Source organism: Salmo salar, chromosome 13 (genome assembly GCF_965601325.2).
Source record: "Salmo salar chromosome 13, fSalSal1, whole genome shotgun sequence".
Lineage (NCBI taxonomy): Eukaryota > Metazoa > Chordata > Actinopteri > Salmoniformes > Salmonidae > Salmo > Salmo salar.
In genome coordinates this window covers 45,847,364-45,909,745 of record NC_138303.1, presented here as the reverse complement: position 1 = coordinate 45,909,745, position 62,382 = coordinate 45,847,364, and the positions used below count along the sequence as shown (strand labels likewise).

At 44.6% G+C, this 62,382-nt stretch overlaps 1 protein-coding gene across 1 annotated transcript; it reads right to left on the bottom strand.

The window, feature by feature from the left end:
* Positions 1-10,754: 10,754 nt before the first annotated feature.
* fignl2 (fidgetin like 2) lies at positions 10,755-46,535 on the bottom strand. Its single transcript, XM_014135760.3, has 3 exons — positions 46,282-46,535; positions 42,449-42,608; positions 10,755-16,638 (listed from the first exon to the last, which is right to left on the bottom strand). Exons 2-3 carry the CDS (start codon positions 42,471-42,473, stop codon positions 14,495-14,497), a joined length of 2,169 nt encoding a protein of 722 aa, XP_013991235.1. The 5' UTR covers positions 42,474-42,608; positions 46,282-46,535; the 3' UTR covers positions 10,755-14,494.
* Positions 46,536-62,382: the final 15,847 nt, after the last annotated feature.

The window sequence follows — 62,382 nt, the reverse complement described above, 5'->3', positions numbered from 1 at the left end:
GTAGGCAACATTTACTTTTAAATTGTAGTATGGCTCTGATTTATCAATGAAAACGTACGGAAATCCTAATAATTTGTTGCTAAAGCAAATTCTAGAATCTCCATTTACGCAAGAAATGGGCGTTGATAAATAAGGCCCCCGCAGAGCACCCAACATTGCGGTTTAGAATGCTCCTAGTTTAAACATTTAAATGTATTTTCAGTTTCTCTTGACAGACATTAACATTTAATAAAAGTCCAATCGTATAGATGGCCAGCATTCACCTCCAGCATGTGCACCTTAGACTATGTACTAGCCTACAACTCACTTGAATAAGTTGCTAAAATCTCCAATTACAGTTTACATGTACATTTATCTTTGCTAGGGGCATTACATGTATTCTTCAAACATTATTTGGCACAGTTGATGTTCAACAGTTGATGTCCAACTGACCAGTAGTTAGAATTCTTTTGAAATAATCCATAGCATACTAATAGAGAAGCCCGAGATGTGTGGCCACCCTGTGGTCTGTCAGCTGCTTTGGGACAATCTTTTATGTCTGTCATTCATTAGACTCCTCTCTGTGACCCCAGGATTGGGCCTGTGATGATGTCAGAGGTCAAGGGTTAGGGGTTGTATGAGGTCAGGCCTGGTCCCTGTCACATACCGCAGGACTGCAGAAGGCCACACACTCCTCAGCTGTAATTGGGATATGAGTCAAGCCAGATGGCTGTGGTTTACCCACCTCTCTCACAGTGTGTGTGCTGTATAGCCTACAGCATGAGAAATACTACAAACAGACAAAGACTCCAGGTTCTTATTTATTAGGCACCAAATGGAAGAAAACAGGAGAGACTACTTGGACTTAATCAATAAGAAACACTCATTTCCATTGCCAAACGTTTTAAAAGGTTTTCTGTTGCATGCCGTAATGAACACGACCTCATCCTCCCCCTCTTCCTCCTCCCTTCCTCTCCCTCTGCCATTGTTTGGAGCCCCTTGCCCCTGGGTCTCATCCACTCCAGCACCAGCAGCTGAGATTATACTGAGTTTGTTTGTGAGTTGGTGAGTGTGTTGTACATCATTATAGTGCAACCATACTTGCTTCCCTCCTCTCTACTCCCAGTACATGTAGTTATAAGTATTCACCAACAGATGGCAGTATTACTCTCCGAGGCTTATGCTTTACCTCTACAGGCTCCAATGCTAGGGAATGGTCTGAATGTACTTACAGTGCCTTCAGAAACTATACACACCCCTTGACATTTTCCCAAAATGTTTGTGTTACAGCCTGGATTTAAAATGGATTAAATTGAGATTTTGTGTCACTAGCCTACACTTCCAAACTCAGTTGCCGGAGAAGAAGGAAAACGCTCAGGGATTTTACCACTTTAAAACAGTTATGGCTGTGATAAGAGAGAAATAAGGATGGATCAACAACATTGTAGTTACTCCACAATACTAACCTAAATACCAGAGGGAAAAGAAGGAAGCCTGTACAGAATACAAATATTCTAAAATATGCATCCTGTTTGCGGTAAGGCACTAATGTAAAACTGCAAAAAATATGGCAAAGAAAGTAACTTTATGTCCTGAATACAAAGTGTTATGTTTGGGGCAAATCCAACACAACACATCACTGAGTACCACTCTTCATATTTTCAAGCATGGTGGTGGCTGCATCATATTATGGGTATGCTTGTCATCAGCAAGGACTAGGGAGTTTTCTTTTTGATAAAAAGACATGGCATAGATCTAAGCACAAGCAAAATCCAAGAGGAAACCTGGTTCAGTCTGCTTTCCAACAGACACTGGGAGACATATTCCCCTTTCAGCCAGTGCTTGACTTAAGCAGGAGCTCACTAGAGCTGAGAAACCGGCAAATCAAAATTTCTATTGCTTGAGCTCCTGTTATTAGCGCAAAAGTATTGTGGAGCTCCTGCACCTAAATATTAACAGTTCAGGCTCCCAAATTGAGTATCGGCACCTATTTCCGTCCAGGTCAAGCACTGTTTTCAGCAGGACAATAAGCTAAAACACAAGGCCAAATATACACTGGAGATTCTTACCAAGACGACATTGAATGTTCCTGAGTGGCCTAGTTACATTTTTGACTTAAATCGTCTTGAAAATCTATGGCAAGACTTAAAAATGACTGTCTAGCAATGATCAACAACCGACTTGACAGAGCTTGAAGAATCTTTAAAAGAATAATGTCCAAATATTGTACAATCCAGGTGTGCAAAGCTCTTAAAGACTTACCCAGAAAGACTTCACAGCTGTAATCGCTGCCAAAGTTGATTCTAACATGTATTGACTCGGGTGTGAATGCTTACTGTATGTAAATTTGATATTTCTGTATTTCATTTTCAATAAATTTGCCAAAATGTCTAAAAACATGTTTTCACTTTGTAATTATGGGGTTTTGTGTAGATGGGTGAGAACAAATATTTTAACCCTTTAACTGGCACAGCAAGAAATAAATATCAGAACAAAAATCCCAGAAAGATATGTGTATTTAGCCTTAATATATTGGCCATACATGAATATGTTTTATTTGAATGACTTAATATTTGATAGCTAACTCATTGCAAACAGCTCAACCTGCTGGTTAAGTTGTCCAATTAGGGTAAACTAATTTTGCATTGGAATTTGCATAGACTTTATGAGTCATTCAAAAAAAGATATATTAATTAACATTGTCTGCTTCAGTTACTTAATAGAAGACAGGCCTAGTTAAATGAGGACTGATATCAAATAAGAATAAAATATGATACATTTGTGTCAAAGTATGTATATTCAGCCTCCCAAGTGGTGCAGCCGTCTAAGGCTCTGCATCGCAGTACTACAGACCCGGGTTTGATCCCGGGCTGTACCACAATTGGCCGTGATCGTGAGTCCCATAGGGCGGTGCACAATTGGCCAAGCGTTGTCCGGGTTAGGGGAGGGTTTGGCTCATCACACTCTAGCGACTCCTTGTGGTGGGCCGGGTGCTTACAGGCAGACCTCAGTCGTCAGTTGAATGGTGTTTCCTCCGACACATTGGTGGCTGGCTTCCGGGTTAAGCGGGCGTGTGTTAAGAAGTGCCGTTTGGCAGGTCAAACCGGAGGACGCATGACCTGACCTTTGCCTCCCGAGCCTGTTGGGGAGTTGCTGCGATGAGATCGTAATTGGGAAAAAAAAAAAAATAATATTCAAATATATGTAAATGAATGTGTTTACTGCTTATATGGTCATAATACCTCTAAGATGACATGAATAATATTGTGAAACATATTGAAGACGGTAAATACTGATATGAAAATGAAAATATTTGTTTATTTGCACAGACAATAAAATCCCATAACATATTTTCCCATTGTCCATAATAGCTAGCTTTGACTAAATTGCATTCCTTTAATGGGCAACTCAACTGCCTAGTAGAGAATGTTTTTCAAGAGTTCCTAAAATTATAAAACAACATTTGAATAATTTCATAATTCCAAAAGGATGTTTTAGAGATCAACAACATTTTACAGGCTTGTAATTTCCCATTTTATACACAATTAGGTCTGAAAATGTGTGATAATTGAGGTTCGGTTTTAATTCACTTCCTGGTTTTCAACCATATTTGAATGTGTGTCAAACAAAAATGCAGGAGTCCGATAATGAATGATATGATAAATAATTTTACTAAATGGCATTGGTTGAGATGATAAAATATGCCAAACAAAATTCATATGTGTGATTTCATTTAAAATTTAATTAAACAGGCAGCTCAACCACCCGGTTGAAGGTTAATCCATTTAGAATTCAGGCTGTAAAACAACAAAATGTGGAATATGTCAAGAGGTATGAATACTTTCTGAAGGCACTGTTGGCCTTCTCTGGTCGAGGTAAAAGTTGGGTTAGTAGCTGATCTCTTAAATAGTGAAGAGGCCTTATTTTCATAAACATTACTACAATTTGTCTGTAAATAAACAAAACAACAGTAGTACTGTTCCAAAATATGATATCAACTGACTTTTACTTCCTGTCAAAAGATTCCATCAGTCTACCAAGAGCAGCCACTGCCAGGGTTGTCATTCAGGTTTCAGTCTTTAGTAGCCTACACATTGAAGACAAACACCCCCCAAACCAACATGCCAATACAAATAGGATAACTTACGTTGAGGCAGCAGGTAGCCTAGTGGTTAGAGCGTTGGGCCAGTACCCGAAAGGTTGGATCGAATCCCTGAGCTAACAAGGTTAAAAAAATATAAATCTGTCGTTCTGAACAAGGCAGTTAACCACCTGTTCCCCAGTAGGCTGTCATTGTAAGTTAGAATTAGTTCTTAACTGACTTGCCTAGTTAAATAAATGTTACAAGGGCATTACAAATTCTGGTTATATTTTCTTTAATTTACTGGGTGAAATAGGATGAAAATATCGCTGCTGCTCTATCAAGGACAAGATAGCTATAAAATATGAGAATATGACATTTGTTTGAGGCAATCCTATTCCTTCTATGTTGAGTTCAATAGTATTTTGAAATAGCCTCTCCTATGGTTCAGCCCCATTCTTTATCTCAGAGAATTGATGTGCAGGGTAGTAGGGGTAGGGTAGAGTATTGGTTAGGGTAGAGAATTGATGCTTGCAGGGATTTCTTTCTCCTCCCCGCTACCAGTTAGTCTGTAATCATTTTCGGGGTGCTCCTAGGTAAATGCCCTTCACTGCTGTTATTGCTGGACTGGTCTGGGCTGCACATCTGGAACCAATACAGCTGTGCAGGGTAGTAGGAGTAGGGTAGAGTATCTCATGGGGTGGGGGGCTCTGGGCTTGTGGGCCAGCCAGAGTGGGGCACAGGGTAAGTGGGGGCTACAATAGGTGGGGGCCGGGGTAGAGTGAGGGCCAGAGTGTGGGGGCTGTCAAGGTTTGGTGGCAGCCAATGTGGAAGCTACAATGCGGGCCATAGGGGTAGTGAGGGCCATGATAGTGGTGGAGGCTATAGTGTGGGCCCAAGGGCTGGAGGGGGGGGGGGGGGGGGGGGGGGGGGGGCAAGGATTGTGGAGGCTACGGTGGGACTTGTAGGGAAAGGGGTAGTGTGGGGGCTGTAGGGGTTGGGCTGGTTGCTGCTTTGGCCCTGGGGGTCCCTGCGTCCCTGATTTCAAAATAGACTTGATTGCTAGCAGCTGGCAGCTCTAACTCACCCCGTGTCAGGTCTCTCCTCTGATGTCAACCTTGTCAGTATCAAGGCTGTTGTGCTGCATGGCCTGGACAATGGAGTGGCAAGAAGAAGCGCTGAGCTGGAGAAACGTACTGAGGGAGAGAGAGAGGGGGGTGGGGGGGGGGAGCGGCCTGGACAATAGAGAGGCAGGAGGCAAGGTGGAGAGAAAGAGAAATAGAGAGAGATAAAGAGAAAGAGAGTGATAGGGAAAAGTTGGAGAGAGAGAGGGGGGAGGGGGGCATACTTCACATTGTGTCCATGTGCAATGTGATTTAAGTTTTTGTAAGCTTGTTGTGAGGCCTTATTGTGACTCTCCTCTCCTCCCTTGTCCTCCCTTCTTCTCCTTCTCCTTCTCTCCCCTTCCCTTCCCCTCCCCTCCCCCCCCCCCCCTCCCCTCCCCTCCTTTCTCCTCTCCTCTCCTCTCCTCTCCTCTCCTCTCCTCTCCTCTCCTCTGTCAGAATTATGAGTAAATATGATGGTGGATCATTAGCATCTTTTATTATCTCATTATAAACTCTACTCGCCTAATTACTTCCAATTAACAACACTGACAGGAAGATGATTGACTTCCTGCTTCTTGTTGGCCGAGAACCAATCAGAAGACAACAACAACACTTCATTAGCAGAGTATGGGAGTATAGCTATTTAAGAGTAACTTTGTAAATTAGCTAGTAGTTATCACTATAACGCTTTGCACCAAGGTATAGAGTATTTGAAATGATTTAATAAAAGTTTATAATTAGTTTAACAACTGTACAATTGAAGTCGGAAGTTTACATACACCTATGTTGGAGTCATTAAAATTCGTTTTCCAACCACTCCACAAATTGTTTTGTTAACAAACTATAGTTTTGGCAAGTCGGTTAGGGCATCTACTTTGTGCATGATGCAAGTAATTTTTCCAACAATTGTTTACAGACAATTATAATTCACTGTATCACAATTCCAGTGGGTCAGACGTTTACATACACTAAGTTGACTGTGCCTTTAAACAGCTTGGAAAATTTCAGAAGATTATGTCATGGCTTTAGAAGCTTCTGATAGGCTAATTGACATAATTTGAGTCAATTGGAGGTGTACCTGTGGATGTATTTCAAGGCCTACCTTCAAACTCAGTGCCTCTTTGCTTGACATCATGGGAAAATGAAAAGAAATCAGCCAAGATCTCTGAATTTTTTTTGTAGACCTCCACAAGTCTGGTTCATCCTTGGGAGCAATTTCCAAATGCCTGAAGGTACCACGTTCATCTGTACAAACAATAGTACACAAGTATAAACACCATGGGACCACGCAGCTGTCATACCACTCAGGAAGGAGACGCGTTCTGTCTCCTAGAGATGAACATACTTTGGTGTGAAAAGTGCAAATCAATCCCAGAACAACAGCAAAGGACCTTGTGAAGATGCTGAAGGAAACAGGTACAAAAGTGTCTATATCCACAGTAAAATGAGTCCTATATCGACATAACCTGAAAAGCCGCTCAGCAAGAAAGAAGCCACTGCTCCAAAACCGCCATAAAATAGCCAGACTACGGTTTGCAACTGCACATGGGGATAAAGAAAGAGAAATGGAGAAATGTCCTCTGGTCTGATGAAACAAAAATAGAACTGTTTGGCCATAATGACCATCGTTATGTTTGGAGGAGCCGAAGAACACCATCCCAACCGTGAAGCACGGGGTGGAAGCATCATGTTGTGGGGGTGCTTTGCTGCAGGAGGGACTGGCGCACAAAATAGATGGCATCATGAGGGAGGAGAATTATGTGGAAATATTGAAGCAACATCTCAAGACATCAGTCAGGAAGTTAAAGCTTGGTCGCAAATGGGTCTTCCAAATGGACAATGACCCCAAGCATACTTCCAAAGTTGTGACAAAATGGCTTAAGGACATCAAAGTCAAGCTATTGGAGTGGCCATCACAAAGTCCTGACCTCAATCCTATAGAACATTTGTGGGCAGAACTGAAAAAGCGTGTGCGAGCAAGGAGGCCTTTAAACCTGACTCAGTTACACCAGCTCTGTCAAGAGCAATGGGACAAAATTCACCCAACTTATTGTGGGATGCTTGTGGAAGGCTACTCGAAACGTTTGACCTAAGTAAAACAATTTAATGGCAATGCTATCAAATACTAATTGAGTGTATGTAAACTTCTGACCAACTGGGAATGTGATGAAAGAAATAAAAGCTGAAGGAAATCATTCTTTCTACTATTATTCTGACATTTCACATTTTTAAAATAAAGTGGTGATCCTAACTGACCTAAGACAGGGAATTTTTACGAGGATTAAATATCAGGAATTGTGAAAAACTGAGTTTAAATGTATTTGGCTAAGGTGTATGTAAACTTCTGACTTCTAAACACCGTCACCGTGGCCAGATTGCAGGGACAACAGGCAGTGTTTCTGGGCGTTGTCTGTTGCGCCCATCAGACATCCACCAACACAACAGATTTCCTCTGATCCTCGAACACATCCTATTATACATCACCAGACATAGGCCTGTTGCCTCCATGGACTAATAGTAATAAGTGGATAAAGGGTAGATTAGTAAGTGATGTCTTACACATTCTTGGTATGCTTTGGTATTCCTTGATCGGATGAAGAAAACCACATGTTGAAGCAAGGATCAACCAGGCCTATAGGCTCTATGGTACAATTAGATAAAGGGGTAGATTAGCTTGAGCTGGCTTATGCATTCTTGGTATTCTTTGGTGTTTGTTAGTACTCCTTTCTGAGGTATTCACTCCAGTCTTCTACAGGAAAAGGAACACTGTCGGTCGCTGCCTCGCTCTCCACCCAAGGTGCTATTGGTGCCTTATTATTAAAACCCACATGTTCTGTGTTTTACCTTCAGCACTCTTTCTCCCACTCCCCAACCTCTCACTGCCTTTCCAAGGTTATGTTTCGGTCTGTTGTTTGTAAGTGTGTTCATGATGATAAAAAAAATAAAATAAAAAATGAAACTAATTTTCGAACAGCTGGAGAAACAATTATCCTTGATGATGGGCTGAAGGACAACCACTAACCACAAGGATGTGGGAACCAAACAGCTATATGTCATTATTAGACTATTATTAATCACACAGTTAACACCCTCCCCTCCCCACCCCCCCCTCCCTCCCGACACACACACACACACACACACACACACGCGCATGCACGCACACACCACCACCACCGCCACCACACGCTACTCTACAGGGACTCACACAGACGTTATAGCTCAGTTAAGATGTTGACATTTCTGCTATCCCTAACCCTAGCCCTAGCCTCAACCACAACCCTAACCCTAGCTTTAACCACAACCACAACCCTAACCCTCAACCACAACTAGTAAGTAACTGACTAATTTCAGAGTTAGCGCTTGATTCAATCCGTATCGCTGAAGTTCAGTGCTATAGCGCGACTGAAATTTAAAGGCAATGTTCCCGCGTTCGCACACTATAGCGCTGAACTTCAGCGAAACGGATTGAATCGAGCCCTTATACTATTATTGTTACTGATTGTTCCTCTATGGAAATTCTTGCCATTCAATTTGGGTTGCAGGTTCTTGAGAGATGGCTACCAGTAGATTTAATTCACTATTTCAGAGTTAACTGTAGTTGTCACTGACCGTCCCCATACATCATTTGTCATATATTCACATTCAGTCTGTGTTTTCTGAAAGGTGTCAAGGAAGCCCAGAAATAGCAAAGTCGAGACAGCATGGGGCACGGTGTTGTTTACATGGTATGACAGGGATGGAGGAGCTCAGTGTTCTGGTGCTGCTGCTCTGGGTCCTCTTGGGTACTGTGTAATTATTCAGCTGTCTCTGGCCTGGGTCTGCTACTGCCGTTGCTGCTGGATCTTTGCACTAAGGAGGTGAAAAAATATCCAGCAACTCTTTGGAGAACAGTGGAGGAAACTAAGGTTTATTTGAACAATAAATCATTATTTTTTAAACAAACTTCCATTGACAGTTGCAGGATAGTTTTTTAATGTTCATGCAGCTTGGTTTGAAAGCAGTATTCTTTTTTTTCTTTGCTGCCTCTGAGCCCCGAGAGCACTGAAGATAACCACATTCCCAAAACACAAGCACCAACACAAAAAACAACCACCAAGACAATATATTTTATTTGAATCTGTACTTTGTTCTGTGTACATCATTCATATGTAGTTCTATTTCACCAGAGATGCCTGTGTGAATCAGTGGAGGCTGCTGAGGGGAGGACGGCTCATAATAATGGCTGGAACGAAGCTCATGGAATGGCATCAAACACATGTGTTTGATACCATTCCACCTATTCCCCTCCAGCCATTACCATAATAACGTTCTCCCCTCAGCAGCCTGTGGTGTGAATATATAGCACGGCGGCAATATAGCCTAACTATACTGAACAAAAATATAAACGCAACATGCAACAATTTCAAAGATTTTACGGAGTTACAGTTCATACGAGGAAATCAGTCAATTGGAATAAATTAATTAAGCCCGTCTATGGATTCGCATGACTGGGAATACAGATATGCATCTGTTGGTCACTGATACCTTAAAAAAAATGGGCCTCATAATGGGCCTCAGGATTTCATCACGGTATTTCTGTGCATTCACATTGCCATCGTTAAAATGCTGTTCGTGTTCGTTGTCCATAGCTTATGCCTGCCAATACCATAACCCCAACGCCACCATGGGGCACTCTGTTCACAACGTTGACACATGGTCTGCGGTTGTGAGGCCAGTTGGACCTACTGCCAAATTCTCTAAAACAGCATTGGATGCAGCTTATGGTAGAGAAATGAACATGAAATTCTCTGGCAACAGCTCTGGTGGACATTCCTGTAGTCAGAATGCCAATTGCATGCTCCCTCAAAACTAGAGACACTTGTGACATCGTGTTGTGTGACAAAACTGTACATTTTAGAGTGACCTTTTTTTGTCCCCAGCACAAGGTGCAGCTGTGTAATGATCATGCTGTTTAATCAGCTTCTTGATATGCCACACCTGTCAGGTGGATGGATTATCTTGGCAAAGGGGAAATGCTCACTAATAGGGATGTAAACAAATTTGCGCACAAAATTTGAGCGAAATAATCTTTTTGTGCGTATGGAAAATTTTGGGGATAATTTATTTCAGTTCATAAAACATGGTACCAACACTTTGCATGTTGCATTTATATTTTTGTTCAGTATATAAAGCCATGTTACTGCTAGTGCGAAAAATCATTAGCGTTTTGATTCATTAAATGATTTGTTAATCAATTGAAGTGACTTAACTGACCTTAACATTGGGGTCAGTCCAGGATATGGATGTGGAGTGAGGTAAGATGAAACCATGTTGTCATTCCAGCACTCTCTGGAATTGGAATTTTTTAACAACCCAATTGGAATCCGAAATCAGAACTCTGCAACCAAAACCCTGATGTTGTTCAAAGCCGTGGTTGAGTGGCAAGACTTATGGCACATACATCAAGCTCCCCACTGTAGACTGGGGTTCAATCCCCACATCTGTTCTTCCCACCTACCTGTATCCTCTTCTCATTTTAGAACTGTCAAAATACTCACAAAAAAATCATACACTCTGATGTCATTCAAAAAAGAATGACAGGGCCAACATTCCAATATTGACATATTTCTGTTTAATATTGTGTAATAATCTTCTCTTAAAATACAGTATTTTCTGAGGTAGACCATTATTACAGTTCAAGAACATTATTATCAGTTTGAAAACAGACATAAAAAAGACATGAAATTAATACTTTCATGTACAATATGTTGCCAAATGAGGTAGAAATGGTTACAGAAGATGTACAAGAAGCAAGAACAAAGTTACTGTAATATTAGATTAAAAACAGCTAACAAAAGCCTATTTTGTTGAACAAACTGTTGTTTTATTTTTTGTTTCCTTCTTGGCTTTAAGAAGAATCAACACTGATTAAACAAAGGTGTATTGTAGACATGATATCAATGATATGCATGAGTCAAACATTGTGAGGTTGTTTGACTTTCCTTTAGGAAGTACTACCTCACCCAATCATCAATACCTCTAATGATAAGACCTATTCCCACTTATTATCTCTGATTAATACTTTAAGCAGTAACATATGTAGAGTGAGGTAATCCATTAATGAAAAAAAACAAAACAACAACTGACAGAATAATGAACAAAATGATTATGTTTTTCCGAATCTACATGTTTGACAAACATGGACGATTTTGGGAATCTGAGCTCTGGGAAATAGCTAAAATATTTTTCATTATTCACATGAACTAATGATAGTATTGATATCGGCTGCTTGTCATGAACTAAACTCCCATGACTTCTGTTATAAACTACGACAATTTGCCTCAAGCCCCAGCCCCTGCCTGATATGTAACACCTCTATCTGAAAACGAATTATAACTGCCTCTAATGATCCTTATAAATTATGTATCTTAATGTTATTACACATAAATTATTACATATTTAAACCCATCTCTCAGAGGCTCCCTAAGGCTTATTTCTCCTGCTTAGTTTGAAGATGTATTTTCAGTTTCTTAGACCTACTAGGTGTCCCAAATGGCACCCTATTCCCTTTATGGTGTACTACTTTTACAAAATGTGTCTCAACCCTGGGGTCAGCATGTTTGACCCGGCTCTATGGCATGACTGAAGCCACCAGCTGTACAGGGGAGACTGGAGAGAGGCCAGGGTTGTGATATTAGGTTCCTGGACATCAATCAGAGCAATGCCACTCCAAAAGGAGGAGGGAAGCAGAGGGTAGGAGGAGGGGAGGGATGGATGGAGGAGGGAGAGGGCAGAGGGGGGCCAGCCACATGGTCACTGGGGCCAACAGCTAGGGCTATAGGGACGACCCTACCTCTATAATGACTGCATTGGGTGCAGAGAAAGAGCGATAACGAGAAGAGAGAGAGAGAGAGATGGGGAGAGATAAAGAGAGACAGAGATGGAGAAGAAGAAGAAGAAGCAGAAGACGATTACATCATCCTCCAGTGTACCTCCAGTCTGCACACCATGGTAACGATCCAATAATCATGACCTCACCTCAGTACCTGCTGCTGAACTGAATAACAAGATATTTCCAGGCTGTTGTTAAACAGAGTAGTAGCGATGGCACAACCCTGTGTGTTTGCTTGTCTCTGGATTGTCATGTTATATCTAGGATTGTATTGTATTGTACATAATGCATAATACTGATTAATAATATATGGTTATTGTTAGACATGATTAGCTGCCGACTGCATATAGCTGATTCATCTTTAGGTCCTTGCTCATTTTCTATTTTCTTTCTGCTGTATATGACACTTAAATGTATATGACAATTAAATGTATATGACAATGGTTTTACTGCTTCTTGTCTGTGTCCAGGCTTGGAATATAAATGTGCACCTTTTATTAATAGAGTTCGATAAAGAGTTGCGTCTATTACAATAAAAGATATATAACATGTATATAACATTAATGCATGAATATGACATGTTATCTCACAATGCTTTGGGTTGATTTGTAAACAGTTTGTCCAGCAAAAAATGAATATTTTATGTGTTCTACATAACACTTCATAAAGACAATCATCATTCCACCAAAAACATCTACATTAAAAATAAAAGGATAATTTTTTTTTGTATTTATATATTCATATATAATAATAAAAACATGGATATTATGGGATCAAATATCCTTTGAAACACCTGAATTACATTCAATGTTACTCTTTGTAGCATTTTCAAGTTTCTCCCTCGAGGCATATGCACAGACAGCTGCAGTGTGTATACAACAGGACTGTGTGAGGTCTTTTCTCCTCTTGCTCGTCAGCTCTTCCTCCCCTCTTTTACTCTCTTCACTAAGACTGAAGATTACATACATTCTTTATTTCTTTTTTGAGGTAAAGAAATTCTTCCTGAGCATTTCAAACAAGACTACATACATACATACTAAGAAAACAAGCAGATAGGTGAAAGAGACAAACAGACATCAAAGGAACCGCCATCTTGCCTTGCTGTGCTTGTCTGTGTTATAGGGCTGTATTAAAGCAGCGTTCTCAGGGAAAACTGCACTGAATGAGGAATGTGTGATAAACCACAGTTCAAATATATTGTATGTGTGGATGTTATACTCATGGCTTTGAATGACAGCGTTGTATATTCAACCACAACCTAGTCTCATTACCTTTATGTTCTATTTCAATGTTTTTGTAAAGTTGCATATTAACGTTTTTGTTGTTGTTGTATGTACAGTACCATTCAGGGTGTACACAATTGATGAGCTATTGTACTGGATTTGTCTCCAAAACAGCTGTGAATGATGTGATACTGTACTATAGGGGAAAGAGGGACTATTGATCGAAAGTGTCCACGATTATTTCAGCACAATGACATGATTTTGGTGAGAAGCTAAAAGCTGTGTTTTAAGTTAATAACCCATAATGCTAAGAGACAATGAGGTATTGTTGATAATTTTGGGGGTAAAAAAAAAACACTATAGTTGTCCAAATAGATTCTAAACTGTTTTCACACACCAAATGACCAATGAAAACGAAAAAATACCACAGGAGTGGACTGGTAATAGATAGTGTCCTGAGAGTAGCAGTCAGACGACAGGGGGATCTCTCAAAAAAATGTTTTAAAATCTTTTGCAACGAAAAACTAAAATTGGTGTTTTTTATTGGACGAGTGCAGGTAGTCCTGCCCCTTTTCAATCTGTTTTGCAACGGAAAGCAAAACAAATGTGTTTCTTATTGGACAAGTCCAGGTTGTTCCAAAAGACCCTGACGATCCATCACCTTGGACTACGTCACCTTAACAACACATTACTGATTTATGTCCTGGATCACAAAAAAATATGGATCTTTGGGTGGAATCCTAACTGTCTAGAGATGCACGTTGCACTCAACTCGACTTTTGCGTGATTCATGCGTTGATGTCGAGATTTGAGAGACAAGTTATGCACATGGATCTCAAGTTAGGATTTGAACCTTTGAGAAGTAATCTCCAATGATGCAGTTATCCCACCATATAGGTTCAACTACTACTGTAATACACTGCCCCGTCCACAAAGGCTTCATCTATCTTTTTCTTTGGGAAAAATAAAGTATATGTATATTTAATAGAAACATCAGCACACCATGGCATGCTAACCAGATAAACTTATGTTAAATCTGCTCCTCATCTCTCCCAAACCTTCGATCTTGACAATCTAACTCTTTTGGTTGCATAATAATAAGTAATTACAAAAAAACGAAACAGTAAAACATTCCCAAGACTTTTCATCATGTCAAAAGTGAAGACAGGGTTTACATTCACAGTCCCCTACATTATATTACATACAGTGGCTGTCTCCCTGCCTTTCTGCCTTCTCAGTGGCTGTACACCTTGCTCCACTCCATACAAGTGTCCAGTTCTTTCGGGGTGGCGTGCGACTGCGGACGCACCTTGCAGAAGGCGTTCTCAAAGTCTTTGAGGGCTGGGGGCCCCGTAGCCTGTCCTGAAAGGCTGTGTAAGGGCCCCTGTGGGCCCGAGGAGGATGCTGAGGATAGGGCCTGCTGGCAGAGCTGCAGCAGCTCCCACACAGAGAAGCCCTCTGACCGCTGCAGTACAGCCCCCAGTTCCCTGTCACTGAGAGAACATCCCTGGGGCACTAGCGTCTGCAGCAGCACCTGTCTCCGCATCCCCGCATCTGGCAGGCCCACGTGGTAGTGCTTGGCGAAGCTCCGATGTACCGTATCCTGGAGCAGGTCTGGCCTGCCGGTGGTACACACCACGATCACCAGCCCAGGGTCTCCCCCCGCCGAACCTAACCCCATCTGGGCCTTCTCCAGGGCGGATAGCAACACCTGCCTCAGCCCCTCCTCATCCTCCAGAGCCTCCACTTCACTGAGCAGCACAACAGAAGGCTGTCTCGCCCCCGCCACCTGCAGCGTGGCCTCCAGGATCCCCTCGGCCTCCACCTTGCCTTTAGAAGCTAACATGGCCCCGCTGAGCCTATAGAAGGAGGCCCCCAGCTGGGCGGCCATGGAGCGGGCCAGGGTGGTCTTCCCGCTTCCCCGGGGGCCGAACAGCAGCACGGTGGCTGGGGGGAGGATGGCGGGGCTGGGCCTTAGACAGGGCCACAACAGCTCCTCCTCCAGGGCAGCCTTGACATGGGTCAGCCCAGTCAGCTCCCCCCATAGCAGGGCTGGGCTGCAGTCCAGCACTTCCCCGTTGACTAGATCCAGAACCATGGGGTCTGGACTCTTTAGGCTGGCTGTCTCCCCTGGTCCAGACCCAGGCTGGCCCTGGCCGTGGAGGGAGGGGCGTTTCTGGTTGTGAGCCTGGGAGGAGCGGTGCTGCTGCTGTTGCTGCTGGGAGTGGGAGAAGCCCTGGTTTTCTGACCCTCCTCCTCCGTTCTCTCCAGTCATCCCTGCTGCCGGGCTGTTCTCCCCTGCTACAGCCACCATATAGGGAGGGGATACCAGGGGCTGGGAGGAGGGCTTACTGGGCTTAAATGCCAGGGGATCTGTGCTGCCTGTGGTGAATCTGATGTTTCCTTTATCCCCCATGCTGTAGGGAGAGAGAGAGTCCCCTCCTCCTCCGGACTTCATTGGGTCGTAGCCTGAATACTTCCTGTATCGAGAACCTTCCCCCTCCTCTTCCAATGACATGTCAAATGCCTTCCTCTTCACCCCACCTCCAGACTCCTGGTAGCTGTAGCTACCCCCGACTACGGTGGGCCGGGAGGGGAGAGGAGTAGGGGCGACCAGCCCGGAGTGTAAGTACCCTGCAGAGGGGTGACTGTAAGCGGGGGCCAGGCTGGGCTGGTGGGGGTAGCTGGTTGGTGGGTAGTTGTAAACTTGGGTAGAGGGCGAGTAGCTGGGTACCAGGGTGGGCGTGGGCTGGTGAGGGTGGTGGAGGGAGGCGGGGGGAAGTGCTGAGCCAGGCAGGGGCCCAGGGCAGTACCCAGACGAGAGGTAGGTACTGTTGTAGCTGGGGGGGTTGTAGTCACCGGAGTGAGACCCAGAGCAGGAGCTGCTACCACTATATCCAGAGTCTGAGAGGTTACTGTTGACCACTGACACACTGCTGGCCCCTGGGGGCCCTGCTGATGTGGCCCCAGCCTTGGGGCCTGACAGACCATCCAGGGACCCGGGGTAGGGCCCCTCCGCACTGTGGCTCAGGGGCCAGGGATCCAGCTCAGTCTTGAGGCCATTGAGGCCCCCGAAGGCCCCTGGCTCTGGGTAGGCCCCTACAGCGGGCCCCGGTGGACGGTTGTAGGGCGAGTCTAGAACACCAGAGTACTTCTCTGCATAGCTCTTCAGCAGATTGGAGGCGGTTAGGGCACCAATGTCGTCATTGGCCCAGGCGTAGCCGTGGGTGGAGCCTCCTCGGCCGTGGGTGCGGCCAGCGGCGTACAGCTCGGACTTGTGGGCCGGCGAGGAGGTGGTGGAGGACACATCCAGGTGCTGCTCAGGCCACTGGCTGAGGGACTGGGCATGCTCCGGGTTCCAGTGCATCTTATACAGGCCTGGAGGAGAGGAAACAGAGAGAGAGAGACACCAGGTTGTAAGGTGCTGTTTAGGACAGTAGTTCCAGTGCATCTTATACAAGCGAGACAACACAGAACAATAAATGTGTTGAAACCAGTGGCGGTCGGTGCCGTTTAAGAAGAAGGGAGTACGATTAATTTTTTTCATGAGTATGGCCGTATTTCTATTAAAGCATATTGGATGACTGTCAATCATATTCCATTCACCCATTTCAATGTAACAGCGATAGGTTTAGGCTACTACATGATATTCACATTTTCCCTATACCCATCATGAGGTTGCTACAACCTAGCCTATGAAAAGTTTGTCAACAGAATCGGCGGAATGAATATACCCCTAATCACATGTGAACACAGTTCACTTTCATAGCAGCCACGATGTATTCCTTCTCGCATCTTTGCAATCTCCTCCGCTTACCTTTTCCCTTCGCTTGTGGACTTCAATGCACAACACATCAGCTGTATGTGACCAGGCGAAAAATCCTTTCCAAGCCAAGCCATATCATAACAGCTACACACAGTCTACATCGGTGTCACCATATCAGCTAAAGTAACATCATAGTCAACATATTTAATAGAACTAACACCCTGCAATCATGCAGTAACGTTACGGTGTACAGTCAGTAAGCAGTTTAGCACTTACACCGGCGGGCCCTGGTGCCAATAAATTAGTAAAACCAAAAGCTTACCTTGACTTGGAAGAATTCCTGTAAGGCGTGGGTGTTGGTAGATGAGGAATCAAATGCAGGAGAACAGCGATTCGGTGTATGGGCTTTAATAGGCTTCCACACAAAACGACAGCCAACCCAAACAGCGCACAGAGCGCACAACAAAGCAAAGTGCCCCAAACACACGGGACAAACACAGCTTGCGCAAACATACGCACCACTGAAGAATGTGCAACAAACCGCGTGTAATCACGCACAGCATACAATGGAAAAATAATCCCGCACACAGAGCAGGCGGGCCTGCTGGCAAATAAAGCCAGCTAATTAGCCCAACTAAGAACAGGTGCACCTAATAACGAAAAGGGGGGAAAACAAAAAGGAATCAGTGGCAGCTAGTAGGCCGGTGACGACGACCGCAGAGCGCCACCCGAGCAGGAGGGCGAGCCACCTTCGGTAGGAGTCGTGACAGTACCCCCCCGACGCGCGGCTCCCGCAGCGCGCCGACACCGGCCTCGAGGGAGACCCGGAGGGCGAGGCGCAGGGCGCTCCGGGTGGAGGCGATGGAAATCCCAAGACGTCCTCCACCGGTACCCAGCACCTCTCCTCCGGACCGTACCCCTCCCAGTCCACGAGGTACTCCAGGCCCCTCACCCGGTGTCTCGAGTCCAGTATGGCCCTTATGCTGTACGCCGGGGCACCCCCGATGTCCAGAGGGGGCGGAGGGACCTCCGGCACCTCACCTTCCTGCAGGGGACCAGCTACCACCGGCCTGAGGAGAAACACATGAAACGAGGGGTTAATACGGTAATAGGAAGGGAGTTGTAACCTATAACACACCTCGTTTATCCTCCTCAGGACTTTGAAGGGCCCCACACACTGCGGCCCCAGCTTCCGGCAGGACAAGCGGAGGGGCAGGTTCCGGGTCGAGAGCCAGACCCTGTCCCCCGGTACGAACACGGGGGCCTCACTGCGGTGGCAGTCAGCACTCCTCTTCTGCCGTCCATTGGCTTGCTTCAGGGATTCCTGGACGGCTCTCCAGGTCTCCTTGGAGTGCTGCACCCAGTCCTCCACCGCAGGAGCCTCGGTCTGGCTCTGGTGCCATGGTGCCAGGACCGGCTGGTAACCCAACACACACTGAAAAGGTGACAGGTTAGTGGAGTGACGAAGTGAGTTCTGGGCCAACTCAGCCCATGGAATGTACCTCGCCCACTCCCCTGGCTGGTCCTGGCAATATGACCGCAGAAACCTGCCCACCTCCTGGTTCACCCGCTCCGCCTGCCCATTACTCTCGGGGTGATAACCGGAGGTCAAACTAACCGAGACCCCCAGACGCTCCATAAACGCCTTCCATACCCTAGATGTGAACTGGGGACCTCAATCAGAGATAATGTCCTCCGGCATCCCGTAGTGCCGGAAGACGTGGGTAAATAGGGTCTCTGCAGTCTGCAGAGCCGTAGGGAGACCGGGCAACGGGAGGAGACGGCAGGACTTAGAAAACCGATCCACAACGACCAGAACCGTAGTGTTCCCCTGAGACGGAGGGAGATCGGTTAGGAAGTCCACTGACAGGTGAGACCATGGCCGTTGTGGAACGGGGAGGGGCTGTAACTTCACTCTCGGGAGATGCCTAAGAGCCTTACTCTGAGCGCACACCGAACAGGAAGAGACGTAGAACCTCACGTCCTTAGCCAAGGTGGGCCACCAGAGACCTCGCACTGTCCTAGCTACACCAGGATGACCCGAAGAGGGTAGTGTGTGGGCCCACCGAATCAATTGATCCCGAACACCAAGCGGCACATACATGCGGCCCGCGGGACACTGTGACGGCGCAGGCTCCACCCTTAACGCCCGCTCGATGTCCGAGTCCAACTCCCATACCACCGGTGCCACTAGCCTAGACGCCGGAATGATGGGAGTAGGATCGATGGGCCTATCCTCCGTGTCATAAAGACGTGACAGCGTGTCGGCCCTCGTGTTAAGGGAGCCTGGTCTATAGGAAATAGTGAAACTAAACCTGGTGAAGAACATGGCCCACCTTGCCTGGCGCGGATTCAGTCTCCTAGCTGCCCGGATATACTCCAGATTCCGGTGGTCAGTCCAGATGAGAAAGGGGTGCTTAGCACCCTCAAGCCAGTGTCTCCACACCCTCAAGGCTTTTACCACCGCTAACAACTCCCTGTCCCCCACATCATAGTTGCGCTCTGCCAAACTGAGCTTCTTCGAAAAGAAAGCGCAGGGGTGGAGTTTAAGTGGCACACCCGAGTGCTGTGATAGCACGGCACCCACCCCAGCCTCGGATGCGTCCACCTCCACTATGAACGCTAGAGAAGGGTCCGGGTGCGCCAACACGGGTGCCTCTGTAAACAGCACCTTCAACCTGTTGAAGGCGCTGTCCGCCTCCGGCGACCACCACAAACGCACCAGCCCCCCCTTCAGCAGTGAGGTAATGGGAGCCGCTACCTGGCCAAAACCCCGGATAAACCTACGGTAGTAATTGGCAAACCCTAAGAACCGCTGCACTTCCTTCACTGTGGTTGGAGTCGGCCAATTACGCACGGCCTTATCACGGTCACACTCCATCCACACCCCCGTGGTGGAAATGCAATAACCCAGGAAGGAGACGGCTCGTTTGGAGAACACACACTTCTCAGCCTTGACGTATGGGTCATGCTCCAGCAATCTCCCAAGCACCTTCCTTCTTCTTCACAAAAAAGAAACTCGAGGAGGCGGGTGAAATGGAGGGCCGAATGTACCCCTGTCCCAGAGATTCCGTGACATATGTCTCCAAAGCCAACGTCTCCTCCTGTGATAAGGGATACATGTGACTCTTGGGAAGCGCAGCGTTTACCTGGAGATCTATCGCACAATCCCCCTGTCGATGAGGTGGTAATTTGGTCGCCCTTTTTTTACAGAAAGCGATCGCCAAATCGGCGTATTCAGGGGGAATGCGCACGGTGGAAACCTGGTCTGGACTCTCCACCGACGTGGCACCTGTGGAAACTCCTATACATCTCCCTGAACACTCCTCTGACCACCCCTGGAGAACCCCCTATTTCCACGAAATCCAGGGATTGTGATCAGCCAGCCAGGGAACCCCCAGCACCACTGGAAACGCAGGCGAATCGATAAGAAAGAAACTAATCCGTTCCTTATGATTCCCCTGCGTCACCATGTCCAGTGGAACCGTGGCCTCCCTGACCAACCCTGACCCTAATGGCCGGCTATGTAGGGAGTGCACGGGGAAGATGGAATCTATCGGCACCAGCAGAATGCCCAGCTTGATGGCGAGTCCGCGATCCATAAAATTCCCAGCTGCGCCTGAATCGACTAGCGCCTTATGTTGGGAAGAGGGAGAAAAATCAGAAAACCAACAGGGGGTTCTGGGTGAGTTTGGTGCTGACTCACCTGGGGTGACCGAGAAGTGTTCTGCCTGCCCTCTCGACTCCCAGATTGACTCCTCCAGCACCGGTCGGCTGTGTGTCCTCTCCGACCACAGCTGGTGCAGGAGGAGCCACCTCCTCCGGTACCCCTAGGTACGGCCCCCCCTAACTCCATAGGGGTAGGGGCGGGAGTGCACGGAGGTGAAACGGACGGGACCCTTTCCGAACGCCCGCGGGCAGCTAGCAGATTGTCCAGTCGGATCGACATGTCCACCAACTCATCAAGAGAGAGGACGGTGTCCCGACACGCTAGCTCCCTGCGAATGTCCGCCCGGAGACTACACCTGTAATGGTCTATCAGGGCCCTGTCGTTCCACCCCGATCCAGCAGCCAAGGTCCTGAACTCCAGCGCGAAGTCCTGTGCGCTCCTCGTCTCCTGCCTGAGGTGGAACAGCCGCTCACCCCGGATAGTGGTCCTCGCCGAGTCCGGACCATTCCAGACTGCGTTGGCCCACTCCAGAGCTCGGCCCGTCAGGCAGGAAACGAGGACACTCACACTCTCCTCCCCCGAGGGACTAGGTCTCACGGTAGCCAGGTACAGCTCGAGCTGGATCAGAAATCCCTGGCACCCAGCTGCCGCTCCATCATACTCCCTCGGGGGCGCAAGACGAAGCGCGCCGGAGCCGGACGCAGTGGGATGAGAAGGTAGTGGAGTCGGAGGAGCCGGAGGGTGAGAGAGGAGACCACTCCTCTCCCATCGGTCCATCCTCTCCATCACTTGCTCCATCGCGGAACCAATCCGATGGAGGACTGAGGTGTGATGGAGCACACGTTCCTCCATCGATGGAAGGGGGTTATCAGCTGCTCCTGCTGACTCCATCGTGGTGCGGGATTCTGTAAGGCATGGGTGTTGGTAGATGAGGAATCAAATGCAGGAGAACAGCGATTCGGTGTATGGGCTTTAATAGGCTTCCACACAAAACGACAGCCAACCCAAACAACGCACAGAGTGCACAACAAAGCAAAGTGCCCTAAACACATGGGACAAACACAGCTAGCGCAAACATACGCACCACTGAAGAATGTGCAACAAACCGCATGTAATCACGCACAGCATACAATGGAAAAATAATCCCGCACACAGAGCAGCCGGGCCTGCTGGCAAATAAAGCCAGCTAATTAGCCCAACTAAGAACAGGTGCACCTAATAACGAAAAGGGGGGAAAACAAAAAGGAATCAGTGGCAGCTAGTAGGCCGGTGACGACGACCGCCGAGCACCACCCGAGCAGGAGGGCGAGCCACCTTCGGTAGGAGTCGTGACAGTTCCAGTTTCCATTGAACAAGCCATACAAATACAGGCATTTTAATGAATTATATGAAGAGTGCCTTGGTTCTCCTTTCTTTTTGATGACCAATTTACCCCTTTTACCAAAGAGCACCTTCCGTCTACCAAAATCTGCTATTGTATACCTTAGCAGTGCTTCCCTTCCTTCTTTTGTTCCAGTGTTGTGTTGAATAGTCATAGCCAGCGAGCTAACATAGCATCCCTCTCTTTGAGCAGGGTGTTTGAGTAGGCTAGACTACCTAGCTGCATTTGCTAGTTAAGTAAATATGTCTCTAACTCCCTCTTGCTTCTCCTTCATTTTGGAAGAAATGTATTTGTTCAAAACTGTTCAACTATTGTTTTTCTCTCTCTTTGAGTCTACTACTCACCACATTTTATGGACTGCAGTGCTAGCTAGCTGTAGCTTATGCTTTCAGTACTAGATTCATTCTCTGATCCTTTGATTGGGTGGACAACATGTCAGTTCATGCTGTAAGAGCTCTGATAGGTTGGAGGACGTCCTCCGGAAGTTGTCATAATTACTGTGTAAGTCTATGGAAGGGGGTGAGAACCATGAGCCTCCTAGGTTTTGTATTGAAGTCAATGTACCCAGAGGAGGATGGAAGCTAGCTGTCCTCCGGCTACACCATGGTGCTGACCTACAGAGTGCTGGAGAGGCTACTAACAATGTGATTCAATCAAACATTTGGTGACGTGAGTATATTGAGTATAGTTTTGTCTAAAAAGGATACATTTTTTTAAGTTTCACTGAAGAGGATGATCCTCCCATTCCTCCACTGGTTGAAACACTATAAAAGCCTATTGTTTTTGTGTGCAACCTATTCTCTTCTACTCACATATATTATTATTTGAAAACGTCCCTCAACCTCACTTGTCTTTTAACATTGTTTAACAGGCCTTTCAACACTCCTTTTATCAACACTCTCTTTTTCCTCAGCCTGTTTTCTTCTTTGCTACTACGGTGTCCACAGTGACACATGGCCAGAACACCTCTTATCAGAGAGGCTGTTAGTGGGAATGACTTTCTTCTGTTTCTCCTGCTGGTAGTGGATTGTGTTTTAGTGTTACCATCATGCATAGCAACAGAAGGAGCTCATATTATCCGGGGGGAGAGGGAAAGGGAGAGAGATAGAGAGAGAGGGAAAGAGAGACTGGAGAGAGGAGGAATAAAGACAGAGAGAGGGAGAAATAAAGACAGAGAGAGGGAGAAAGAAAGATGAGAGAAGAAGAGAGTGAGAGAGAGATAAAGAGAGAGAGCGTGAGAGAGAGTGAGAGAGATGTAGAGAGAGAGGTAAGGGGCCAGGAGGAATTGAATGGAGCGGTTTCCCAGGTTGTGTTAGTAGTGTGGTGGTGATAGTATTGATAAGGTCCCTGCACCAGCAGCACTCCCAGATGACCTATTGTTATCTCCCTGCTGCATGCTGTCACCCCCTTCCCCTCCCCCCTCCCACCCCGAACCAACCCCTTTGCGCACACCATCGCTTCAAAACAGACCCCTGGCCGGCTCGATAGAGGAAGGGGGTGGGGGGGTTGAATGCTGGACAGTGGTTTGGAGAGAGGGGGAAGAGGGATGGAGGGAAGGGGAGAATGGACACTGGACAGTGTTGTGGAGAGAGGAGAAAGGGGGGGGGTTGGGTGGGTTTGGAATCACAGAATAGTGTGCTATTCATCTGCAGCCTCCCATGGAACATTGGGAGAGTGGAATGCCTGTTCCTGTCTGTTACTCTGTACTTTGGCTGACTCTAGCTGGCGCTGTTCCTCTATATATATGTGTGTGTGTGTGTGTGTGTGTGTGTGTGTGTGTGTGTGTGTGTGTGTGTGTGTGTGTGTGTGTGTGTGTGTGTGTGTGTGTGTGTGTGTGTGTGTGTGTGTGTGTGTGTGTGTGTGTGTGTGTGTGTGTGTGTTGGTGCGCGTTTGTGTGTAGCACAACGCAGCGAGCCTCTGATAGATCACGCATGTTCAATCCACTGAGAAGACCAGCAAAAAAAGGGAGAAGGGGAGCATTTGAAAAAAAACTATTGATGTTAGTAGAATCAGCCGTTTCATAGACTCACACAGTCAGGCTGCTTCTTGCTGAGGCGTTAGCTTGACATTCCAGGAATAGTTTGGCATTATTGAACTGTCACGATTTGGCCTGGTGAGTGGAGGACTAGAACTATTGCCAGGCAGAACAGGCAGAGGAGAGGAGGAGTGGAGGACTTGAACTATAGCCAGGTAGATGGAGTGAAGAGGAAAGGAGGGGTAAAGTAAAGGAATAAACAACAAGAAGCTGTCATTATTACTTGCCTGGCCTCTTCTAGTCTGCGCCCCAGATGGCACCCTCCCCATTCCCTTTCTAGCACACTACTTCTGGATCCATAGGATCCATAAGAGTAGTGCACTACGTAAGCTGCCATTTGGGATGCACACAAAGTATTCCCTTCAGCAATAGAGAGAGGCCTAGCTGCTTGATGATCCATGAGTCATTCCTCTGTCTGTATGACTTTGAGGCTGGAGCCTGGACTCCTATCCACTCTCTCTCTGTCTCTCTGTCTCTCTGTCTCTCTCTCTCTCTCTCTCTCTCTCTCTCTCTCTCTCAAACCTCAACTACATCCACCAACCGCTGTGCCTTTCCTCACTCTTTCATTTGCTTGTCTCACTCTGACTGTGCTGCTTTCCTCAACTACTAAACTTTGGCCTCCGTCGCTCTCTCTCCGCCCAGTGGAAACCTCCAACCTCCAACCCCCATTTTTCTTCTTCAAACGGCATCTTTTATATCAATCATTTAAATCAAATCAACCTCAATATCCACCAACCGCTGTGGCTTTTTCACTCTGTTTCTTTCCTCAACCTAAACGGTTGGCATTTTTCTCTCTCCCCCCCTCCCCCCTGGAAACCTCCAACCTCTCTTCAGCTTCTCCATGTGTTTTCTTCAGATTACAGCCTCCCTATTAATTCAGTCCCATCAGATCAGAGCAGCAGAGCAGATGGCTGTTGGATTATGAAGTCCTTCATATTCAAATCCACAGACTGCCTTAAGTTCCCAACATCCAAACCAGTTAAAGTAATAAGTCCCTTAAGCCTGCCACACACTGCGGTCCTTCCAGACACATTAACGACATGTACTAGGACACCACAGTCTTTTTAGGAAACATGCTTAAAGACATTTGGACATTCTCCACTCCACACCCAGCCAGCTGACCATATATCTCTGTGGTTTGACTTAGAAGTCATTGTCCGGCAGGTTGGAGAGAGAGACGGAGAGAGAGAGAGAGAGAGAGAGAGAGCGAGAGAGAGAGGGAGAGAGAAAGAGAGAGAGGGTAAAGTAACTCCATGTCCGAGAGACAAAGAGAGAGAGAAACAGAGAGAGACAGAGAGAGATAGAGAGAGAGAGAGAGAGAGACAAAGAGAGAGAGAGACAGAGAGAGACGAGAGAGAGAGAGAGAGAGAGAGAGAGAGAGAGAGAGAGACAAAGAGAGAGAGAGAGAAACAGAGCGAGAGAGAGAGAGAGTGTGTTGCTACAGAGAGACTTAGCTCCATGTCCTGCAGGCCAGTCCGTTCCCATCTGCGGCAGCAGGCAGTTTGTGAGCAGCGTAAGGCCCAATAACGGAGCCAGTGTGGGACAGAGACAGATGGAAGCCCAGGGGATCTCATAAAATCTGCAGCGGACATAGGGAGGAAGGGGAAGGTGGAGAGGAGGGGGAGGGAGGGACTGGACAGCAGGCGTGAGGACCCAAAGAGGATGGAGGAGGCGAACGTTAGGACATTAGGATGTTAGAGGACTCATTGAGGCATCCAGGGGGGTCTAACTGCTGGCCACTCCATCATCAGAGCAGCATGCCAAGAGCTATACAGACGGATCCTGTTCCAGGGAGACCTGGGGCATATGGTACAGGTTGGGTGAAATCTTTACGGAAAATCGGACTCACTAGGGCAGTTTATTTCTCATATTAGAAAAAACCTCCCTCCCTCTTTTCTTAATGATGCGATCACTGGCGTAACGCAGTTTCTCTGGACCCCCAATAAGGTCGGAGTCCCCCCACATTTAAAAAATAAATACATTGAATGCGTCGGCCAAACAGCCACTCACAAAGTATAGACTACCGATCGCTGTCCATGGTGCTGAAATTGAGACTATTGGGGGTGCCTATCTAATCGATGATAGGCATTCTGTGGTGCCAGTGCAGGTAGCCTATATCTTTGCTTTAGCTAATGGATAAATGTTTATTGGTAGGCCTATTTGGTCGTAATTATCTCTTGTTAAGCCTAACATTTCACAAAGCTATACACGGTGTCGCAAGCCTGCTATTAATGTAATTACTTGTTCAGTAATTAAAGTTGGAAATTCAAATTTTCGATTCAACAGCATACTAATCAGCGACCAACAGATTTTTACAAAAAGATACAACTGTCCTGTATAGTCCTATCTGAACCTGCATGACCTGAGCCGTCCTCAAGCTCTCTCCCAGCTGGGATAGAAAGTCGTTGTGGGCAAAACCAGTCTATTAATGTCAAATAATACAGTCAGTCCATCCTCAAAACATTTAGAATTCAAGGCACACTTAACCAGCATTGCTACCACAGCATTCTGCAGCAATACACCATCCCATCTGGTTGGCGCTTAGTGGGGCTATCATTTGTTTTTCAACAGGACAATGACCCAACACACCCCCAGGCTGTGTAAGGGCTATTTGACCAAGAAGGACAGTGATGGAGTGCTGCATGAGATGACCTGGCCTCCACAATCACCCGACCTCAACCCAATTGAGATGGTTTGGGATGACCTGGACCGCAGAGTGAAGTAAAAGTAGCCAACAATTTCTCAGCATATGAGGGAACAACTTCAAGACTGTTGGAAAAGCATTCCAGGTGAAGCTGGTTGAGAGAATGCCAAGAGTGTGCAAAGCTGTCATCAAGGCAAAGGGTGGCCACTTTGAAGAATCTAAAATCTAAAATAGATTTTGATTTGTTTAACACTTTTATGTTTCCTACATGATTCCATATGTGTTATTTCATAGCTTCAATGTCTTCTCTGTTATTCTACAATGTCAAATAATACATTGGTACTGTAGAATAATACATTGATACTGTATTTGTTTCTTAGAATTCAAGAATGTGACTGATCAAAGTGCCTCAAAGTACCTCAGGCCTTGAAAAATAAATGATTGAACTGATGAAAGTAAGTGGATATCGGTGAACAAATGCTGTGGTCAAGGCTACGACGACGCCACTGTAATGAGTGGAGCTTCCTCGGGTGTTCAAAAGGGCATATGAGAACGAGAGCCTTTTGCTTCGTTCCTAGGTAGTTCTTTATTCGTTTTATTTTAGAAAATTATCTCTCCACAGAAACGACAGTTACAGGGATGGTTACACTCGGTGTATAATGCACAATGTCTCAGGAAAGACCATCTGGGTTGTCAATACTCTGTATAGAAAGCAGTCAAGCCCACAAACTGGACCTACAGGCCATGGTGAAAACATTTGTACACGAAAATGCAAGGTGACGCAGTCGCATACTGTAGCTACTATAGGCCTCTACATAATAAAAAGAGAGAGACAAGCACAGACATAGAGATAGGTTTTTCTAAGAAAAATAAAGAATAAAAGAGACACAGAGAGAGAATCAGCAAGGAGGACATCAGTAGACCAGGGGATTCTCAAGTTGGGTATACTTTAACTTACCTTGATTGCAGCCCATTTGTGTAGGCTATTAGCCAGACAAAACCTGCTGAGTTCAACAATAAATAGTAGCAAAATATATCCTCATGCCGACATCTTTTTTCCTCATTGTTTGGCTACTTGATGTATAATTTCTTTAAAGTGTATAAATAGCAGCTAAATAGCAACTAAATAGTGTATATATCTATACTGTAGGTCAGTGGTCGCCAACCTTTTCTGAATCAAGATCCCTTTCTGAGTTCAAAGGCAAGCCGAGATCTACCGATCAGATTTTTTTTTAAAGCATGACTTAAAAAACACAAGCCTATGCAACATTAAAAAACATTTTGTTGCATGGAGGTTTGTACAGTAGGCTATAAGCTCATTACATTAGCACTGCATATTGGCTATGCTTGAATTGCCTTGCCAATGTTGTTCTTCTCAGACCATTTTGAAAATATACAATTATATAATTGTAGGTATATGATCACACTGGTAATAGATCATTTGTTGTATTACTTGTGAGGCACAGCTGAGTGAGCATAGTAATCCGTTTTTTTATTTTATTGGACTGATGGCCTGCATCTGATTGTCAGTCAGTCTGTTGGGAGAGAGGGAGGGATGGAGGGAGGGATGGAGGGAGGGAGGTAGTAGCGGTGAGGCTGTTTCTCACCAAACTTGCCATCCCTCCGCTGAGAAAAGGTGAAACAGTCTTCTCTCCAGCTTAGAGCTCTTCTACCCGACCCAAGCCCGATGGGCACCGATATTATACATCGGGTTAGGGCCGGGTTGGGCCTGTTTTTTAATCAATAACTAGGGTGCTGGTAAGGCTCGGGTATTACTAATTTGATCGCAAAAATGTTGAAGCTGAGCCGTAGGCTCGTGGTCTGCTGATTGGTACATTCATGTCTGATTAAGATCATAACAGTGTCGGAAGTGCTTCAACCTCGTTAAATATAAGAGGAGAGATGATTTTTAAAAAATATATAATGTTCCATGAGTTTTGTTGGAGTTTAGAGTGACGAAAAGTAGCTAACTGCCCTCTTATATCTCTTTATTCCTTGAGCAGAGGGAGCCAGAGATACTTTTGAGGAGATGGGATACTCCATTGGAATCGTACTAACGGCCATTGTGTACGTGGCCAACGCTACGTCAATGGGCCGTGCGGTGCATTTTGGGCGATTCTGGGACATGTAAAGCTCACCTTCAAGGAGGAAATGATAGTCAATTGGGCACTAGCTCAAAAACCCAACATTAACATGAATTTCATCAACAAGAAGTACAACATTAGAAATCTTTTCTGAGACGTGAGATAATTAACTTGCTATCTGTAATATTGTATAGCTTTGGATTCGTGACATTACGTACTTTGAGTGATGATTAGCTTAGCAACCGCGTGACACAGCATGACAATGTGAACGCGATTGGTCGACATTCTGCTTGGTGGGGCATTATGCGTTCCTCCATTGATTTCCCAGTGGGATTCCTATCTCCTCCTTTCTCTAATATATCTGGCAGAGCAACCCAACTGGAGCCATTGCTATGGATACACAGACTCAGTAACAGCATGAGCAGAGTGCATGCAAAGGGAGCTGCGCGCAGGGAGCGATCAAGTGACAGAGAGGACAGAGACACCAGCAAAACACCCCCACACCATCACACCTCCTCCTCCATGCTTCACGGTGGGAACCACACATGCGGATATCATCCGTACACCTACTCTGCGTCTCACAAAGAAATGGCGGTTGGAAATTTTGACACATCAGACCAAAGGACAGATTTCCACCGGTCTAATGGCCATTGCTCGTGTTTCTTGGCCCAAGCAAGTCTCTTCTTATTATTGGTGTCCTTTAGTAGTGGTTTCTTCGCAGTAATTCGACCATAAAGGCCTGATTCATGCAGTCTCCTCTGAACAGTTGATGTTGAGATGTGTCTGTTAATTAAACTCTGTGAAGCATTTATTTGGGCTGCAATTTCTGAGGCTGGTAACTCTAATGAACTTATCCTCTGCAGCAGAGGTAACTCTGCATCTTCCTTTCCTGTGGCGACCAGTTTCATCATAGCACTTGATGGTTTTTGCGACTGCACTTGAAGAAACTTTCCAAGTTCTTGAAATGTTCCGCATTGACTGACCTTCATGTCTTAAAGTAATGATGGACTGTCGTTTCTCTTTGCTTATTTGAACTGTTTTTGCCATAATATGGACTTGGTCTTTTTACCAAATAGGGCTATCTTCTGTATACCAGCCCTACCTTGTCACAACACAACTGATTGGCTCAAACGCATTAAGAAGGAAAGAAATAACCCAAATTAACTTTTTACAAGGCGCACCTGTTAATTGAAATGCATTCCATGTGACTACCTCATGAAGCTGGTTGAGAGAATGCCAAGAGTGTTCAAAGCTGTCATCAAGGCAAAGGGTGGCTACTTGGAAGAATCTCAAATATAAAATATATTTTTATTTGTTTAACACTTTTCTGGTTACTACATGATTTCATATGTGTTATTTCATAGTTTTGATGTCTTCACTATTATTCTACAATGTAGAAAACAGTAAAAAATAAAGTAAAACCCTTGAATGAGTAGGTGTCCAAACTATAGCTTCCTAGTACATATGGACATTAAAAAGGTTTATGAATGACTTTTCGGAGGGTTACTGTCAAAATAATCTTTTAATCCAAATTTATTGACATCTATGACAGGTGCATGGACGCCCAGAGCTTGAGGACCCCCTGGCTTATGGGGGCTGCGGGGGTGTCCGGTGCGCCAGTGGAGGGGATGTGTCACGACTTCCGCCGAAGTCGGTCCCTCTCTTTGTTCGGGCGGCATTTGGCGGTCGACGTCACCGGCCTTCTAGCCATCGCCAATCCACTTTTCATTTTCAGTTTTGTTTTGTCTTTGTCTTACACACCTGGTTTAAATCCCCTAATTACTTGTTAATTATTTAACTCTCTTTTCCCCCATGTTTGTTTGTGAGTAATTTTTTTGTCTTGTATATGGTCCGTTATTGTGGGCTAGGTATATTGTGTTGTATTTTGTGAATCTTGAGTAAATTACATTGATTACTCATATCTGCTGTCCTGAGGAGACTGAACGAGGTATGCTACAGGTTACAGCTTCCCCCAGATTACCGTATTAATCCCTTGTTCCAAGTGTCTCTCCTCAGGCCGGTGGTGGCTGGTCCACTTCAAGGGTCTGAGGTGCGGGAGGTTCCTCTGCCCCCTCTGGACATCGAGGGGGCCCCGGCGTATGCTGTTCGAGCCATCCTGGACTCGAGGCATCGGGCGAGGGGCCTTCAGTACCTCGTGGAGTGGGAGGGGTACGGTCCGGAGGAGAGATGCTGGGTGCCGGTGGAGGACGTCTTGGACCCTTCGTTGCTGCGGGAGTTCCACCGTCTCCACCCGGATCGCCCTGCGCCTCGTCCTCCGGGTCGTCCCCGAGGTCGGTGTCGGCGCGCTGCTGGAACCGCGCGTCAAGGGGTGGGTAATGTCACGACTTCTGCCGAAGTCGGTCCCTCTCCTTGTTCGGGCGGCGTTCGGCGGTCGACGTCTCCGGCCTTCTAGCCATCGCCGATCCACTTTTCATTTTCCATTTGTTTTGTCTTTGTCTTACACACCTGGTTTCAATCCCCCAATTACTTGTTCATTATTTAACCCTCTGTTCCTCCATGTTTGTTTGTGAGTAATTGTTTGTCTTGTATACAGTCCGTTATTGTGGGCTAGGTATATTGTGTTGTATTTTGTGAATCTTGAGTAAATTACGTTGATTACTCATATCTGCTGTCCTGTGCCTGACTCTCTACACCAGCTACACACAGGCCGATTACAGGATGTGTTCTCAAAAGCTTGATAACACATGATAATAATTCGCTATGTGCAGCATAGAGTTCACACGTGGTGCACATAGCGGTGTTGTTCATCCACAGTCGAAAACTATGGCAACGTTGCTCTCTAGTTGCTCTTTCAGATCCTGTAATTCTATCTAGTTCTGTGGGATTTTGTGGTTTATAAAGCCACATCTCTATGGGGAATTTTGTACTGTAGGCGCAGAGACCTCTCAGTCAAATGTTCATGATCACACAGGATTATGGGTAAAAACCCACATTTAGAAAGGTCATTGGCAGTAATAAATATTATGAAACTCTCTTAGTTTCATTTGTTTTGGAAGCTTACTGAATGAAAAGATCTGCTTTACTCTGTAAATGGGAGAGTATTTAAAGACTTCATATTGCCAACGCCGTGCTCTGTAATGTCCAGTTCAACTCTCCAGAACTGCACATCAAATATGCATTGATTGTCGACTTGTAAAGTTAATATAACATTTGCACAAATAAATTCAGGGACATTCTTCAGTATCTCTTCCACATCTACACCTGATGAGCAACTTATTTGTATTTGCGCTTTTGCCTATGTTTACGTGTGTGAATATGTGTGTGTCCTCTCAGCCCATGAGAAAAAGAGAGAGTGACAGATGTTCCCTACTGACCATTCTAGTCCTACTGTCTCAGAGTCTCTTCAGTCATTGTGAGAGCTACTCGTCCACCAAACATCCTCTCTGGCCCCTCAGCCCTGCCGTCCAGCTTGTGTGTTTGTGTGTCATCGGACCGTTCCGTTGGCTCTGAGACAAAGCCTAGAGGATCCTATTGTCAGCTGGCTGCCTGAGGCCTAATTATGGAAATGGTATTAATCTATGCAGCAGCAGCTAGCCCTCTGACAGCCTTTGTCCCTACCGGGGATTTATTGAGGGACCTGTGTGTTTGTGTGCGTCTTTGCTGCTGCATCCTTTTGTAGAGGAAAGGAGAGCGTTATGGTGGCAGAGCGCTCTTTCATATGACTTTGGGTAGGCCGCTGAGGAGGAGAGGGTTTAGGAGCAGTGCTAGGGTAGTTAGGTAGATTTGACCCGTTCAGTGGTATTCCTCACTTGGCTATGGCATTTGCGGAGAGAAGAGGAGAGGAGGAGGGTTTTAACTTAAAAGAGCTGAGGAACAGTGTTTGCTAAACATTTGGTTTTGCCTTTCGAATCGTTCACTCACTTGTGTTCCTCAGTTTCCAACAGCACAATTGCTTTTCGGGTTAACTGAGTGAAACTGGGAGTTTAGATCCGTTATGGTGGACTGGAGCTGAACTGTCAGTCAGTGTGTTGTGGTTTTCTATGAGGCAGAGGTTGAAACGTGAGCCTGGCAGGCAGCCTAGTACTGGATGGGCCAAGGCCCCGGTGCTGTTTCACTGCTCCCCTGGGGGTCTCCCCCCTCTTCTCCCTCCTCTCCAGCTCCGCCTATTATCTCCCCTGGCCGCACTGTTTTTCTGCCCCGAGGAACAGAACTGACATGGATGCAACAAGCCTTCTGGGACGGAGTACCTATTAAATTAGACAGATAAATGAGAAAGGATGGAGAGAAGGGGAGGGGAGAGGAGGAGACAGATTCTCCCTCTCTGGATAAATCCAATCAGCCTGTATTCAGGGAGAGCGAGCCACGCAGTCCACCTCCAACCCCACCTAACCCAGCAAAACCTGTAAACTAGCCACATACTCCACCCCCTGTACCCAGGGCCGGAGAAACAAGACCCAACATAAAACGTCAGCAGCATCTATAAAATCCATTCATTGCTGCTCCTAATCAAATGTTTGCAGACTGCATGAAGCCTCTCTCCCTACAAACTCAGTTGTGGATTGAACTGCTGTTTATTAAATGGGCAGCGTCTTTCTTTGATGTACTGGCTTCTTCCTCAGTATGCCAGTAGGGAAATTGATTCCTAAACGTGCTTGTGTATGTTCTCACAAATGATCTACACATGTGTATTCATGTTTACCTAACAATCTCAAAGTGTTATGTTGGCTGTCTAAACATGATTAGTCTCCTTGACAACCCTAAGCCTCAAAAAACACAAACACGGTTGATAGATCCCTTCTCAGACCTGAATTGAAAACGCAGCGCATGTGTGCAGTATTAAAGCACATTCTAGGTTAACTAAGTGCCTCCACCTTCTATCATTGACCTCAAACTGCCACTCTGTCTGTCTGTCTGTCTGTCCGTCCGTCCGTCTGTCTGTCTGGCAGAAGACACAGACATTCCCTGAGAGAATTCACAGCGCAAACAGGTTTTGAGACGGTCTGAAGGATCCTAAAAGGTTTCAGTGCTTTAGCCTGTCCCCCACAGCCCAACACAGACAACTGCAGGGGGAGAAGAGTCCAGAACAGTTCATTGAGATTCTAACGCACGGAGGAAGAATGTGTGGAATTCTGTTTCAGAAACAGTCACGTTAAAAAAACCTTTGAAGCCCGGTGCTCTGAGCTCAAACTGAATGCTGGAAATATAAATCACTTGGACAGAGATGAGACGAGACGAGATGAGATGAGAGAGAGAGAGGGTAGAGTAGCTCCACGTCCGAGAGAGAAAGAAAGAGAGAAACAGAGAGAGAGAGACAGTGTGTGACAGAGGCTGTATTTGCGCTGATAAATCACAATCGTGCGGCTGAGATAAAGCAGGGTAGCCAGCCAGTCTGTTGCTCTACTGTTATGTATTCAGTCAACAACAGGTAATCAATGCCAAGCAGGATGCAGCTCCAGCATGCTATAGCCTCAGCTAATTGTTTATAGAGTGGTTATCTGCAGGGCTAGTCTCTCTACTGGAATGTTAAACAATGTTCCTCTCATTTACACCGTTCTGCTTCACCTGTATTATAAAAGACTCATACTAATTCACACACAGGGAACAACCAAATAAGGGAAGTAAACAAGAAAATAAGAATCGAGCTCTCCGAGAATTGAGAATCTGAGACTAGTCCTAGACAAAAAAAATGTTGTTCGATGGAGATTCAGTAAAGTGCTTCTTAGTTCAGAAAACCACCCTATGAATGTGTTAATCAGACGTACCCCTCAATACTCTTGGTACCTTTCTCTCCTCCCTCTCCTGTGTTTGATTTATGACGCTAATATCCAACATGCTTATCTGGTTGAGGTGGTTCTTCTCCTGCATACTGGGACTCTACCATAAAAACACCAATCTACCAACCAAACCACAACCATGCTTCTCCATAAAAACACCAATCTACCCACAACCATGTTTCACCGGACGACAGTGTCACAGAGGGAGTCAGTCGGACTGCATGAAATCACTGATCTAGAAATAATTTGGCATCCCTATTAACCACTCTCTTGCTCCTCTGTAGTTTGTCAGTAACAGAAAACCTTCAACCTATTGGTAAGAGCTACTCTCTCTCTCTCTCTCGCTCCCTCTCTCTCGCTCTCTCTCTCTCTCTCTCCCCCTCTCTCCCTCTCTCCTCTCTCTCTCTCTCTCTCTCTCTCTCCCTCTCTCTCTCTCTCTCTCCTTTATTCCCCAAACATCCATCAGCGGAAGATATATATGTGTTACCATTCAAGACGAAATGGATAAACATAATAAAAAGGAACGTTGACATGATGAGATCAGATCTTAATGAATGTTGAAAATACATAGTCCTACTGATGATAATGTGTGTGCAGCAGCAGCAAAAGCAAATCCCATTTAAGGTCTACAGCCTTTATTCTACAGCCTCATTTACAGCACTCTCCAAAAAAATCTGGAACCCCTCTGAAATACTCTATATGGACAGTGAGATTGTAGGAGCGGACACACAGCAGTTTTAGATAGCCACCATGTTTATTCTCTCTCAGGCCACTGACACACCAACACACCCACCCTCTATCTATCTCTCTCTCTCTCTCCCTCTCGCTTGTCATTTTAGAAAACAACGCTTCCCATCCCCCGTGCTTGCTACCCTGCTACCCTGTCCTCACACACGTCCACAAATGGTAGAGTCCACAGCCGCTTCTCCCCAACCCCATTTAAGAAAAACAGGGTCCGTATACAGTGCCTATACAGCGCCTTCAAACCTCTTGACTTTTTCCACATTTTGTTGTGTTACAGCCTGATTGTAATTTAGATTTTTTGGGATCACTGGCCTACACACAATACCCCACAATGTTAAAGTGGAATTATGTTTTTCGATTTCAAAAAATGAATTACTTAATTACAAAATAGCTGAAATGTTTTGAGTCAATAAATGTTATACCCCTTTTTTATAGCAAGTCTAAATAAGTTTAGGAGTCCAAAACAATGTGCTTAACAAGTCACATACTAAGTTGCATGGACTCACTCTGTGTGCAATAATAGTGTTTAACAAGATCTTTGAATGACTACCTCATCTCTGTATCCCACACATACAATTATCTGTAAGGTCCCTCAGTCCAGCAGTGAATTTCGAACACAGATTCAACCACTAAGACCAGGGAGGTTTTCCAATGCCTCGCAAAGAAGGGCACCTATTGGTAGATGGGTAAAAAAAATGGCAGACATTGAATATCCTTTATACCTGGTGTAGTTATTAATTACACTTTGGATGTGTATCAACACACCCAGTCACTACAAAAATAGTTGCCGGAGGGGAAGGAAACCACTCAGGGATTTCACCATGAGGCCAATGGTAACTTTAAAAAAGTTGCAGAGTTTAATGGCTGTGATAGGAAAAAATGAGGATGGATCAACAACATTGTAGTTACTTCACATCCTGTTCGCAATAAGGCACTAAAGTAATACTGCAAAAAATGAGCAAAGAATTCATTTTTTGTCCTGAATACAAAATGTTATGTTTGGGGCAAATCCATGCTGAGTATCGGTCTCCATATTTTCAGGCACAATGGAGGCTGCATCATGTTATGGGTATGCTAGTATTCATTAAGGACTGGGGAGTTTTTCAGGATAAAAAATAAACAGAATGGAGCTAAGCACAGGCAAAATCCTAGTGGAAAACTGCTTTCTCCCAGGCACTGGGAGATGAATTCACCTTTCAGCAGGACAATAACCTAAAACACAACGCCAAATCTGAAAATGGTTGTCTAGCAATGCTCAACAACCAATTTGACAGAGCTTGAAGAATTTTGAAAAGAATAATGGGTAAATGTTCCACAATGCAGGTGTGGAAAGTTCTTAGAGACTTACCCAGAAAGACTCACAGCCGTAATCATTGCCAAAAGGGCTTCTACAAAGTATTGACTCAGGGGTGTGAATACTTATGTAAATGAGATATTTCTGTATTTCATTTTCAAGAAAATTGCTAAAATGTCTAAAAACATGTCTTCCCTTTATCATTATGGGGTATTGTGTGTAGATGGGTGAGATATATATATTTAAATCAATGTTGAATTCAGTCGGTAACACAACAAGATGTGGAATAGGTCAAGGAGCATGAATACTTTCTGAAGGCACTTGCCTTTTGGGACCCCTAAGCTACATTTTGTTTATAACTAATTTCATGCAATTCTACTCATTTTGCCATGGAGGGGGGGAAAAACGTACAATTTTACAGCTAATTTCCTACAATTCTAACCATTTTGACATAGGGTGGAGAGACAATTTTGCAGTTTTAAAGCTAATTTCCTGCAATTCTATGTTAGTATGATATCTGAGTGAGAGTGACTATTAAAATCAATGGGGGAGGGGGGGGGGGGGGGGCTCTGTGATGACCAATCACCACCTCCATCTGTCTCCCTCCTCCCCCTCCTCCTCCTCCCTCCTTCTCCTCCTCCTCCTCCAATCTACTCCTTTATATCTCCCTCTCTCTACAGCTCTTCTGCTCCATCTTCTCCTTCTAATCTCCTTTCTCCCACTATTCATACTCTCTCTCTCTTTCTCTCTCTCTCTCTCTTTCTCTCTCTCTCTCTCGCTCTCTCTCGCTCTCCCTGCCCTCCGCTTTGACCACATGGACAACAGCTATGAGATTTGTTAGCACACACACACACACACACAACACTAAATACATAAAAGCTCACAATAAAATACTATTATGTAACTGACATTTTTTTAATACAATGTTACTACACAGTTGTTGGAGCAACTCAATGATGCTGTGGTGTGTTTTACGATACGTATGTTGTACATTACTAATGGATTGCTAACGATGAAGGTAGAAGTGTTATTTCTCAAGTAAGGTCATTTACTAATTAGCCACCATGGTGTGAACTGTGAAAGACGGTGAGTCTCATTGTTCAGGTTGAATTCCGCTGCCTCAGAACCCTTGTGAAGTGTGTGTGTGAGTGTGGGTGTGCCTCTTAATTGGGCACTTAATGGTAGCGAAGGTCTCCATAATGAGCTGGTGAACCCAGGGAGAGGGAGGCCTGGTTGTGCTGAGCTGGGCCTAGGGACCCCAACCCTCTACCCCATCTCTGGACATTCACACACTTGTATGCATGCCAGAACACAATATAAACACATATGCATGTAAGCACTCATATAAGACTGCGCGGACACACCCAGATACACGCACACCGACATACACACACACACACACACACACACACACACACACACACACACACACACACACACACACACACACACACACACACACACACACACACACACACACACACACACACACACACACACACACACACACTGCGCTGGGGGCTAATTAGAGCCCATTCACACCCCTCACTAATGATCCCAGCCTCTCATTCACACAGAAACTTCAGCGGGCTCTGTGTTTATTCAAGGGTGTCCTGGGGCCCTTCACTGCACCATCCAATACACCACCCATAACACTACTCTCTATGCTGGTCCAACCTGGACTAGAACAGATATATGCTGGAGCCATGCTCCATTCTTGGTCCTTTCACTATACTGGATTGCATTAGAATTGTGTGCTTTTCCTGTGCTTTCCATTTTCAAAACATGTGCCTTTCTTTCAAACTTAGAATGTCGTTTGGACCAGTTTGACTCGCTTTATAGAGTGACCGGCCTGGGGAGCAATGAGTAAGAGGAGTGCTACGCAGATACACATGGGAGCCATGCTCCAACCTGGTCCTTCGGGGTGGGGGTGGGGGGGGGGGTGGGGGTTCCCCTCCCTGCCTCTCCTTATTTCAAACAGCTCCATGACTCAAGTCAGCCCGGCTTTCATGGGTCAAGTTGTTCTTAGAGAGGGAGAGAAAACAAGAGTGAAAGTGTGTGCGAGGGAGAGAGAGAGAGAACGAGAGAACAAAATGTGAAAACGAGAGAGTAAAGAGAGAGAGTGGGGTCACAGAAAGGAGAGCTATAAAATCTGCCGGATCTGAGTAGCTGCTCTAATCTACTCCGAGTCAGGCCAGGCAGGCATATGTGCGTCGGTGGGTTGAAAAGAAAAGGTATCCCTTCACCAACAACAGTGGGGGCTCCCAGCAACAAGAGTTAGGGCACTCCTGGGTTGCCGGCCTGGGACTGATTTAGGAGCCTGTTTGAAGTGCAGATTACAGATTCTTTGCACCAAATCCCTCCAGGAGTATTTATGGCCCCTGGAATCTCTCTCAGGTTTCCTTCAGGTCCGGCCCTAGCTGCCACGCCCAGCTTGGGGTCTCCTGGACAGGGGAGAGAGAGCCACGAGCCAGGGGTTAGGGACCAAGGCCGGACGGACTAACACAGAGGCGATGTGAGGGAAAAGAGAAGGTGAATAAAAGATCTGTTCTCTATCTGGAAAGAGTGCATTTGTGCAGTGTGTGTGTGTGTGTGTGTGTGTGTGTGTGTGTGTGTGTGTGTGTGTGTGTGTGTGTGTGTGTGTGTGTGTGTGTGTGTGTGTGTGTGTGTGTGTGTGTGTGTGTGTGTGTGTGCGCGCGTGCGTGTGCGTGTGCGTGTGTGTGTGTTTATCTAGATCTAAGAAAGCTCTCTATGGGAACAAAGAGTAGCACAGAGTGTGTGTGTGAACACTATGCTGAACAGACTGGGCTGAAATGCCAGCGCTAGGAGTCAGAAGTAACGTTAAAAAGTAGGAATGTTCCTTCTGTCTTCTCCACCAAGAAAATTCCGACATGTAGGCGAGATTGTTCACATGTACGCAACATACATTAAGCCTCCTCTTCACATGATCTGTGTCCTGAAGAATCATGAAGAAGCTGTCAATAAAATAATAGAGAGAGAGAGAGAGAGAGAGAGAGAGGGAGGGGGAGGGAGGGAGGGAGAGAGAAACCACACACAACCACAGCACGACAGCGCTTCTCTTCTAATGAATGGCCTGAAGTTCTACAGTCACACTTCAAGAAAACCTGTATTGTGTGTGTAGAGGCAGACCCAGCCGAGACCATCTAAGACAAACGCCCAATATTAGGTGTGTTGAATGAGTCCAGTAAAAGAAAGCAGTGTCCCGTAGTCAAGAGGAATTCGAAGGCATTCAAAATACTCCACCAGTAGTTTGTGACATTCTTGGATCTACATGTTCTGAGGAGAGCAGAGGAGAGCGTTGATTGGTCAGTCAGTATGGTCTGCCTGGTTACAAGGACCGGATGGAACTCAGTTAATAACAGTTCTGACATCAGTAAGAACATGATCTACCAACTGAATTACCACATGTCATAAAATAAGATTATACATAAGATATTCTATTAAGTCAGTTAGGGGCAGCAACTGCAAAAAATTTTTTTTCATATAACAATAAGGTCAGACCTTTATTAGTGATCTGGCAACATTTCTGACTTCTGGTAACGTCAGGACATCTGCTGTCTCAGCCACTGTCTGTTACCAAGGGAGTACCCCAAGGCTCGATCCTAGACCCCACGCTCTTCTCAATTTACATCAACAACATAGCTCGGGCAGTAGGAAGCTCTCTTATCCATTTATATGCAGATGATAGTCTTATACTCAGCTGGTCCCTCCCAAGATTTTGTGTTAAACGCTTTACAACAAAGCATTCTTAGTGTCCAACAAGCTTTCTCTGCCCTTAACCCTGTTCTGAACACCTCCAAACAAAAGTCATATGGTTTGGTAAGAAAAATGCCCCTCTCCCCACTGGTGTGATTACTATCTCTGAGGGTTTAAAGCTTGAGGTAGTCACCTCATACAAGTACTTGGAAGTATGGCTAGATGGTACACTGTCCTTCTCTCAGCACATATCCAAGCTGCAGGCTAAGTTAAATCTAGACTTCCTCTATCGTAATCGCTCCTCTTTCACCCCAGCTGCCAAACTAACCTTGATTCAGATGACCATCCTACCCATGCTAGATTTCGGAGACGTAATATATAGATCGGCAGGTAAGGGTGCCTCTTGAGCAGCTAGACGTTCTTTACCATTCGGCCATCAGATTTGCCACCAATTTTCCTTATAGGACACAACACTGCACTCTATACTCCTCTGTAAACTGGCCATCTCTGTATACCCAGCGCAAGACCCACTGGTTGATGCTTATTTATAAAACCTTCTTAGGCCTCACTCCCCTCTATCTTAGATACCCACTGCAACCCTCATCCTACACATACAACACCCTTTCTGCCAGTCACATTCTGTTAAATAGCTAGCAGACAATTACATTTAAAGAAAGAACAAGAATCTGAATTTCACAACAAATACTTTAGTTTCTCTAATTGCAAAGTTTGTCCAGGTTAAATTCCTACCAGCACACTCCCACAAACACCACAATAAATACTACCGCTCCTCAACATACTCCAGATTGCTAGAAAAAGGATTTATTCCAAGCTATTATGAAGTAATACTTTTTAAATTGGCCATTTTGTTCGATTTCGACCTCTTTTCTTGTAACTGTCATGCCAATAAAGCTCCTTTGAATCGAGTTAAAGAGCAGGGAGAAAAGGAGCTCTTGAAATGCAGAGAGAAGCAGCAGCCCCATGCTGGCAGCCAAACAATGCTTTTGTGGAGAGACAGAGAGGCAGAGAGGTGGAAGGGTAGAGAGAGAGAGAGAGAGAGGGAGAGCGGTAGAGAGGAGGAGAGGCAGAGAGGAAGAGAAAGAGAGAGAGACTATTTGCACATCGTTATAACACTGTACATGGCCATAATATGACATTTGAAATGTCTCTATTCCTTTGACACTTTTATGAGCGTAATGTTTACTGTTCATTTTTTATTGTTTATTTCACTATTGTTTATCTATTTCACTTGCTTTGTAAACATATGTTTCCCATGCCAATAAAGCCATTTGAATTGAGAGGCAGAGATGTAAAGGGGAAGGGAAGCAGAGAGTGAGAGAGCAGAGGCAGCGAGAGAGAGAGAGAAAGAGAGAGGGAGAGAAACAGAGAGGTAGAGAGGGAGAGATTTAGGAAAGCTTTGACTATGTACATACTCAGTGAGCATAGCTTTGCTATTGAGAGAGGCCGCTGTAGGCAGACCTGGCTCTCGAGAGAAGACAGGTTATGTGCCCACTGCCAACAAAATGAGGTGGAAACTGAGCTGCACTTTCCTAACCTCCTGCCAAATGTACACGTCAGTCATCAGGTCAGCGTTAAAGGGAAAGAGAGGGAGGGGAAGAGAGAGAGGGAGAGGGGGAGGCAGCAGTGACCACTGTGGTAGCCTAAACTCTGAACCAGAGGAGGACTGACTGAGGTTTGTGAAATGACACTGTCAGAACCACAGGGTTTCTGCTGCTCAAGCCATCCCCACTCCAACCTCTTCTCTCTCTTCCTCTTTCCTTTCCTTATTTTCCTCCTTGTGATGGAACGTTAAGACGGGGCCAATGTCCGACCGTGGCCAGGAAAGTAACACTGAGTGCATTCAGAGTGCACTAGAAGCTACAGGCAGCTGCTGGAGCCAACAAACTCAAACCCTTTCATAACTAGCTACAGTACAGTACAGTGGATTCCTCTTCTGTTTACAATTACTGTACAGAGTGAACACTACACCTAGATTGTCTGAGAACACCTGAGAATTCAAAATCTGCTCAGGTGGGAATGTAGTGTACTTACTACAGATATGTATCACGAAAAGCAGTGTACTTCCTACAATATAGGGGATAAGTGTAGGGTACTTACTATAGGGGACAATAGGACTCAGCATTCTGCGGAGCTGGTCTCAGTTAGGAGGGGAGTGGGACTGTGAGAGAATAGCAGGAGCCAGGTTGAGGTTAGCGTCTGACCGCCTGTAGTCCATCACTGGGGTTTGCTGCTGGTACTGACACTACTACACCCAGCCCTGGAGAAGGAGAGGAAAGACAGTTACAGGCCAATTACAGCTGCACAATGTCTCTGTACGAACATGCACACGCATACACAAATGTATGCAAGCAAGAACGAGACCAATTCAAAATCTGAACACACAACAAAAGTTGACAAATTCCTTCACAAGCACACGCACGCACGCACGCACGCACGCACGCACGCACGCACGCACGCACGCACGCACGCACACACACACACACACACACACACACACACACACACACACACACACACACACACACACACACACACACACAAGGTATTCATTAGACAGAGACAGGCAGGAAGGGAAACAGAGCATTACGCTGATTGTGAGGCTGTGGCCATAGCTTTAATGAGGGATTTCTTAATCTGACTGCCTCACAGAAAGACCCAGAATACCACTCCTCTCTGTGCATTAACTGAGACCGGTTGAGGCTGAGATGCACACAACTGCTCTGTTGCTCTGTAGGTTAGCTAGGGCTATAAAGATTGCATTCTAATGAGCCTAAACACATTTATGGCAGTAGAATTAGTCCAAATGGTTCCGATAACAACGTTTGACTGACAGCACGTGTTCGATTTTAACTGACTTTGACTTTGATTTTAGATATACTTTTGATACAAAACAAAAGACAACTCACAATGCTGCTATGTTCTAAGAGCACTCAAAAATACAATCCCCCCAAATGTATGAAACACATAAAACATTTGAAGAAAAACATTTTAATTTGTTGCTTTTCTTTAGTTTCCAAGGACAAATAAAACAAATATTTCATTTTTGAAGGTTGGAGATAATACATGTAAAGCATTTCTAGGGAATTAATGTAACCAGAAGAATTGTATTTTAGTCCTGTAATTTCTATCTTTATTGTTCCAATATGACTTTAGCTTCTCTAACAGCCCCGGGACAATATCAGGTCACAGAGAATTAAACAGATAATACAGTGCCCTTATAAAGTATTCACACCGCTTTACTTTTTCCACTTTTTGTTGTGTTACAGCCTGAATTTAAAATGGATTAAATGTAGATTTGGTGTCACTAATCTACACACAATACCCCATAATGTCAAAGAGGAATTTTGTTTGTAATTATTTTTGGAAATTGATATTTAAAAAAAAAACTGAAATGTCTTTAGTCAATAAGTATTCAACCCCATTGTTATGGCAAGCCTAAATAAGTTCAGGAGTGGTTATTCTGTGTTCATTAATAGTGGTTAACATGATTTTTGAATGACTACCCATCTCTGTACCCCCCACACACAATCGAGTAGTTAACTTCAAGGACAGATTCAACCACAAAGACCAGGGAGGTTTTCCAATGCCTCACAAAGAAGAACACTCATTGGTAGATGTGTAAGAATTGAAAAAGCAGACACTGAATAACCCTTTGAGGATGGTGCCATTATTAATTATGCTGTGGAGGATCAATCAATACACCCAGTCACTGCAAAGATGCAGGCATCCTTCCTAACTCAGTTGCCGGAGAGGAAGGAAACTGCTCAGGGATTTTACCATGAGGCCATTGGTGATTTTATAACAGTTACAGAGTTGAATGGTTGTGACCTAAAACACAAGGCCAAATCTACGCTGGAGCTGATTACCAAGATGACATTGAATGTTCCTGAGTGGCCTAGTTACAGTTTTGACTTAAATCGGCATGAATATCTAGGGTAAGGCTGTCTAGCAATAGAGCCCCACACTGGAGGTGCCATAATACCCATAAAACCTAGTGGTCAAACAGGGAAATGGTTCCAATCGTTTTTCCACCATTCATTTTTCCCATATGGAATTTTAGAAACACTTAAAATAAGGGTTGTGTTTCTTGTAGACTTACCCTGGTGTGACATTTTGATAGGCTTGTAAATCTCTCTCGGACAAGGTGACTTTTATCAATATATTAGGCTCTATTTACTCTCAGATTCTAAAATGCTAATTAGCATCAAAGTAGACATCAAGCAAGACTACAAATCCCTGCAAGCTCCTGCATGTCATCTCTAGCTGACACCTTTACTAACAGGTAATTTAAAACTTGCACAAGGACAGTTCTCAGAATTGCCAATTTATGAATTACTACATTTAGCTAACATTAGATAGTAATCCAGAGATTCTTACCTTTGCCTCGATTCGGCAGTCTTGCCCAGATCATCATGGCGTTTGTAGTTCTTTATGACAGCCACATTAGCGGCTAATTATTGTTTCATTTTTGGGGGTAAATACAGGCGAACGTATTGATAAAAGTAATCTTGTCCTAGAGTGATTTACACTGTTATCAAAACGTCACGCCATGTTAAGCCTACACGAAACACAGCCCTTATTTTAAGTGTTTCTTTAATTCCCTATGGGAAAAATGAATGGTGGAAAAACTATTGGAACCATTTCCTTGTTTGACCACTAGGTTTTACTGGTATTTTGACTCATACTATGGTACTCTATGATCAACAACCAACTTGACAGAGCTTGAAGAATTTTAAAAAGAATAATGGGCAACTATTGTACAATCCAGGGTGCAAAACTCTTAGAGACTTGCCCAAAATTACAGCTGTAATCGATGCCAAAGGTGTTTCAAACATGTATTGTCTCAGGGGGGTGAATACTCATCTAATCAAGATATATTAGTGGTTTATTTTTCATAATTTCTTTAATAAATGTTCACATTTTTCTTCCACTTTTACATTACAGAGTATTTTGTGTGGATAGCGGAACAAAAATTACAATTCAATCCCACTTTGTAACACAACAAAATGTGAAAAAGTCAAGGATTGTGAATACTTTCTGAAGGCGCTGTACATAATCACGCCAAACATACTATGTCAGGTCTCAAACATTGCACATAGCTGAAGGACTTGGATCTCAAAACCTAATGCACACATTCCACAGGCTATTTCAAAGCAGCTAGAAGATACTAGGCTAAATATAGAAAAATGTCTGTTGACAGTCAGAATTAACATATGCAATTTTCTATTACAGTCATGACCAAATAAAAACATGCTAAACCAATTTTTTTAACAACTTAAAAATACAACATTCCATGAATATCCAAAATCTGTACAAATGTGGATTTCAGCATGTTTCATGAATGCAATGAAGAGCATGAAACTCTATGTACAGCAGTACAAGAATTACCATCCAATCATATGGAAGTGAATATTATGCAATAACCACAATATGGCACAACTATCCCTAACCTACAGGCTACACAAGAGTTCTGCCTTAAGTGGATTGAACTGATTTCACTTCTCCTGACAGACGCATCTCTAAATTAGCTTTATTCATTCAGATTTATTCATTTAGATTTTAATTTCTAAAAGCAGACAATTGCTTTGCACAGTTATATAAACAGAATTCAATTCTATAAACAGTGCAGGCAATGACAAAGAATTATAGAAAGAGATATAGAGAGGTAAGAGAGAGGGCAGAGAAACACACAGGGGCTAAACAGACGGACAGAAGAACAGGAGGTGTTGAGGTTGGGGGATGTACATAGTGGCCAGTGGCCAAAGACAAGTCAACACTTCCTTCACTTCACTCATTTACAACTCTAGAGATAGGGCCAAGTCAAACACACAGACAGCAGCCGCCACCTACCCCACTACAGTATAAACACAACACAGTGCAGTCACAACACTACAACACACTGAGACGGAGGAGAGAGAAGCTGTTCTTACCTGTTCATGCCAGCATGTACTCTTTCTAGCAGATCTTAATCAGCAGTTAGATAATCCTGTGGAGCAGAGAGCAGGGAGCAGAGCGTGTGTTCACTGCTAGGCTTTTTTTCCACAACTCAACTCAACTCTCTCTCTCTCGCTCTCGCTCTCACTCTTTCTTTCTCTCTGTCTCGCTCTCTCCCTCTCTCTCTCTCTCTCTCTCTATGCCAGTGACAACAGAGTGCACACACACAATTCCCCTCCCCCATCGCTCCCATCCCCCTCTCCCCTCCCTCCCTCCCTCCCTCCCTCCCTCCCTCTCTCTCTTTATGTTACAAGTATTTAAGCAGGGCGAGAGAGAATGAGAGGGGGCAGAGGGGAAAGGGGAGTTGACCAATCATGCTTGAGAGAGAGGGCTTGTATTCTATAGCCTTATCCCATATAGAGAATGAGAGTGAGAGAGTGAAGGATATAGAAGAAGAGAAGAGGAGAGGAATGAGGGTTGGAGGGAAATGACCAGATTGAGTTTGGCCCCAGGAGTATTAGCTAGGGGTACACTCTTAGAAAAAAAGGTGCTATCTAGAACCTAAAAGGGTTCTTTGGCTGTCCCCATAGGAGAACCCTTTGAATAACCCCTTTTGGTTCCAGGTAGAACCCTTTTGGTTCTGGGTAGAACCCTTTTGATTCCAGGTAGAACCCTTTTGATTCCAAGTAGAATCTTTTTGGGTTTGGAACAAAAAAGGGTTCTCCCTGGAATCTTAACGGGTTCTCCTATGGGGACAGTCGAAGAACCCCTTTGGAACCCTTTTTTTCCAACTGTAGGGTGTAAGAGGGTATGGATAGGGGTTGAGGGGGCAAGGGGAAAAATTCTTACAGATTTAGGTGGAAACACTATTTTCTTTACTTATTCCACAGGTATGACATTTCATGTAATTGACTGACAAATCTCCTTTGCGAAGAAAGCAGTCGGATTTACCAAGCAAGACAAATCACAAATCTCTTCAAATGCGAATTTACAAATTTGTTTTACTGAAGTACCCACACTATATTCCAACTAAGCTCAACAGTTGTCGCTATATGTAGAGGACATAACGGACAGAATGTTAGATGGATGTGATGTTGATGACGTAAGCTGTTCCTGTGTTCTGGGCTCCATCCCCATGGTCACTGGTCAGGTGATGCTGTCCCAGTTTATTGCTGCTCTTACTGGCAGTGAAGTACAAGAAACGCCAGCACACTGGTATTCTCTCTCTCTCTCTCTCTCTCTCTCTCTCTCTCTCTCTCTCTCTCTCTACTGCTCTACCACTCTCCCTTTCTCTCCTCGCTCTCTCCTTTCCCTCTCTTCCTCCTCTCTCTGTCTCTCCCCCTCTCCCTCTCTCTCTTAGAGCACCAGCTGTGTGTCTGTTTTTAGTCACACCAAGGGCCACACGGACAGCAGGACTCCTCCTGTTACACACAGAGACTGAACTCCTCTCCTCTCAAACACATACATCCATCCACACCACGTTACTGCACAATGTATCTCCCGCCTTAAGCCTTGCCTTACCACACAACACACCGACACTGACACCGGCATACCGACACAGACACCGACACACACACTGACCCCGACACACACACTGACACACAACGATGCACACACCATGCATACCTACACAAACAAACATATAGTGTGATAGAAGGGGATACAGTAATCTCATATGCTTCATCATTCCTTTAACATGGACAGTACTTGACAGTACTGTGTTATAGTGAAATGGCATTCATCACATGACATGGTGATATTGTGTGTTCATCACATGACATTGTGACATTGTGTGTTCATCACATGACATTGGTCCCCCTGGCCTCATTTATACAGGCCCATTTGTGTTTGACTCCCAACATGAACCTTACAGCCGGTTAAAAGTAGGCTTCTCCTTCAAAGACGTGACCTGACTTCTATTGAGAGCGGCTGGAGTAGTCAGTTAGCACAGCTCAAATTGGAATGTAGGCCAAGAAAGTCACAATTAATTTTCTGTTTGAAACAAAGTAACCTCACAAAACAACCTACTTACCAAAGCTGTACCATAACATTAGGCAGACAACACATTCAAATGTCCATAGCATACCATTTAGTATGAAGCAATGTATTCTAAGTGGTATGCCAGTGTGGATATTGGAACATAACTGTTCTTCTGTTGGCTAAGCTGATTCCACCTCTATAGGGCTAAAAGTTGTGGTTTGGTGGATTGGTGAGGATGTTGAAAACAGAGCATTGCCTCTCTACTCTCCTCCTCTATCACTCTATCCCCCCTCTCTCTCTCTATCGCTCTCCTCTTCTATCACTCTATACACTCCTCTATCCTTCCATTCTATTGCCTTCACAGTGCTGAGGCTGCATTCTGGACACAGGCAGCATGCTGAGCCCAGCACTACTGGGGCACAAAGGAGGGCTATAGGCTACTTCACAACAGAGACAAGAGAGAGAGAGATGAGAGATGGAGAGAGAGAGACTCCAGTGCAGACAAGCCGGTGTGTGGTTTGAAAAAGGGAGTTTGACAGATGACAGTCCCAAAAAGTCCTCACCTCACAAGTCAGCACGTAACACAATAGTATGAGACTGCTCTGAAGTCCCCAGAGTCGGAAAGCGCTGCTTAAAATTCAAGACATTATGAAAGGGCAGGGTTAACTTACTGTTACTGTCGTGTAAAATTCGAATCAAGTGAGAGAGACTTTGTAATTTCTTCAAACAATCAATATTTATTATCAGTTAAGATTTAATTAAGAATTATCAATTAATTGCAATAATGGAGCTGGTCAACGAACCACCCGTAGGTGATTCACTGAGAGCCCAACCTTACAGAGGAATCATGGGTCTTACATAGGTGACACTAAAAATGATTAGTCATGGCTGGTTCCACCCCTCCCCGGGTAGATCAGTGCATCATAAGCTACCTTGTTTTCTTCTTGTGGCTATGTGTATTGGGTCAGTGCACAAACAAGTGACAACGCTCCTTTCTGCTGATAGAATTGCTAACAGTGCTCAAGCCAGCCTCTGTTCACCTCATATCTCCACAGCTGTACCATTGAAAGATTATGAAAAGAACAGGATGGACCGAAGAACTGTGGTCACTCTCAGAGGCTCTTTGTCTTATGTGCCGTGTGGCCAAGTTACTCAGAGACAGAAGATGACTTTGTAACAATACATGTCGATATTGTTCCTCAAGTTTATCTCTGTCACAAGCCGCCCTATGTCCTTGACCATACGTCTAAACCAGCTGCAGGGAGCTAGAGTGGAAACATCTGTTTACAGAAACACAGCATTGGTAGAACAGAAATGTCTTACTATTGTTAAGCATATAATGGTTAACTATTAATATTAAACAAATCAGGTAAATACATAATTTTTCTCACACATTCCCCTCTCAAGAAACTCAGTTTCATACTTTCATACAAATTTAAGGGTACAAGCATTACAAAATATATTTTAACTTCTTATGGCTAGGTCCCTTTTTTCTCCACTTTCTGTCTGAATGACTTGCCCAAAGTAAACTGCCTGTATCTCAGGCCCTGAAGCCAGGATATGCATATGATTGGTACCATTGGAAAGAAAACACTTTGAAGTTTGTAGAAATGTTAAAATAATGTAGGAGAATATAAATCAATAGATATGGTAGGAGAAAATCCCAAAGAAAAAACAACCAGATTTCTTTTTGAGAGACCATCCTCTTAGAAATTTAAGAGAAGGGTCATATTGAAAATTAGCTCCCTGGATGCAATTCCTATGGCTTCCACAGGGTGTCAGCAGTCTATGTTCAAGGTTTCAGGCTTGTAACTTCAAAAACGAATAAGAAATATCAGTTTTAGTAGAAGGACACAGTCTTGGAAATTCATGTTTGCATGCACCATGAAGACATTACGCACCTGTTAAAATCGGTTTCCTATTGAACATACTTCTCTCCGTAAGAAATATTATAGTTTGATTACATTTTAGGGTATCTGAGGAGTAAATCAAAATGGATTTTGACTCGTTGAAACAAAGTTTTGGGGTAGATTTTTGGATTCGTTTCTCTGCATGTTGAACGAGTGGATTACTCAAATCGATGGCACCAACTAAACTGACTTTTGGGGATATAAAGAAGGATTTTATCTAACAAAACGACACTACATATTATAGCTGGGACCCTTTGGATGACAAATCAGAAAAGACTTTCAAAAAGTAAGTGAATATTTCATCTTTATTTGTGAATGTATGAAACCTGTGGAAAAATATTTTGTTGTGGGGCACCGTCCTCAAACAATCGCATGGCATGTTTTCGCTGTAATAGCTACTGTAACTTGGACAGTGCAGTTAGATTAACAATAATTTAAGCTTTCAGCCGATATAAGACTCTTACATGTACATAAATGTTTAAAATGCATAATATTAATGATTATTTATTTGATTTGCGCGCCCTCCAGTTTCACCGGAAGTTGTCCCGCTAGCGGGACCAATAGCCTTAATTAAACAAACAAAATACATCCTTCTGGTGCCTGACATTTCATCCATGGTAAACAACCTTCCTTTGGGTTGCTGAGTTTAATACCTTCTTTATCAAATCACAGTCAATCTGGAAAATAATAAAACCCATTAAATGAACATCACACACAATCTTCATTACAGCATATGGGACAATCATCCCGCTGACAATGAGCGCAGTTGTAGGGGTCAGCGTGATGGAAATGTCCATCACGTTTAGAACCCTTCCTACACCAGTGACAGAGACCCCTCTTTGGGCACTTTGTACACACAGTGTGGAACATGAGCTCTACATCTGGGTCCTTATGCTCAGGATTGGGGTCCTCATCATCAGAGATGTAGTCAGGAATAGTTCAGGGAAATCATTCAGTTTCCAAATCATAATTAAAACCCAATTAATTATCCAACCCAAATTTAGAATGACATTGCTCAGTGATTCACATTGGTTCTATCACTCAAAGTTAAAACCCTTAACTTAGCACACATCGGCACTAGCAGAATGTACATTCACATTAACATACAGTATAATTATCCATCATTCTGGCATTAACTTTCTTATCACGGTGATAATTACAGATCAGTATCTCATTGCATTCTTAGTCTACATTACTATACATTTCACAGTGTGTAGACCTCTACAATCAACTTGATACCCCAATACAGGCACAGTTGATCAACCCCCCGCAACCCCTCCGGCATTCAATCATAATCAAATCATATCAAATGTATTTATATAGCCCTTCTTACATCAGCTGATATCTCAAAGTGCTGTACAGAAACCCATCCTAAAACCCCAAACAGCAAGCAATGCAGGTGTAGAAGCACGGTGGCTAGGAAAAACTCCCTAGAAAGGCCAAAACCTAGGAAGAAACCTAGAGAGGAACCAGGCTATGAGGGGTGGCCAGTCCTCTTCTGGCTGTGCCGGGTGGAGATTATAACAGCACATGGGCTAGATGTTCAAATGTTCATAAATGACCAGCATTGTCAAATAAGAATATTCATAGTAGTTGTCGAGGGTGCAACAAGTCAGTAACACAAGAGTAAGTGTCAGTTGGCTTTTTCCTAGCCGATCTTTGAGAGTATCTCTACCGCTCCTGCTGTCTCTAGAGAGTTGAAAACAGCAGGTCTGGGACAGGTAGCACGTCCGGTGAATAGGTCAGGGTTCCAGCAGGTCTGGGACAGGTAGCACGTCCGGTAAACAGGTCAGGGTTCCATAGCTGCAGGCAGAACAGTTGGAACTGGAGCAGCAGCACGGCCAGGTGAACTGGGGACAGCAAGGAGTCATCAAGCCAGGTAGTCCTGAGGCATGGTCCTAGGGCTCAGGTCCTCTGAGAGAGAGAAAGAAAGAAAAAGAAAGAGAGAATTAGAGAGAGTATATTTAAATTCACACAGGACAACGGAAAAGACAAGAGAAATACTCCAGATGTGACAGACTGACCCTAGCCCCCCGACACGTAAACTACTGCAGCATAAATACTGGAGGCTGAGACAGGAGGGGTCAGGAGACACTGTGGCCCCATCTGATGAAACCCCCGGACAGGGCCAAACAGGTAGGATATAACCCCACCCACTTTGCCAAAGCACAGCCTCCACACCACTAGAGGGATATCTCCAACCACCAACATACCATCCCGGGACAAGGCCGAGTATAGCCCACAAAGATCTCCGCCACAGCACAGCCCAAGGGGGGGCACCAACCCAGACAGGAAGACCACGTCAGTGACTCAACCCACTCAAGTGACGCACCCCTCCCAGGGACGGCATGGAAGAACACCAGTAAGCCAGTGACTCAGCCCCCGTAATAGGGGTAGAGGCAGAGAATCCCAGTGGAAGGAGGGGAAACCGGCCAGGCAGAGACAGCAAGGGCGGTTCGTTGCTCCAGCCTTTCCGTTCACCTTCACACCCCTGGGCCAGACTACACTTAATCATAGGACCTACTGAAGAGATGTGTCTTCAGTAAAGACTTAAAGGTTGAGACTGAGTCTGCGTCTCTCACATGGGTAGGCAGACTATTCCATAAAAATGGAGCTCTATAGGAGAAAGCCCTGCCTCCAGCTGTTTGCTTAGAAATTCTAGGAACAATTAGGAGGCCCGCGTCTTGTGACCGTAGCGTACGTGTAGGTATGTACGGCAGGACCAAATCGGAAAGATAGGTAGGAGCAAGCCCATGTAATGCTTTGTATGTTAGCAGTAAAACCTTGAAATCAGCCCTTGCCTTAACAGGAAGCCAGTGTAGGGAGGCTAGCACTGGAGTAATATGATCACATTTTTTGGTTCTAGTCAGGATTCTAGCAGCCGTATTTAGCACTAACTGAAGTTAATTTAGTGCTTTATCCGGGTAGCCGGAAAGGCGTCTCTTAACCTGTTTAGGATAGGGGGCAGTATTTTCACGGCCGGATAAAAAACGTACCCGATTTAATCTGGTTATTACTCCTGCCCAGAAACTATAATATGCGTATAATTGCTTGATTTGGATAGAAAATACCCTAAAGTTTCTAAAACTGTTTGAATGGTGTCTGTGAGTATAACAGAACTCATTTGGCAGGCCAAAACCTGAGAAGATTCTATACAGGAAGTGCCCTCTCTGACCATTTCTTGGCCTTCTATAGCCTCTTTATCGAAAACAGAGGATCTCTGTTGTAACGTGACATTTTCTAAGGCTCCCATAGGCTCTCAGAAGGCGCCAGAACGGGGAATGATGACTCTGCAGTCCCTGGGCGAAAAACAGTAGCGCATTTGGATAGTGGTCGATCTGAGAACAATGAAACGGGTGCGCGCGTGCACGTGAAGAGTCCAACGTCTCCCGGTCGGAATATTATCGCTATTTTACGAGAAAAATGATTTTAAACAGCGTTTGACATGCTTCGAAGTACGGTAATGGAATATTTTGACATTTTTTGTCACGATTTGCGCCGGCGCTTCACCCTTCGGATAGTGTCTTGAACGCAAGAACAAAATGCCGCTATTTGGATATAACTATGGATTATTTGGAACCAAAACAACATTGGGTGTAAAGTAGAAGTCCTGGGAGTGCATTCTGACGAAGAACAGCAAAGGTAATCCAATTTTTCTTATAGTAAATCTGAGTTTGGTGAGTGCCAAACTTGGTGGGTGTCAAAATAGCTAGCCATGATGGCCGGGCTATCTACTCAGAATATTGCAAAATGTGCTTTCACCGAAAAGCTATTTTAAAATCTGACATAGCGATTGCATAAAGGAGTTCTGTATCTATAATTCTTAAAATAATTGTTATGTTTTTTGTGAACGTTTATCATGAGTAATTTAGTAAATTCACCGGAAGTGTTCGGTGGGTATGCTAGTTCTGAACGTCACATGCTAATGTAAAAAGCTGGTTTTTGATATAAATATGAACTTGATTGAACAAAACATGCATGTATTGTATAACATAATGTCCTAGGAGTGTCATCTGATGAAGATCATCAAAGGTTAGTGCTGCATTTAGCTGTGGTTTTGGTTTTTGTGACATTATAAGCTAGCTTGAAAAATGGGTGTGTGATTATTTCTGGCTGGGTACTCTCCTGACATAATCTAATGTTTTGCTTTCGTTGTAAAGCCTTTTTGAAATCAGACAATGTGGTTAGATAAAGGAGAGTCTTGTCTTTAAAATTGTGTAAAATAGTCATATGTTTGAAAAATTGAAGTTTTGGGATTTTTGAGGAGTTTGTAATTTGCGCCACGCCCTATCATTGGATATTGGAGCGGTGTTCCGCTAGCGGAACATCTAGATGTAAGAGGTTTTAATCTTCTGGCGTCTCTTAATTTTCTTCTTCAGATAGCTTTACAGTTCGTTACACATGTTCAAAGTGAATGGGCCTTGATAATGTCTCTCACCTGAGCCGCCACTGTCCTTTACAGTCCATTGTGTCTTGTCCATTTGCCAACCAGTACACCAGCAACATGAGAGACGTTTGGAACAGACTCACTCCACGTGGACGCCTGTCACACTCCTGAGAGAGAAGGCATGAGAGAACAGGCAGTTGATAGCATCGACTGGATACTGGGTACAGGTTGCTGGCTCGGACTCAGGTCTCATGGTATAGGTGGTAAAGGACCATACTGAATGCCATTTTTCGCCATTACTTCAGCCGGTTAGAGGGGATTTAGGTTCACACTGTTCACAGTCAAATTTTCCCTTTCATGCATCTAGATACCATCTGTGGTCACCTTCGGCATAACCTTGAGAGAGGACAGATCAGAACAACAGTTTAGTTTAGGACATTTCTGATCCAAGAAATCCATACAAATGATTTACTATATGACAAATTATTACTTTAACAATATTCTTAATACAAATTTCTAAGACACATGCCAAAGAGAATAACAACACATAGTTGAAATCATATTTATTTTTTAATTGGCTTATACTCCCCCATCATATCGACAACCTCACTGCAGAGTTACAGGGCGAGCAGACCCAATCTAGTGAGATTTATATTAAAGAAATACAGAAACAGAACAAACAAAACAAACAGCAATACACTTCTGCATATATCCTTTGATACACTTCTTCCTTTTACAGGCAGGCAAGTGAACAAAACAATCTGCATATTTAACCAACAAGCCTCAGGGGACTGGTAAACCCCCCTGTTGACACATGACTCACATTGTGATTAATGTGTAAAAAAAACAACACTTCTGGTTAACCTGTTATGGCTAGGGGGCAGTATTTTCACGGCCGGATAAAAAACGTACCCGATTTAATCTGATTATTACTCCTGCCCAGAAACTATAATATGCATATAATTATTAGCTTTGGATAGAAAACACTCCAAAGTTTCTAAAACTGTTTGAATGGTGTCTGTGAGTATAACAGAACTAATTTGGCAGGCCAAAACCTGAGAAGATTCCATGCAGGAAGTGCCCTGTCTGACAATTTCTTGGCCTTCTTGATTATCTCTATCCATTACAGGGGATCTCTGCTGTTACGTGACACTTCCTACGGCTCCCATGGGCTCTCAGAAGGCGGCAAAAAGCTGAATCGTGGCTTTGCAGGCTCTGGCTGAAAAAAAGTAGCGCGTTTGGATAGTGGCTGCTCACAGTACTGTGAGACTCAGGCGCGTGCACGATGGGACTCCATGTTTTATCTTTGAACGAAAACCACCGCTCCCGGTCGGAATATTATCGCTTTTTTACGAGAAAAATGGCATAAAAATGGATTTTAAACAGTGGTAATGGAATATTTAGACATTTTTTTGTCACGAAATGCGTCATGCGCGTGACCCTTATTTACACTTCGGATAGTGTCTTGAACGCACGAACAAAACGCCGCTATTTGGATATAACTATGGATTATTTTGAACCAAACCAACATTTGTTATTGAAGTAGCAGTCCTGGGAGTGCATTCTGATGAAGAACACCAAAGGTAATCAAACTTTTCTAATAGTAAATCTGACTTTGGTGAAGGCTAAACTTGCTGGGTGTCTAAATAGCTAGCCCGTGATGCCGGGCTATGTACTCAGAATATTGCAAAATGTGCTTTCACCGAAAAGCTATTTTAAAATCGGACACCTCGATTGCACAAAGGAGTTCTGTATCTATAATTCTTAAAATAATTGTTATGTTTTTTGTGAAACATAACATTTTTTTTTTGTGAAACATAATCACGTTTATCGTGAGTAATTTAGTAAATTCACTGGAAGTGTTCGGTGGGAATGCTAGTTCTGAACGTCACATGCTAATGTAAAAAGCTGTTTTTTGATATAAATATGAACTTGATTGAACAAAACATGCATGTATTGTATAACATAATGTCCTAGGGTTGTCATCTGATGAAGATCATCAAAGGTTAGTGCTGCATTTAGCTGTGGTTTTGTTTTTTGTGACATTATATGCTAGCTTGAAAAATGGGTGTCTGATTATTTCTGGCTGGGTACTCTGCTGACATAATCTAATGTTTTGCTTTCGCTGTAAAGCCTTTTTGAAATCGGACAGTGTGGTTAGATAAAGGAGAGTCTTGTCTTTAAAATGCAGTAAAATAGTCATATGTTTGAAAAATTGAAGTTTTTCTATTTTTGAGGAAATTGTAATTCATGCCACGCCTATCATTGGATATTGGAGCAGGTGTTCCGCTAGCGGAACGTCTAGATGTAAGAGGTTAAATAAGAATAATAAAAATAACAAATCAAATTAGAATTACTATCGTTAATAACTCCATAAATAAATAATTGTATCCCATAAGGTAATAGTAAAATAAACTAAAGACAGGGGACTGTTGATCAAATAAACTCAGCAAAAAAAGAAACGTCCCTTTTTCAAGACCCTGTCTTTCAAAGATAATTCATAAAAATCCAAATAACTTCACAGATCTTCATTGTAAAGGGTTTAAACACTATTTCCCATGCTTGTTCAATGAACCATAAACAATTAATGAACATGCACCTGTGGAATGGTCGTTAAGACACTAACAGCTTACAGACGGGAAGGAATTAAGGTCAGAGTTATGAAAACTTAGGACACTAAATAGGATTTTTTACTGATTCTGAAAAACACCAAAAGAAAGATGCCCAGGGTCCCTGCTCATCTGCTTGAACGTGCCTTAGGCATGCTGCAAGGAGGCATGAGGACTGCAGATATGGTCAGGGCAATAAATTGTAATGTCTGTACTGTGAGACGCCTAAGACAGCGCTAGAGGGAGACAGGACGGACAGTGGCAGACCACATGTAACAACACCTGCACAGGATCAGTACATCCGAGCATCACACCTGCGGGACAGGTACAGGATGGCAACAACAACTGCTCAAGTTACACCAGGAACGCACAATCCCTCCATCAGTGCTCAGACTGTCCGCAATAGGCTGAAAGAGGCTGGACTGAGGGCTTGTAGGCCTGTTGTAAGGCAGGTCCTCACCAGACATCACCGGCAACAACGTCACCACAAACCCACCGTCGCTGGACCAGACAGGACTGGTAAAAAGTGCTCTTTTCTGACGAGTCACGGTTTTGTCTCACCAAGGGTGATGGTCGGATTCACATTTATCATCGAAGGAATGAGCGTTACACTGAGGCCTGTACTCTGGAGTCGGATCGATTTGGAGGTGGAGGGTCCGTCATGGTCTGGGGGCGGTGTGTCACAGAATCATCGGACTGAGCTTGTTGTCATTGCAGGCAATCTCAACACTGTTCATTTCAGGGAAGACATCCTCCTCCCTCATGTGGTACCCTTCCTGCAGGCTCATCCTGACATGACCCTCCAGCATGACAATGCCACCAGCCATACTGCTTGTTCTTTGTGTGATTTCCAGCAAGACATGAATATCAGTGTTCTGCCATGGCCAGCGAAGAGCCCGGATCTCAATCCAATTGAGCACGTCTGGGACCTGTTGGATCGGAAAGTGAGGGCTAGGGCCATTTCCCCCAGAAATGTCCGAGAACTTGCAGGTGCCTTGGTGGAAGAGTGGGGTAACATCCCACAGCAAGAACTGGCAAATCTGGTGCAGTCCATAAGGAGGAGATGCACTGCAGTACTTAATGCAGCTGGTGGCCACACCAGATACTGACTGTTACTTTTGATTTCGACCCCCCCAACCCCCCCCCCCCCCCCCCCCCCCCCCCCCGCCCCCTTTGTTCAGGGACACATTATTCAATTTCTGTTAGTCACATGTCTGTGAAACTTACATTTACATTACATTTACATCCTTTAGCAGATGCTCTTATCCAGAGCGACTTACAAATTGGTGCATTCACCTTATGATATCCAGTGGAACAACCACTTTACAATAGTACATCTATATCTTTTTTTGGGGGGGGGGGGGTAGGGGGGGATAGAAGGATTACTTTATCCTATCCCAGGTATTCCTTAAAGAGGTGGGGTTTCAGGTGTCTCCGGAAGGTGGTGATTGACTCCGCTGTCCTGGCGTCATGAGGGAGCTTGTTCCACCATTGGGGTGCCACAGCAGCAAACAGTTTTGACTGGGCTGAGCGGGAACTGTGCTTCCGCAGAGGTAGGGAGGCGAGCAGGCCAGAGATGGATGAATGCAGTGCCCTTCTTTGGGTGTAGGGACTGATCAGAGCCTGAAGGTACGGAGGTGCCGTTTCCCTCACAGCTCCGTAGGCAAGCACCATGGTCTTGTAGCAGATGCAAGCTTCAACTGGAAGCCAGTGGAGTGTGCGGAGGAGCGGGGTGACATGAGAGAACTTGGGAAGGTTGAACACCAGACGGACTGCGGCATTCTGGATGAGTTGTAGGGGTTTAATGGCACAGGCAGGGAGCCCCGCCAGCAGCGAGTTGCAGTAATCCAGATGGGAGATGACAAGGAGAGAGAGTTAGTTAGGATCCTTCTAGACCTATCTGCTGCCTCCGTGACACAGAGAAGAGCAGTCTCAGTTGAATGACCAGTCTTCAAACCTGACTGATTTGGATCAAGAAGGTCATTCTGAGAGAGATAGCAAGAGAGCTGGCCAAGGACGGCACGCTCAAGAGTTTTGGAGAGAAAAGAAAGAAGGGATACTGGTCTGTAGATGTTGACATCGGAGTGATCGAGTGTAGGTTTTTTGAGAAGGGGTGCAACTCTCGCTCTCTTGAAGACGGAAGGGACGTAACCAGCGGTCAAGGATGAGTTGATGAGTGAGGTGAGGTAGGGGAGAAGGTCTCCGGAAATGGTCTGGAGAAGAGAGGAGGGGATAGGGTCAAGCGGGCAGGTTGTTGGGCGGCCGGCCGTCACAAGTCGCAAGATTTCATCTGGAGAGAGAGGGGAGAAAGAGGTCAAAGCATAGGGTAGGGCAATGTGAGCAGGACCAGCGGTGTCATTTGACATAACAAACGAGGATCGGATGTCGTCAACTTTCTTTTCAAAATGGCTGACGAAGTCATCCGCAGAGAGGGAGGAGGGGGGGAGGGTTAGGAGGATTCAGGAGGGAGGAGAAGGTGGCAAAGAGCTTCCTAGGGTTAGAAGCAGATGCTTGGAATTTAGAGTGGTAGAAAGTGGCTTTAGCAGCAGAAACAGAGGAAGAAAATGTAGAGAGGAGGGAGTGAAAAGATGCCAGGTCCGCAGGGAGTCGTCAAGCCACGGAGCAGGAGGGGAGGACCGAGCCGGCCGGGAGGATAGGGGACACAGAGAGTCAAAGGATGCAGAAAGGGAGGAGAGGAGGGTTGAGGAAGCAGAATCAGGAGATTGGTTGGAGAAGAATTGAGCAGAGGGAAGAGATGATAGGATGGAAGAGGAGAGAGTAGCAGGAGAGAGAGACCGAAGGTTGCGACGGCGCAATACCATCTGAGTAGGGGCAGAGTGAGTAGTGTTGGAGGAGAGCGAGAGGGAAAAGGATACAAGGTAGTGGTCGGAGACTTGGAGGGGAGTTGCAGTGAGATTAATAGAAGAACAGCATCTAGTAAAGATGAGGTCAAGCGTATTGGCCACTCTAACCACCAGGTTAGAGTGGCCAATATAACTTTTCCAACCTGCTCTTTAGAAATTAGAATTGATGTAAACTACAGTGGTTCAATGTTTCCAGGAATAGGCTCAAACTTAATTTATTCAGCTAGATAACTTGGTACAGTATTCTTCCGTGAAACCCACCCAGTGCACTGTATCCTATGACGCAGTAGCTAACTAGCATGCTAGCATCCAATAACACACGGTTAGCACCAATACTTGGTTACAACAAACTACCAATGGATCATTTGTGTCCGTGTCTTGTTCAGTTTATGTCTCAATTGTTGAATCTCGTTATGTTCATACAAATATTTACACATGTTAAGTTTGCTGAAAATAAATGCAGTTGACAGTGAGAGGACGTTTCTTTTTTTGCTGAGTTGATAAACTTCTTCCTAATCATCAATGTTTACATATTACATTTCACATCTCACCCAATGTGTCTAGGCTCTCTAGTGAGGGTGATCAGGCCCCACCAGAAAGTCAGAACCGAGGTCAGAGGTCATTCAACCCCATGAAGTGAGTGTTTCTCTCCCCTTTCTCTCCCTCCGACTCAGACTCATTATTTGAAAACATTTCAAACATTTCATGCATTTTGTATACCAGGTTTACATAGTTTTTTTCTCTCAGTATATCTCTTATAAAAAAAATCCTGTGTTCAATTAAAACTCAGAAAATAAAAACTTCCAGAAATTGAATTTGTGTTCCCCTTAAAGTACATCCTCTCTAACCCTTGAAAAACCCACTAATACCAAATGAAAATACCCAACACAATACATCAAACACCGTATTAACACTATTAAGAAATATTCATAACAGGTGGGTTGTGTGTGTGTGTGTGTGTGTGTGTGTGTGTGTGTGTGTGTGTGTGTGTGTGTGTGTGTGTGTGTGTGTGTGTGTGTGTGTGTGTGTGTGTGTGTGTGTGTGTGTGTGTGTGTGTGTGTGTGTGTGTGTGTGTGGGGGGGGGGGGGGGCGCGTGTGTGGTAAAACATAGGACAAAAACAAATAAATGGCCTTTACGGACAGATCTGGGTACCTTTATACTTAATAGAACTACAGAATTGCACTAACTGCTCTCCCAAGGCAAAAGCCTCAGGAAACATTTCAAAGGGAGAGATAAGGACACTCCATCCTTTCCCAAGGGAGAAAATAACATTTTTGCTAAATCTTAATCAGTCCAAACAGTTCAAAATTTGAATTCTTACTTTCCATTTTACTTTCCAATTAACTTCCCATTTCCTTTCTTTCCCACTTTCTTTGTTACTTTCACTAACTACATACAGTTGAAGTCGGAAGTTTACAAACACTTAGGTTGGAGTCATTAAAACTCATTTTTCAACCACTCCACAAATGTCTTGACAAACTATAGTTGTGGCATGTCGGTTAGGACATCTACTTTGTGCATGACACAAGTCATTTTTCCAACAATTGTTTACAGACTAATTATTTCACTTATAATTAATTGTATCACAATTCCAATGGGTCAGATGTTTACATACACTAAGTTGACTGTGGCTTTAAACAGCTTGGAAAATTCCAGAAAATGATGTCATAGCTTTAGAAGCTTCTGATAGGCTAATTGACATCATTTGAGTCAATTGGAGGCATACCTGTGGATGTATTTCAATGCCTACCTTCAAACTCAGTGCCTCTTTGCTTGACATCATGGGGAAATCAAAAGAAATCAGCCAAGACCTCCACAAGTCTGGTTCATCCTTGGGAGCAATTTCCAAACGCCTGAAGGTACCACGTTCATCTGTACAAACAATAGTATGCAAGTATAAACACCATGGGATCACGCAGCCGTCATACCGCTCAGGAAGGAGGCGGTCTCCTAGAGATGAACGTACTTTGGTGCAAAAAGTGCAAATCAATTCCAGAACAACAGCAAAGGACCTTGTGAAGATGCTGGAGGAAACAGGTACAAAAGTATCTATATCCATAGTAAAACAAGTCCTATATCGACATAACCTGAAAGGCCGCTCAGCAAGGAAGAAGCCACTGCTCCAAAATCGCCATAAAAAAGCCAGACTACGTTTTGCAACTGCACATGGGGACAAAGATTGTGCTTTTTCGAGAAATGTCCTCTGGTCTGATGAAACAAAAATAGAACTGTTTGGCCATAATGACCATCGTTATGTTTGGAGGAAAAAGAGGGAGGCTTGCAAGCCGAAGAACACCATCCCAACCATGTAGCACGGGAGTGGAAGCATCATGTTGTGTGGGTGCT

Coding starts and splice junctions, on each gene's coding strand:
- fignl2 (XM_014135760.3), bottom strand. CDS start 42,473: ATGCTGAGTCCTATTGTCCCCTATA. Junction 16,639..42,448: donor GAGTCCTATTGTCCCCTATA/GTAAGTACCCTA, acceptor CCTCTCCTCCAG/GCCTGTATAAGATGCACTGG.